The following is a 71,813-nucleotide window of genomic DNA, read 5'->3' on the forward strand; positions in this document are numbered from 1 at the left end:
AGTGAAGTCATACAAACTCATTTAACTCTGAAAAAGTCTTCAGAAAAGCAAAAGTTTCTGTTGTTTTTGCAAATGCCTGTAACAGCTGAGCCTGAGAGATGTACCAACAACAGAATGAAGTGCAGAGTTAAAAAAAATCCAAACAGAAGTGTTTGGGTAGGGAGCACTTCAAGAGATGAACTGATCTGACTGACCTGACCCACGAGCTGATCCCTACCTGAGTGATTCAACAACATTGCTAGGTTGCTCCTGAACATGTTCCCTGTAGCACTAAACAGCAGGGAGAACAGGGCTGAAAGAAGCTCCAGGAGATCTACGCTGGCTGCCTTTTTGGAGGCAGGACCTGGTACAAGAACCCGTTGGGAATAGCTGTCCAACTCGCCGTTGCAAACTTGCACTCTGCCTGGAGATTTCATTACATTGGCTCATGGAAGGGGAAAGTTTTCCAAACTCTGTCATCTTTTGCTGTATATTAGGCTCATTTTATACCTGTTCTTTCCTTCATAGACATGGAAGATAACTGGTTACCATCCTCTTCAACACCATGTCTCCAAAGTTTTTTCCCATGTCTACTCTTCTCTTTTTTTAGGATAAACAAAACAAATTCTTCAGCAGGACCTCCCAACCATGTTCTCCAGTCCTCTAGTCATTCTTGTTATGGTTGTCCAGACTACTTCCAGCTTCTGGCATGGTACAAAGCGGTGGGGATGTACAGAAAAAGATGTTTCTGAAGACCAAATGAATGCTCTGGCTGCTCACATGAATGTGTAGATAATCAGGAAAACCACTGCCACTCATTTGATGAAATGAGCATTTGCAGAATTTCTTGTACTTTTCCTACATGCAGACCAAGGGCTTTGGTTCTGCAGAAGCATGGGGGCAGAGATGTATAAGTTACTCTTCCAACCTGACAAAACTCAGGTCTCTTGTCCCCCTGATCATCAGCCAGACAAGCTGTTGCATTTTCAGCTGCCCCTGCAATTATAAAGGATGCTGAAGCCACGAGACTGGTGAGAATAGACTCTCTGCACCCCGTCAGTCTGGCCCTGGCTCAGCTCCACATAACAGTCCATGTCAGACCAGTGCAAACTTTTCTCCTGCAGCTAGGAGATGTTGTACAGGTGCGCTCCTCTGTGCCATTGCTCTGATTGTAATCCCCATTGAAGTGGCCATGCTGGAGATAAAGTGGTCTCCACCTTTTGCTCTCCTGGTAATAGCATTGGTGCTGTACAGGAACGAGGCAATGGTAAGCCAGTGCACAGCTACAGCATGACCACTCTGGCAAGAAGCAATAATGAAAAGTGCAGAGAAAATTTAGTGCAGGGAAAACTTTTCTGTATGGTGTTGCAATTCTCAAGGTTGGAATTTGGTCAAAATACTTCCATATGTGCTGGAAACCTTATGGAAACTTTAACAGTTTGAAGAAGTTAAGGTCTTGGATTTTCACCTCTTCTGGAAGACTGCAGCACAGGAAGACACTGGACATGTACTGATCACAGCCTTCAAAGATTAGTTTTGGACTTCAAAGAACTAAAATATGTTTATTGACTTTAAATTAATGAATAATCAACAGGACAGTTAACGTGGCTTCACTAACGGCAAATTGCTCCTAACAAATTTGGTGGCCTTCTACAACGACGTTACAGCACCGGTGGATAAGGCACGAGCAACTGATGTCATTTACCTGGACTTGTGCAAAGCATTTGATACTGTTCCACACAACATCCTTGTCTGTAAAATGGAGAGACATGGATTTGACAGGTGGATCACTCAATGGATAAGGAACTGGCTGAACGGGCATATTTGAAGAGTTGTGATCAACAGCTCAAAGTCCAGGGGGAGACTAGTGATGAGTGGTGTCCCTCAGGGGTCCATATTTGGATCAGTATTATTTAACATCCTTACTTGGGACATGGACAGTGGGATTGAGCAGACCCTCAGCATGTTTGTGGATGACACCAAGCTGTGCAGTATAGTTGACATGTTGGAGGGAGGGGATGTCATCCAGAGGGACCTTGGCAGACCAGAGACATGGGCCCATTTGAACCTCATGAAGTTCAACAAGGCCAAGGGTAAGGTCCTGCACCTGGGTTGGAGCAATCACAAACATGGCTACAGGCTGGGCAATGAGTGGACTGAGAGCAGCTCTGTGGAGAAGGACTTGAGGGTATGGGTGGATCAAAAACTGAATATAACCTGGCAACATGTCCTCGCAGCCCAGAAAACCAATTGTATCCTAAGCTGCATCAAAAGAAGTGTGGCCAGCAAGCCAAGGCAGGTGATCCTCCTCCTCTACCCTGCTCTGGTGAGACCCCAGTTGGAGTACTGTGTTCAGCTCTGGGGCCCCCAGCATTAGAAGGACAAAGACCTGTTGGAGCAGATCTAGAGGAGGGCCATGAAGACAATCAGGGGCCTGGGGAACCTATCCTATGAGCACAGACTGAGAGAGTTGGGGCTGTTCAGCCTGGAGAAGAGAAGGCTCTGAGGAGACCTTATAGCAGCCTTCCAGCACTTAAAAAGGGCCTAGAGAAAAGATGGGGAGGGACTCTTTAGAGGGGAGTGTAGTGATAGGAGAAGGGATAATGATTTTAAACCGAAAGAGGTTAGATTTAGACTAGATATTAGGAAGAAATTCTTTACTGTGAGTGTGTTGAGACACTGGAACAGGCTGTGCAGAGAAGTCGTGGATGCCCAGTCCCTGAAAGTGTTCAAGGGCAGGTTGGATGAGGCTTTGAGCAAGCTGGTCTAGCGAAAAGTGTCCCTGCCCAGGGCAGGGGAGTTGGATCTTTACGGTTCCTTCACAGTCCCTTCCAACTCAAACCATCCTATGATACTATGACTTGAGAAGACTAGGTGACTGATGTGCTTATATTTGAAATCATTAAAGAGTCATTTATTCAACTGTTGGCACCACTTGCTGGAGCTTCTTCAGCCTCATGTTCATGCACTAGTTATAGCTGCACCGCTGTAGCACGGATGGTGCAGAGCAGACAGCATGGGAATTCTAATAATGAAAAGAAGGGATGGTCCAAGGAAGAGCATGGGATTTTTGGTGTAGGCTAGAAGATGTGAAGAGGAGCCGTGAGGGAAAGTGAAAGGGAAGAGAAAGAATCTGATCCAGTTGCTTGCTAGCTAAGCACATTCCCTCCTGTGCAATAAAAGCTGTAGTGGGACTTCAGAAGTAAAGAGGGCATGAGAATACAATTATACATAAAATCATGAAGCAAGAAAACTGCTTTGAAACAACTCTGTTAGCATCATGCAGTTAAGCATTCAACAGCTGGAAATTCTGATAAATGTTCAGGCAACTGTAGTTCTTGCAGTTCTGCAGCACTTGAGGGCCTGACTACAATGTTAACAACATAACTCTTCATGTCGATTTTGTGTGTGATATAAGCACCAGAGTGCTCAGCCATGTTTTGGTTACTACCTCCCATTCTGAGGACCTAGGGCTGGGGATCTGTTTCTCTTCTTATTAATACTAGCATAAATTCTAAGCTACTACACTCAAAAAGGTGCCATCATAAATAGAACAGATGCAAGTACCAATTAAATAATATCCTATTCTTACATAATCAACAGAAATACAAAGTGGTGAGTATCTAGCAAATGACACCACCATGAAAGCCTAAAGTGAAGACTGCTATCTTCATTTGAAGAAAAGGATTTTTTTTTACTCTGTATCAGCCTTGTAGATTTCAAAATACCATTTGTAAAATCATTGCTAATTGTCAGACGACCGAGTAACTCTAGTTGAAGCCAGTGAAAAATCGTGCCGCTGCAGCTGCCAAGAGTTATGGGTTTTAAGGCTCTAGACTGTTTTTAATGGCAAGTAAAAGAAAATAAAACATGTAATTATTCAAATGAGAAATGCGCAATCCGAAATACACAGTGTTTTGAAAATAAGCAAGTATCCTGACACCTGTAACATTGCTGCAATTTGGCTGGCACTATGATTATGCTAACAATTAGTGCAGCTGTCACCCGAAATGCTGCATACAAGCACGGGGTGAATGCTTAATTTAGGTGAGCAAACATACCAGGGCTTCTAAATGAATGACAATAGAAAGATCTTCCTTGGCTAACTGCTGTGGTGCCACACACACAATTTGGCAGAAGGATGTTGCTATGAAAGAGGAACACATTTCTCAGTTTGGGGTCGTGTTGTTCCTCTGATGTCTGACATAAACATTTTAATTTCTCCTCCAGCTTGCAGAGTTAGGGCATGCATGTGTGTGTGTACACTTCTGTACCAACACCTGTGCCATTATCTACTTCCTAACACTGGCCTATGAGCATCTGGGGCCAGATCATTAGCTGATGGAGGCTAGCACGCAGTCACTGAAGACACCATGACATCCCAGTTGAAACTCCTGCTCTTATATTCCAGAATTTGTAGGCTACTCATTTGAGCTTTCAAACCCAGGCACACTGTATCCATGTCTGCGTAATAAAAACTTCTTCCTTTCAAAGCAAAACAAACAAAAACTAAGGTGAACAAAATGGCATGACTCATTAGCTAAAATCCCCCAAGAAAACAAATTCTTTACCTAAATCAGTTGTGTCAGCTATTAATAATCCTGCCAGCTGTTATAGGAGGCCTCTTCAAGTGTACTGAGATCTCAACTTAAAGGTCTCCTGACAATGCATCCACTGCAGCATTTTAAAAATGAGCCTTACTCTCAGTTAAGCCTTCTTAATCTTTATTTGTAATGACTAAAGTGATTTATCTAGGCTTCAACAGTTCATTAGAGTTAATGGTGAATACTGGGAATTGGAATATTACCACAGCCAGGTGTCAGCAGTGTCTAGAGGAAAGGAAATACTTTCCTGAATGCAGGTCACAGGACAGCAAGGAAACAGGTGAAGCTCATGCCACATTTTGTAGGCAGTTTTTTTATATAGTTTTGCCACGTTCCACCATCCCTCAAATAATTCCAAATATATAGCCTCAGAAGAACCAGCTAACCTTGTTTTTTTTTTTTTCAGAAAGTTTGAGGAAGAATACGCAGCAGCTACCCAAAGTGAGAATGATTACAAGCTTAAAACTACATTCAGTTTTCACTCAACTCTGGCTGTGCTGAAATTCAATGTAAATGGGCATTTGAACAAGGAAGGCGGAGATTTCAACCGTCAGCCCAGTGGCAGGGTGTCACATGTACAAACATGTGGGAAAGCAGATAGAGCTGAAACTCATAGTCATCTTTCACATGTATTTCTCCATCAAGTCAAAACATACACAGAGTATCTCAATCCGTAATAAACCAGAAATATTGCAAATTCACTAGAAGAGCTATCCTTCTTTAAATACCTCCAACATTTGACACTAAAGACATGTAGTGGATAAAGCTATTTTAAAGAACTTATGATTTTCCCCTTGATGTGTACTGTGAGCCATTTCCAAGTCAAGTCTTTGCTGTATAAAGACAGATTTTTTTACAATGAGGGTGGTGAAACACTGGAACATGTTGCCCAGAGAGGTGGTGGATGCCCCATCCCTGGAAACATTCAAGGCCAGGTTGGACGGGTCTCTGAGCAAGCTGATCTAGTCGAAGATGTCCCTGCTCCTTGCAAGGGGGCTGGACTAGATGACCTTTAAGGGTCCCTTCTGACCCAAACCATTCGGTTATTCCATGATTCTATGTCTAAAATGAAGCATCTATATGGTAAAATGAAAAATGGAACTACTTTCTCAAAAAACAATACTTTTCAAGAACATCCCAACTATACTCTTCTTCTCGTGAAGTGCTTTAAACAAGCTGGATGGGGGCCTTGTCCAGACAACTATCTTGTGCTCAACCAGAACAAAGTCAAGAAGCCCACCTCTAGTGCTTTCTGGTTATCACTTCCACATCACGCTGACCTCCTTGGTAGAAAGCTTAACAACTGCTCATGGTTAAATAACACACACAGTTAGAAGCTCTGCTCTCCCACAGCAACCACAACCGAAAAAAAAACCCAGGCTCTTGGTTGACGTGGATCACAAAAGCTCTCAAAAAAATTCTTCAAACAGAAAATATACTTCAGAAACACCTTAGTGGTGTTTTCCCTGTCACTGTCTTTGTGGAGGATCAGTGTGCCTGCATCACAATGAGCAATCACCTACGTCAATCTAAATCAGTCCTATCCAGACCTGCCTCTGAGCAAAAGTAAAGGAGCACCAGGACTTTGCACAATGTCATGCAACGCAGAATTGCTCTTTATAAAGCATGTGACAATGTCTCAAAAAGCCAAAATGGCTCAGTGCTGTACCATTTACTTATACATTGTGCACTGTGTAACTTTTTTTCTTAATCTATTGTTTCTTTGCTATGCTGCACAGAAGAATGCTGGACTTGCCAGGCTGGAGGAGGGTGTTGGCCTACAGTGCCTGCTGGCGTGGCAGCACCAACTGCTTCAGGCAAGGTTTGATGGAGTTTCATTCTAGCCTTTCCACTCTGTAGTCTAGCATTTACACTAAAGAATAGCCACTTCTGTACTTTCCAAACCTTCTGTTTAATATTTACCATTCAGGTTCATCACGTGCTTGCTGTTCTTCTTGCAGATTAACCTCTTCTGGGTCATGAATCCTGACCTGAAGAAGAGCTGGTGAAGGGTAGGCTAGACAGCAGAGTGTTTCTTTCTGTTAAGTCATAAACTGACCACTCTCCTTGGGCTTTTTGTTGGTTTTCTTGCTATTGTTAGTTCAAGACTTCTTTCTGCCTGCCTAGATATGTCTATGGCCTCCACTTCTCTAGTATACAACTGTCAATCAGTTCCTCACTGCACCTTCTGTGGTCATCACAGAATTGTAGAGCAGCTGAGGCTGAGGTTGGAAGGCACCTCTGGAGGTCATATATCCAACCTCCTGCTAAAGTAGGGCCCCCTAGAGCTGGTTGCCCAGGACCATGTCTAGACAGATTTTGAGTACCTCTAAAGAGGGAGGGAAAACAAGTATTATTATTTTCATTGTGCAGACAAAGAATAAAACAGAAAGACTATGAGTTTGCCAAGGAAGTTAAGGAACTGCAACTATAATTTCGATTCACACTAAGCCTTACTCAGCATTGCTGGGCACTTCAGAGACTATTCCTGCCTGGTGGTGATCCTGGCTGAATAAAGAAAAAAGGCTGAAAAATCAAAACCTGTGAGCAAAGTGATGGTGGTTAATTCAAGTAAGTATCACAGTTTTACTTAATCAGCACTTTGTCTGATTTTTTTTTTTTGGTGGGTAGAAAATAGCTAAATGAAGAAACCTGATGATCTGAAAGGAAAAAAAATGCCAGGGGAAACAAAAAGGAAGAAGAAAGTGAAGGACTGCAGGGGGAAAAGGTTGAAGATGAATAGATGTTAGTGCAAAACTCAAGGTCCTGTAAAATCTAGCCTGACCACTTGTGCAGCCCTTTGGCAGGGAACGGCAGATTACGAATCAGCTCTTCATGGGACAAAGCGCTGTGCTGGCCCACGAAGAGGCTGAAGCTACTGCCACGGCAGCTCCCTTGGTGGGTTGTGCTAGCTCCTGCTGGCGTTTCTTTCTCGGGATCAGTCCTGAGATTTCATTCATTCTTTTTAGGATAATTTCTGATCCTAAATGTTCAAAAAAGTAATGTAGGTGTCTTTTTAGACTAATATGTATGGATCTCGTTTTCTTTTGTGGCTGTTCAGCCTCTGGCCATGCTGTCTTCCTGTGATGGATTCCCTACTCCTTCACCTCTTTCCGAGCTGCAGGGTACATCAGCTGCCAGCTCGGGGGAACAGCTCAGTTCCCTCCCTTTCCCGCAGCTGCCGAGCCCGCGGCAGAGCTGCCCGGCCCCGGCGGGAGGCAGGCAGGGAAGGGGGAGGAGGAGCTGTTTGAAGACCGCAGGCCAGCCGCGGCTACCGGTGCGCGGCGCCGCCGGGCTGGGCGGGCCGCGCTCCTCCCTTCGAGACAAAATGGCGGCGGGCGGTCCTGGGAGGTAAAGGCCGCCTGTGGCGGGTCGGAGCGCAGCGGGCAGGCGCCGCCGTCGTGCGGCTCCCCGAGCTCCGAGGAGGGGGGCTGAGGGTCGGCGAGCGGTAAGGGGCCGGTGGTGCTGCCCGGCCCGGCCTCCCTGGCACAGAGCCGCGTGTGCGCGCAGGAAGGGCCCCGCTGGCGGGACGGCCAGGCCATCACCCTAATTTTCCCCCCTGCCTTACAACAGGGAGCGTGAGGAACGGCAGCAGAGGCAGTGCGTGCTCTGTTTGCAGCGCTGAAGTAACACCGAGACACTTCAGCACAAACGGGTGAGAGGCGATGCTGCTACACTGTAGGGCTGTACCAGGATCCGTGCTAGCGGGGCCACAGAAACCAGCACACAGGTATGTTCATCAATGGAGAGGTAGTGCCGGATTAAATAAGATGCAGATGAAAAACATTTGTAAGGCAGCAACTAGATGAGAAAAAAACCCCACATTCTGTGGTCACACATATATGCAGCACTTATAAAAAGTCTAAGTAGAACAAAATCTGTTGGTATGCACATTTAAATACATCTTGTTTATAACAGGATGCTATTTTTGACATCTCTTCCATGGATTGTTACCTACTGGCTGAAAGCTCCTGTCAGGTACACTTCGTACAGCCAGTTGCAGCAACAAAGGGTCTGTTCTTGCTAGAACAGAAACTCCAGTTTCACCTATAGCATGTTTTGTAAAAATGTTTCCTATGTATACAATAGTTCGGGGCCCCTGTTGCCATAGATGTTTACTCCAGTGGCTTTCACACAATGATGAATGTGTTCCTGTTCTTACTCGCCAGCTGGATTGTTCAGTACTGAAGATATAAACATACCTACTCTTTTTAGTTTATTTTAAGTTTAGAAATACGTTTGGTAAGTTGGTGCTTTGCAAAATTCACTATTAGGACTACAGAGAATTGTTTATATAAACTGATGAATGTAATGTTATTCTTAACAGCTTTAAGATTATATATATTCACTAGCAGTATTTATATGTAAAGACAATAAACTGCTAAAACTTTTGACTCTGGATGTATGGAAAAACAACTTTGTCTAAGTGACAAATATTAAGCATCTTAAGTTGGAAGAGACAATAGGATGGTTGGAGGACTGAGAAGGTAAGACAGTTAAACTTTATGCTGTATCTTACTGGTTATAGCCTCCAAAACTATAATAGTGCAATAGCAATTCATGTTTCCCCTCCTGACATGAGGGAAAGCAGTACTGCATTTGCACATAAGGCTTGCACACCAATGGCTTCTACTTAACTCATTTGTACGTAAAGCTTTCTAAGTGGTCACTAAGGTAGGGGATCAAAAGCCCTGTTTAGCTCAGTACAAGCCTTCCTACTCAATAAAGGCACACAGTTGCTTGATGAGGATTAGTCAGACCTTATTTTCAGTTGCTTTGTTAACAGTGCTGTGTGTTAATGGTACTGCTTTTTCCATTTTCTAGGCAGCATCAGGACGTAATGGGATTTGTCACACCAACACTAAACTGAGACTAAGCTTCAACCCTTTATATGGAACTGTTTGTTCAAAGAGGAAGTTGCAGGTACTGAAAGCAGTCAATGCTTGACTGCATGAGACCATGTCACTCACAGAAGATGAGTAATGTCTTACTTCAAAAACTTTTATGAAATGCAAACTCAGTTAAATCCTTTAAAGTTTCTCCTTTGTAAGGCAACAATAAACCAGTGACTGACTCTTCTTAGAGCTATTACTTGAATAACTGGGGAGAGGGAAATCTAATGTTCCTTCTAAGGTATATGCAAGATGTATTGCTCTCCCTTCAGATCAAGATTTGTAGATTGATTTACTATCAAGACCACAGAGGTGAAGTTTGGTTGGTTTTTTGTTTTTTTTTTTTTTAAAGAAAAGCAAAAACTTTCTTTTAGCAGAGAGGGGTTTTTTTTGCCTCCTAGTAGCAGAAGTGCATTTTTATATACATGGTGAACTAAAACAATGTAGCTGTTTCATACAGAACTTGGTTTTTTTTCACAGCTAGAAATAGGTAGCCTCTGAAAGCATCAAGTTGTCAATATAAAGGAATGCAACAACAAAGTCAGTCAGCAATTCATAACTGTCACTAAACCATTAAAAAAAAAACTGCTTACAAAGGCAAACAGTGAACTGATTTAAATTGAATTCAGCAATACTGCTGCAGGCATTCAGAGTGCTCATAACTAAGTTCACCTCTATACTGCTCAAGTAAGGCATGCTTCAGGTTGTTAAGAAAACTTGTGTGCTTTAATTATTTAAATAACATAGATTGAATATTTTGCTTTATATTGTATGTGTCTAAAAGATTAAATAGCTAGTAACCTGTCCAACAGTGCTTGGCAGTTGCCTGCATGATTCAATAGGATGGTGAGAGTACCAAGTTTCCCTTATTGGACAAGTATCAGAACTTTAAGTTGACTAAAATAAGATGAAGTTTTTCTCATTTTAGAAGAGCATTCCTGTTCTGGAATATGCACAAAGTAGTATCAAGAAGCACACTGCTTAAATTGACAATGATTTATTGTGTTTAGGAATGTTCAATAAATATCAAGCTTCTAGCTTCAGCTTGACAATCCTTCCCCATCAAAAAATCAGTTGGTTGGTTGGGTTTTTTTCCTGGCATAATCTCCGTTGCCAGCAATGGATGTATCAGAAGAAGCAGGTAATAAATAATAGACACAGACAGCTGTTTTCCAAACATACCTCCTCTTTTAAAGGCATAATACAGATTTACTAAACAAATTTCAAGCAAGTTCTTCACAGAAGAAAATTCTGCTACAAGCTGTCTCTGCACATTGTTTTCTTCATCAATGCTGGTAGTTTATTTCATGGATTACAGTATTTATTTCTTAACAGTATGGACAAATCATTTAAAAACAAGGTTTCCCCCTGCCTTAAGGTAAGATGACACGTGACTAATACTGAACTGTATGAATTTAAGAGTGGTGTACCTCTTGCTGAGTATTAGCAATAATGAATCAACATACAAGAGAGGAAAAGGCAATATGATACTCTGTTAGTAGGAGTCCAAGGGACTTTCTTTTTCTTTTTTTTTTTGTTTGTTTCAGCTTGCTTTTAAACCACTGCTCAAATGTTAAAAGTATCGTATTTAAATTTAACACATTTTTTTTAAATTCCATGAAGAACTGTGTTAAAAACACAACTGAAGAAACTTCCTGCTCAGGATGAGAATCACTTTCAAGTACTTAAATTTGAATATCCTTCTAAAGTCCATTCATTTCTTATTAAAAATGTATTTTTATAAAAGGATGAAGACTACAGAAAACCAATTAACATAATAGTTAATCTGGTATCATTTTTTCCACAACTGTATTTTACATATCACCAAACTCCTGCTTTAGCAAAAGAAAAAAGAATAAAAATAAATTCTCTCCCAACTATTTACACACAGGAACTACCTTGCTGTAGGACTAGAAACTTTACTCTACAGTCCCTCTAACCCAAGGCATAGTCTTAGGTGTATCCCTTTGTGATTTAGGTTCTTGGAAGTTTTCGGCAAACCTTTCTCTTGCTTTATCCCAGTTCTTTTTATTCTTGCTCTGGATGATCTGAACATCTTCAATTGAGGCTGGTCTACTGGTACCCAAACCTGCATGCGTCTTATGTAACTGAAGGTGGATCTGTCAAATACATTAAATACTGTTGTAACTGCAAGTTAGGTATTCTGAATACTTTAAATCACATTTTATAAGACTAATTCCATGCTCATATGCCTTGATCAGTCATAGACATCTAAAGTACTGTTAAAATGATGTGTCAAATCACCACCTCTAGAACTATGATTTAGAGTGCTGAATGATGTCACCTGTCACTGTGAAATACTCCTCACTGAGTGAATAGAGGTAGTTTGACAGCAAAAGATATGGGGTGGCTCTGAGCAGCACTACTGCCAAAAGCCAAAACATCTCTGTTGACAAAAATGTGGCTAACGTGGCTGCCACAGTGGCCCAGAACTTGCTGGCTGCAGTGATTTCAGCCAGCTTTTCCTGCATCGTGGCCTGTCATTTAGCCTGACTTTTGTGCTGTATCAGCCCTGGAGAAAGTGAACTATTCCACCATAAGCCCATCTTGAATTCACATCACTTAAAATGATTTCAGTCTTCCTCCAGACTTTATATTCAAATAGGAGATTATTAATTCAATAGCTAGAAGCTGTCTATCCTCCCTTGCTTAGTTTCCTAACACACACAGACATTAGTAGCATTTTCCACTAAACAGACAAAATAATTGAAAAAATTAAAAATACTTCATTAATCAAGTAAAACATGATTTAAGATTAGTCCAACTAAGATTATTTCTCCCTAACCAGGACTTTGAAATGTTTCAAGTGAATAGCGGCTTGAAATTAGGCATTTTCACTACAAATACATTTCTATTTCTTTTTGCTCCAAGTTAAAACCAGAAACCTACCGGATCCTTCATACCACCACCATCCTTGCCCAGGCCTTCCCCTTTCTTCCATCCCATCTTCTCCAGCATTTTATGTCCTTTGTTGCTGTTGCTGATTTCACTTTGAAGAAAGTTTAAGATAAGCAAGAGTTAATACAAAGAATATGCTCTCCACTCAAATAGTGAAGGACAGAAGTGTGCATGCATATGCTGCTGTAGAAACCAGAAACACTATGCTGTTCCTACTTCCATCAAGAGCTATCCAGAAGACCCTAGTGCTACCTTTTGCAAGTTCTTCCATGAGTATCTTCAGTTACTAAAGCTACTTCCAGACTCTGGTCAATACCAGCTTTCTTAAAACTCCTGAACTACTTGCTTACTTTAGGAGTTAAAGGATACAGCATGGGTTGGTGGTAATTGACTGCATCAGGGAAAAGGCAGTGTCCTTCCCTCACCACCAAATCATCCTAACACACATATTTTGTCTCACACTTTGCTTTACTAACTTACAAGCACCTAGAAGTTCATGTTTCTTAAAAAAAAAAATAAAAACCACCCCAAAAAGCAACTACAGAAGCACAGGAATAATTAAAAAGGAAGACTAAAGTAAGTGTTGTTTAAGAGGTATGTAAATGCATGTCCTATGATACACTAGATGTTGACAATCAAAGAAACCGTATATGAAAAAGTTGCAGGGATACTGTTACTGGGACTGGATAGGAAAAACAGAAATTGAGACACTTGAAAAACAGGTGCTATTGAAGGTGTCAGTGGGGCAGCTGGGGAGTTCCTTGATATTTTGAGTATGTAAGAAAGTGATCTAAGCATCCTTACTGCCAAGTTGAATTCTGTATGGAACTTGAGGAGTTAATAAAAAGAGCATATGAGCTGGGAAGTGAGAATAGCTTACTGTTTTCTAGCTCTCAAAACACTTTATATACAGGTAATTAATGCTCTATCAAACTGTATCCTAGTAACTAATTGATACTTTATAAGAATTTGTTAAGATTCACTAGAGAAGGACACAGAGGATTTCCCTCCTCCCCTTAACAAACTTACATATGAACAGAAGCTGGACTATCATCTCTTTGGAAGGTTCCTTCACTTCCAACGGTCTCTCTGCGTTTTCCTGCTCTGTCTTTATACTTTGGATTCTTCACTGCTTTGTTGTCTTCATATTCTGTATTCTTTATAAGCAGATTAAATTCCATCAAGGCAAAAAAACCCCAGCCTTTCATTAATTCTAAATCTTGTAACAACAAACTGTAGTTCTCATTTATTAGTTTCTTACCATACAGCCATACCCTGTAATGTATGTTATTACTATCATCAGATAATAATTTAATATTGCCAAATTCATTAATTTCAGAGGCTGTAAATAAATTAACAGATTATATTGAATCTTCTCTTGGTATGAAGAATCAATCTCTCCGTATTAGCAGAAAACCATATGAACATGCCGCTGGTTTTTTGTTTAAACATTTAGCCTGTTCCTCAGCAACTATTTCTTCAGAATAGATGACAGAACTAAGTACTTGTATAGATTCCGTGTCAATATTATTTTGGTAGCTGAAGAGTTTAAGAGAAATGATGCCATTCTGTTTTGTACACTAGTACTTATTACAAGTGCTAGATGCAACCCCATAGTGAAAATAATCTCTAAATCAGAAGTAACTTGAATACTTATATACTGTTGTCTGTGCATTCATGTTGTCATTCTTCTATGGCAAAAAAAGATAAAAACCTGAAAAAAAAAAATCCCTCTTCCTTCCATCATTTTTTCAGTTACCCATTATTTTTTCTTTCCAAATAAAATATAGCACTGCAATTTAGAGCAAACTTAATTTGCATGAATAAAAATAGAAATTTCTTAACTTGAAAAGGATGAGTAATCTTGCACACATTGGAATGGACTTTTTTTTCCTAAACTTTTAACAAGAAACTTCATGCCCTGTTACCATCGTCCCTCTCTTTAGACGTTTGTGAATTATTCTTTAGTGTACAAAAGACAAGCTTGAGTTAAACTACCAGGCTCAAGTTTGGCTGCATTTCAAAACTGTCCTTATTCACTGAAGTTGAAGGCTTAAAATAGGAATCACAAAGTAGATGTACACTTGAAACACTTAATCAACCTGAAACTCACCTGTAAACCATATTTTACCCGTATTTTTTTTAATGCTTTTCTTCTGACCAGCTCTCTCTCTTCTTTGCTAAGTGCTGGGCAAACTACAAGGAAGAACATAGGATTGAGCTTCTAATTAATAACATAACAATGTTTTGAAACATAAGACAACTGTGAGAAATTTTGTTTAACATTATTACACATAGAACACTAACCAAGAAGAAAATACATCATCAAGTATTGTAGAACTATTACCAGTTGACAAGAAAATTGTAAGAAAACTGCAGTAATTATTGTGTTTATAAAGTAAAGCGCTATAATAAAAAAACATACTGACCAGAAGATTCCTTTTTCCTGTCCAGGCGAAGATGTGCTCTGACTTGTCCTGGTTCACATCCATCACAAGTATCACTGCCAGGATGTATATGAAAAGAAAGCACTGTTTCACCTATCTTCACTTCATCTCCGTGCTCCAAGATGTAGGGATCACATTTTATTTTAGGCTACAGCAAAATAAAGTTTTGGCAGACATGTTAACTAGTTACTAATGAAGGGCACAAATGCTATTTCATAAATATTGCTCATAATTTAGTAATTCTGTTTGGTCTCACAAATATAGGCAAGTATTTAACTACAGAGAGTATTTCACTCTACCAACTGCAACTGTAGTGGATTTTTCCTAATACAAACCAAACACAAAGTATTGTAAATGGTCCTAAATACAGAAGAGAAACAAGGAAAAGACTAGTGTATGAAAGAAGCCCCATAATGACATTGTTAGTGATTTGTCATAAAATATTTAAAATGACCACAACTACCGTTTTCTACAATGTACGCAGCGTTATAATAACAACAGGTACTCACCTGGAGAATCTGATTTCCATTAACAACTGTTCCATTCTGACTGCCTTGATCCACAAGAACATAATTTTGCAAGTCATGGTCAAAATATACTTCTGCATGGAACTGATAAATAGAAGCCTAAGTGAAATGTTCTTATTAAGCAAATACTTCACAATTTATGCTATTTTAAAGTAAGGTTTCAGAACATATTTTGAGGGCTTTTAACTGAGTTGCTCTGTTACTCTTAAATTAATAGAGTATTCCACACCCTAAGATTTCATCCATGTGAATTGTAAATGAATGGGCCACAAGAGCATGAGCTAAAGTATGCTATTAATATAAAACTATTCTGACTATAAACTGATTCAGTACTGGAAAAGTATATACTTCCAATATTGCAAGTATGCTTTACTTAAAGGACTGCAACACAGCATTTTTAGCTGTTGTTATAAATAAAGGGCTTTTTCTCTTGTAAGGTATGTTACAGCAGTCTCTAATTTTTCAATGGAAAAAGTCTGATAACATAAGATTTTGCATAATTTAACGCCATAAAATCTAAAGCTTAATTCATACACTGATCTACCTTTCAGCAGACAGAAATCACGTGTTACCTTACTGACTCCAACTTCAGGAATCTGAAGTGTGTGTCCAACATCTTTTTCTCTGGAAAGGCAAGTTGATATATAAATCACCATGAAGTAGAAATATGTCTAGTAAATGGCTTATGAAAGGGGTAATTCAGTTGAACCTCTCTTCTGAGCTACTAGGGAGCTTTACAGATGTAAAACACTGTTGCAGTACACATAAGGTAAAGACTTGCTTCATGTCCCTTCTTCCATCTATACACTATACACAGTAGGCAATAAATATATGCTAAAGCTGTACCTTTAAAATTTTTATCTATAAACCTGATATTTCTATCCAAACTTTTATACTCATACAAGGCCTGTAAATAACAGTCTAAACTCTGCATCCTTCAAGCTCTTCAGTGCATCTTGGCATCAGTCTTCAATGCTGAAGTTGAATTCTTGGCAGCATTAGGCAGGTAATACAAACAATGAAAGTAATCTTTATAGATTTGGGGGTTTTTTTTGGTCAAAAACACTGCAGTAGGAGGAGGAAATTTGTGTATTATTTTCTTATACTAGGAGATGAAGCAATGCAGCTAGCAAAGGATTTATAACAATTTGCAAGCAGAACTGTTATCTGTTAATCTTCACATAAATGTACTCAGAAAACTCCAGCTATAAGAGCAAATCAGTACATCTGTCAGCATTAGATAAAAGCAGCTGAAAAGGGGTGAGGTTTTCTGTAAGCACAGAAGAAAGCATTAATCCATCATTAAATTCGTCATCCACAATGAAGAAACCTGATTTTTTTTTCCTTTTTTTTTTTAATATTAGAACTGGAAGAATGCATACAGGCTAGCATGAAACTCAACCCATTTAAAAAATGATGAACCAACACTAGTGGAATTTGAATGTGTGAGGAAGTTCAGGATATGCTTCCTTGTGATTCTGAATTTGTGAAGTGCTTTCTTCCATTTCTGCAAAAGGTACCTTAGTGGCCCAGGAAAAAAAGTTTACTTACTTTCTAGAAAACAACGGTTTTCAAAGAATCACTTGCAGCTATGCTGTCATTAGGACTTAGACAGAAGATCAAGTTATCACTAACAAATTTTTATGACTGCTGAGCTACATTAATTGTGTATGCTGTTATCACAGCAATTGTGACGTTACGTGACATGACTTAGATTTCTTACTGTGGGCTAACCTAACTCAGAGTACCTCAAAACTGCTGCATGCTAGGAGGACAAGCATGAAGAGTAGGGTCAAGCAATCCTGAGTGGCTTCCATAGTTTTCAAAGTGAGGTACACTTTCAGATACATGTAACAAATTCCATTCAGTTTTACCTTCCAATTGTAGCAGGCTTCACAGCGGTGATAATATAAAGTGATCCAGTCTGCAGAACTGGTGATCTTATTACAATTACTCTGATACAAGGAGGCCAGATTTTTTCTTCATCTACAATTAAAAAAAAAAAAAAATACTACCAACAAATTACAGTATTACCCCTATAGTCCATAGCTTTCAAACAATTGATATACATTCAGCCGTTATCTCCTATGCAACGTTCAGAAAAAGAAATGTATAAGCACATCTGAGAGAAAACTTTGATGAGACTACTGCTTCAATGGCTTTTTGACTAGACACTAAAGTACTAAAAATGTTTTCCTAATTCTGATTATTTACATGTGCACAGCTGTTTAGTTAGAACAATAAAGTATAAATACATTCACAGAATTTACTAGCATATTATAAATGTATGGGCCAGTAGTCATACCAGATTGGAACACAATTTTACTTTAAGAAAAGACAGCACTTTTTTGTTCACCACATCGCAAACCTAATGCATACAGAACTTTATATTTGATAATTTCTATGTAAAATGTATTTTCACTAGTTTTTACTCTTACCAGCACTATGCACCAACACAGAGAAGAAAACATAGATAAGCCTACAAATGCATATGCTTTTTTTGCCTCAGTATCTGTTAAGTAATTATGTTCTAGCAGCTGTATAAATTCTCTTCTTGGAGGTACATTTGCAGAAACAGTCTCCAGTGATCTTAGCTAGGAATATACACAGTAAGGTGGGAAGGCACTAGCTTAAAAGGTACTAAGGGCATAGAAACTGTCTCCAGTTTTTATTACTCCAGCCTTACTGCAGAATTGATTGTTTGAAAATAGTAAGAGAAGGAAATTCAATCTGAAAGCCTGATGCTAGCAAGCACATTTTGAATGGCATTAACCACTTAGAATCTGAGTTGTAAAATAATGAAAACAGATGAAACAAACTGACTATTTAACTGTGAGTGAGGCACAGGCTGCAGTACAGGCTTCTATAGATTGTATTTCATTCTGTGACTTGGAATATCCTTTGCATATACATAGTTCCAATTGGTTGCATTAAGCTTTTCACAGGTTACTTTTTTTTTCTTCCTACAACAGACCATTCAATTTTTGAGGAGGTCTTAAGGATCTAAGAGAACACTTTCTTTGGTACAAAACAGCATACAGGTTTCCTCTCTATACCCATTTCTTACAGGTTGCTATAGGAATATGCATAAAATAGGATTTCAGTAGTACTCAGTACTACACATTTATCCTTTTCACCATAGTGGATTCATCTTACATTGAATTACACATGATTGTTTATGAACAGTATCAGAAGTATTATACCTTAATCAAAGAGAGTTAATACATAGAATTACTGTGAGGTCTGTACTAGAATTTCTGTTTTAGCACTAGACTTTCTTTTCTTCTGTCACTATCCTAATCTAAACAAATCTTGTTCTACCACTGAGGTTTCTACACAAGCTCAGGAAGTTATACCCCTAAACAGCTTATACAAAACCACCACTTACTTCTGTCTACTGTGCAAATAAAGAAGAGGAAACAAATACTGGTAACATATAGCACTTCTTAATTCTCAGGTCACATTAATTATTTTGTTATTATTAGTTTTTTAATTATCCAAACTGTTTTCTTGTATTTTGTTCTTAATGGGCTTCTGGAAAAATACAGTAATATTATACATAAAAACCACAAGAATTCACCTTCGTCTTCTGAGTCTTCTGAATCAGTACTTTCTTCACTCGTTACTTCGTCTTCACTGCTGTAGGCTTCACACTCAGAATCTGTAATTTCACCTTCTTCTGGCTCACTCTCTGTGTCTGCTGTTCTACTATCATCTGTATATGCCACAGTATCTGGTGTACTTTTGCGTGAATGTGAATTTATACTATCCGTAGAAATTGATTCTTTGGCTGTTAAACTGTTTCGTGGTTTTGTGTCAATTTTAGTCTTCTTTCTTACATTTGGAGACTCTTCTTCTTCAGTAGAACTTACTTGCTCGGTAGTGGAAAGGCAATTCAGATTGTTAGATGATTTCTGCTCTTCTGTGTCCAAATCCTGGAGAGGAGTTACAGAATGTTACATTCTTTACAGACTGAGTTATTCTAAAGTCTGCTATCAGCCTGGAAGTAAATTCTTCACTAGAAGAATTATTTTTACAACTATTAAGAAATGGTTAAATTTCCAGAAAGTTTAGCACATACAGTCAACAGGACATTTCATTAGACCATCTTCTATTTGTGAAAGTGTGGCTGCACTCCTCTTCTAAACTTCACTTATTCCTTCCTCTTTTCTCACACAAAACTTAAGATCCTTGTCCTTACTTTCAAACTTGTACAAGAGCATCTTGAATATTTTCCAGTTTTTCTTTTATGACACTTACTTCTGTCCCTCTCTTACTCAATACTTGCAACTTATTTAAAAGTTCTTTAATTGATGTTCATAATATCTTCCTTTTGTTTTTGTCTTCTCATTTTTTCCACAATGGTTCAGGATATCTGGAATGCCCACCCACGTTCATCCAATGACCTGCTCTTCCTCCTTTCAAAATTGCAACTTTAAAAGAGCCTTACATCAAGATACCGTAGAGAACCTAAGTTTAATTTATGATACGTGGAACAGTTCTACTGAGAATCCATTTTTTACTGCAACAAGTTTCTCCACTGAATACCAGACAGATTACATCATTGCAAGTTCTTCCATTGCCACTTGATTTCGTCATTTTTTTAACTGAGAAGTCTCAAGTTTCAGATTACCTTGAAAGAATACCAGAATTTTGCCAGAATACCTTGAAAGCATAATTCTGAATCTAGTAGCCCTGCTGACCATCTTAAAATAAAAGAAGAATTTTTTTTTAAAAAAAGAGAACATAAATGGCTATAAAAGATAAACAGAAAAAAATCTCAGATAAGTTATTTGCCATCTTGGATTCAGAATGAATGCATTCAGTTGCCCTGAATTGTACCAAATATTCCAACACTGCGGTTAAAATAAAAAAAAAAAAAAATACCAGAAACCAAAAACCCCACATCCTTTACTTTTTCATTAAGTTTTCATATAAAGCATTTTACATTTCAAGATACATGAATTAATGTGAATGTTAACTTAATGGAAATTAAAGCACTCTGACTATTCAGAATTGTGAACAATCATCAATGGCACAGCTGTAAGACAAACACAAGTATTACTCTCTGACCAGTAGTGAAGCTGTTGGATAGGAATTAACACTGTACTTCTGAAACACTTTCAATAACACAGCAGATTCTCAGGAATAATCAGAAAATTTTAAAAGACCTCATGCTTTAAATGAAGGACTATCAGTTTGTTTAGGGTTTCTCTGTAACGCACTAGCCTTCCTTCCTGAATCCTCTAAGTAACTGAAACTAGGAAGGAATGGGATTGCAAGGTCTCCACCTAATGTTTATTTTACATAAGAGATGAAGTAATTCTGCCAAAAGTAAGACTACACTAGTTCACACATGTCAAACATATTAATCCCATTAAAATCCTTTTGACAAATCTGGTTATTGTTTTTATGAATGATCATTTGCGGTGTATTTATTTTAATCTATATTTATGTTTGGTATGGATATTAAATCAATATCCGACATACCAAGGTGCTCTACAATCCCAAGTGCATTTCTTCCCATAATACTGTGAGCTACCTAAGTCCTACAAATCTAATCTGAAAACAGAGAAACTAAATAGTCTGCTCAAATCACAACTGAGGCAAAGCAAGAGATGACTGTGATGCATGATGCCCAAGTATAATGCTCCATCCACTCAGCTCTTTCTCCACAGTGAATCCAGTGATATTTGATTTTGACATCACTTCAGATATTCTAAATTAGAAAATAAAAACGTGCCGTTTCAAAGCCTAGCAACTAAAGAGTAGACTCTTTGTTCTGGTTTGAAAACAAGAATTTTAAAAAATGTTCTTATAGACAGACCAAGGATTCTGTACATACATTCTGCTAATATGACCATTAAGCCTGTTCTCAGCAGTTTCTGTATTTTTTCCACTATTACCACAATCAACTGTTATGAAAGCAAATAAACTAAATAGTTCTGTTAAGTACTGATGAAATATAATCTTCACATTTAGAAATCCTTGTACAAAACTGAAGATTTTAAAATTACATTCCTAAAGAATATGTATCTCGAGTCCTTTATGATTTCAGATATGTATTAAAATGCACATTCGACAGTGTCTGAACATTAAGCCTGGGAATGCTGAATGTATTCTTAATCCATTTGTGGGGCTCTTCGTGCTGAAGAAATCCTTTTCCATTATATAGGACTACTAACACAAAACACATGTAGCATGCATGAAAGTGTAACTACACAAACAGCACCTAATACCTTGCCTCCATACAGACACTGCTTAAAAAATGGGAACTAGCAGTAAACAGAATGTTCAGTATATCATCCTGAATGACGTAACAAATACTAGCATGCACTTCATTTCTCAATGGCAGGATATTTAACTCTTCATCGCAAACTCATGGTACAACATACGAAGTATGCAAGTACATGCTCCTTATAACTTTGTTTGTTCCACCATGATACTAGGCACATACATTCCTTTCTATGTTGCTTTGCCTAATATACCTAAATAGTCAGTAGACCTACTCCAACAGTCATATGTTGGATAAGGATTGCCTCTGTGTGATTCAGCTTTGAAAAACTTTGTATCTACTGGGTATTGCCATATGATCTCATTTCTCTCACTAAATGTGAGTAAAGTTGAGAGGTGGGATGAATCTGATCTATTACAAAATCTCTCTTAACTACAGGATTGAGTTGGTTCATATTTCTGCATCCCTGACAAAGACAGCCAAAGGTGCAAGTAAAATCAGGACTTTCATGTATCCCATGAGGAGTGATCTTACAAGAATTACAAATCATGTCTGTGCAACTGGAATGGTTTTGCTGTATAAAGAATAGGCCATAAACTACTGATTACAATGACATTCTGAAGTGCAGATTGGCCTACTTATAATACATACACAAATGTTGATAGTAACTGGTGTTTTTTGTGAAAAATTCTAAATAAGCATTTAACTGTACTTTTTGCTTTACTGTGACAGAACAAGACATTTTATCTTCCAAGACTTCACATTTTTCTGCATTATGCCTGGTGAGCATGGATGTTCATGCAATTCTTCAGCATGCCTAAAAATCAGAACTTAAGAATAAGTGTGAACATAATTAGCTTGATTCTAAGAAATGCACTGTTTAAACTGTAGTGTTTTCTAAATCAATTTATTTTATACAAAGCACACAAATACGTACAAATACAACTTTTCAGAAATGCACAGTTTGTTGCTTCTTGGTTTGCTAGTTCAGTAAGTGACTTAATCGAATCACAGCTACTCAATGCCCTTATCTGAAGGGCTGAACGTTACATCTTTAGCAATGACTCTCTCAATTTGAAATATTAATGACATGCAGTATTTTACTAAAGAAACATTTTCAAACAGTTTAAAATTGCTTTTTCACTCAGATGACTAGTCTTCCATTTGCTAGCAGCATTTCACAAGTACTTCAGTTACTGTCTCCCACCCTGCACAATACTAAAATTTCCAATGCAAAAAAAAATCTAATTAAAAGCCAGAAAAAGAGCAAAGCTCTTCCTATGTGATAAAAAAGCCGTTTTATACACTAGTGGACAGCTCTGAAATACAGGAAACAAAAATTTGCCTTACCTAAAGAATGCATAGTTTGTTTAGTCAGGACACCCTACATTGAAACAGTGATGCTATATATATATTATATATATATATATTCCCAAATATTCTAGAATCCATCAAAGTTTTCTTCAGATGTTTTACTTATACAGTGTTCCAACTACGTTTCAAAGTTACTTTGTAGATGAACTGATTTTGATCAAATAGCGTAAAAAATTTCATTAATTCCTTCAGGAAAATAGGTAGCTAAATGTGAACTACTAGATATTATTTGTCCTTTAATTAAAATATCAAGGTTAAAGGTAAACATCCATGGACTAATGTGTTTGGGGTCTCAACTCTACCTTCACCAGAAGCTGCCAATCCAAAAGAAGAAATCTTCAGATTAGCCATGGTTTCTGTCAACTGACGTACCTAAAGATGGGACGAATATCAGCAAAAGGTAAACTACACGTGATTAAAAAAATAAAAATCACTGCTTCAAGAGTTCTATGGAAATACTACTACAAAAGCCTTGTCTCTTCTACAGAAGTACCTGGGATGCTATATATGTCTATAATGGAAAGGAATATGGCAGAAGTTAATTTTGAGGACCATGCTGAAATAAAATTTATCAGACAGTCGTTTAGGAATAAATTGTAAAATAATTTCTGGGGGGAAAAAAAAGGCATGTTAGACCTTGCATCTAAATTTTGCTATGTGTTCTAATGGCCCCACTCTAGTAACTAGAACTACATGATCCCTACTGCACACGGTCTACTCTCCAACCTGTATGGAAGCACTGGATTTCGATATTGGGCCAGGGATCACATTATCATTGATACTACCTTGTGACTGGTTTTTGGTTTTGTTTTGTTTTGTTTTAAATCAATTTACTTATTTATTGTACAGGAGATAATAATGGTATTTCTTGCTCCACTTTTTTTTTTGGCCCACACTACAAAAAGATATCAGAAGTGAACTATATGCCTGAGAAGTTACAAAGTATTCCACCCATCCTCCTCATGCAAGCTGCACAGAGGCTATCTAATAATTCATCATGGCAAATAAAATTTCTGATCGTCTATTAAAAGCAACCACTTGGGCAGCATGCTTAGTTTCACAAATCAAAATAAAACTATTTGTAATATAGAAGTCTGGTGACTGAAAAGAAAGAATCTCTTTAAAGAAAGTTTTTGTATAAATCAGGAATATTCCTCAGGAGATACTAAACACATAAATTCTCCTCCACTGCTTTTTTTTGCAATTAGAAGTACATACATTTCAGCAGATGCTCACTATTATTTTCTTGTTTGGTAATTCAGCTTGTTAAAAATACAATAATATTTTAACAGATAAATTTTATTCTTTAGATTCTCAGATTTATGTTGGTTTTTCAGGAACACTGTAATATTTGTGGAGAATACACTTGCCAGTTTTATAGTAGTAAGCACCCCAACTTACTTCTTATAAATAGATGCTATATGTAAGATAGCTGAACACATCAAATTCTTCGTGATAGCTACAAACTAATCTGCAACTAAAAAAAGCCTCCTGTGACCAGAAACAAAGCTAACAGATTGGACCAGTTATGATCTTTTTTTAGATTAAAAAGATATTAACTTTGATTTAAATAGAATAATTCAAAAGATCACATGCAATTTTTGTAAAAACTATATAGCTACCAGTGCCATCTATGTAGAAATACTCGCTGTGATAATCTATACACACAGCTGCTAAATTCCCTTATTTTCTGTATTTGACAATTCCTAAGTGATAGTAAATATCAATACTTGTTTACATTGAATCCTTGAACTGACAAAGCGAGAAAACAAGTTTAACAAATGTTTCCAGTACTTGAGGTTCTATAACTATGGCTCACTGTCTTCACGTGCGTCTTCTCATAAACCACCTCATCTTCATCCATGAATAATAATGTTGTGGAGGTGGATGCCATATTCCCAGAAACAGACCCTGGTATTGCTTTAAATACCTTTATATAGCTTTTACTATTAGTAGGTCTGCAGATCAGGCAATAAACCAAACCATTCTCCTATGTGTACTGTCTGTTGAAACGGAGAAGTAGAGTAAAAGGTACTTTGGTCCAGAAATCAGGTAATGTTTGGAGGCATTTTTCAGGCCAGCAGCACAATTTAATAACCAATTAGGAAAAGTAATAATGAAGTACTAATCTTCAAAACAACTGTTGCAACTTTAATAATTTAATCGGTATTCAGGGATAAGTTTTATTTTAGCTTTGTATTTTTTTTTGTCAAGAGTGGAAGAGGGAACGGAAGGAAAAGAGAGAAGGCTGGGCAGAAGTGTGTAGGAAAGCATTTCAACAGACCACACTTCAACTACAAAGTTCCACTTAAAACAGACATTTTTGGTTTTGTTTTAGGATGTAAATAATACAAGAACTAGCGTGAACTAACTAGTGCCTTTACCAACACCAAACCAAACTGGACAATAATAATATTGTCAAGAAATACTAGGCATCTATGAACCAGACTGTGCAGCTTACAAACTATTTTTTCAGTTTTATAACAGAAAAATCGATAATATTTTATTCTAATAAATCTTAATCTTTTATTCTAACGTAACTTTTTAAAAAAACTAATAAACAAATTTCTTACGTGATTAAGAACCACACAACAAGAATAAAGTATTTTAACTCAGCCACATAAAATGTGACAGTAAGGTGCTTTGTTTTTTCTAAATCTATGTGATGGTTTAGCCCGAGTCACCACACAGTTTCTCACTCACCCTCCCCAGCAGGATAGGGGAGAGAATTTGGAATAAAAGAAAACTCATGGGTTGAGATAAAGACAGTTTACTAAAATAGCAAAGGAAAACTACAATAATAACAGAATATAAGAAAATTAAAATATACAAAATGAACAAGGTACGTTTTCTCACCACCCGATGTCCCAGTGACCAATATAGCCTGTCCCGAGCAGTGATCATAGAAATGAAGCTAAGCAGCAAGTGAAGGAGCGAGAGGGAGCCAGCAAGGTAAAGGGAAGGATGCCAATGAGAGAGAGAGGGATGGATGCCAGGGATGCAGATACCCACCCTGGCCAATCCCCACTTGTATACTGAGCATGACGTTTATGGCATGGAATAATCTCTTTGGACAGTTTGGGTCAACTGTTCTGGCTTTATCCCTCCCAGGTTCCTGCATCTGCACATTACTGAGACTTGGAAAGCTGGACAGTGTCCTTGGTCTCATTAACAACAACTCATATCACTAGTGTGTTTACTAACATTATTCACACACTATACACCAGCTACTAAGAGGAAAATTAAGTCCATCCCTGCCGAAACTAGGACAATTTAACAGTGCATTTTTATATAAATGCACTGACAAAAAGGCATTCTTTTTGAAGTTTAAAGTGGAGAGTAATTGTTTTAAGTTTCACTTTGTATTGTTCCTTTTTTTGGGGGTTTTTTTTTTTTTGGTTGCTTTTTTTTTTTTTTAAATAGAAAAGGCCTTGATTCTTACCATGACACTAACTTTCACTTACTGTTCACAGATGCAAGATCTGTGCACTACAGAATCTATTCTAAATGTTTTTCCTGTTATCTCATTGGCAAAGTTAATTCACAAATAAAGCGAAGTACTCAGTTCACTATGAATAAAACATGTAATAAAAAGTGAATGTTTACCTCCTACCTTGTGATTGTCACAGCTTTATACAAAAGATTTGTTAATAAGATCATCTATGTAATCTTTTAAATTAATATAAAATAAGCTAGAGACAAGTAGCTATTTGTAGTATGATCAGATGACAGAAGTAGACTGTGATGAGATCCTAAAAAGTAGTCAAAATTATGTTAGAAGTTCTCTGACCTACAAATATACTTGTTGATTTAGGTCAATATGTTCACCCCACTAAATTTAAGAGATTTATTAACTGCACTAAATGATAAAGGCTCATTCCTACAAGCTTTCCATAATGCTTTCCTGACAAATGATGAATAAAGTTCTATATTAACAATGCCTTTTGAGAGCGGCAGATTGCACACAGTATGCCCAGAACTTGCATGCTGGTAAAACTCCTAGCTTCAACTGCATTAGCTCCCCTAAGTCTAAAGGATTGTTATACTTAATGTTGCTAAGTATCCACTTCAGGCTTTTAAAACAAAATGGTTCACATGGAGTTCTCAAAAAGTAGAAATTCCCACTTCAGTCACAATCTATTTATAAAATCTGCAATCAATCCGCTACCACTGTCCATTCAATCCACCTTCCCTGGTTCTTAAGGTAAACAGTTTCCACCTTCAAGTCCTTCAGAAGACCTTACTCCTGATACAAAAATTTTTAAACTCTGTATTGACGCTACATAACTATTATGTAAGAGTATCTGTACACCAACATAATTATTTAGGATTTCAACCAATCAGCTTGACTGAGGCCTACATAATGAAATTATGCAACAGTTAAAGCAACAGCTTTAAAAACTGCAAACTAAGGAATACTGCAAACTAAAGAAATCAATACATTCAACTAAATCTTAAGTAATAAAACAAATTTGCAGACTAGGACTATAAAAATTTGATTCAACATAAATAATAGTGTTAATTAAGAAAATGTTTCGTGAGGTTTAAGAGCTGGGTTACAGTAAAACTTCTGGTCTTTAGGAGTGAGTAATGTTTTCCAAGGCAGTCACTATGTACTATATGGTATGCTTTCTTAGCAATCAGAAAAACAACAGAAAGGAAGTTATGTTTTCTGTGACTTAAAGCACAAGTTAAATACAATGGGCATTTATTAAGATGTACAGCTTATCCACACACTATGGACAATAAGCAAATAAAGTATCAATAGGAGATCATGATATGCAAAGAATTGGAACTTCACAGACATTTCATCAATCCCAAATGCTGGTAGAGATACAGTAAAATGCCAGTGGAATAAACGTTGGCATATAGTCACACAAAAGGGGTGCTGTGTGTGCATTTTCAAAACCTTCACTCGTTTTTTTGATTGATGAATTAAAAAAAGAAAATTCAAAAAAACCCCAAAACAGCCAGCAATAAAAAAACATAAGCCAAAACCCTAAACCCAAGACCCTGAGGTAACACTGAATTTCTGACATAAATCCAGTCCACACAGTACCCTGAATTCATTCTAGTGAGCTTGTTAACCAGAAAGCTTCACTGACACTCAATTTTAGACATCTATACAATTGTGTTGTAATAAAATAACATTGAAAAAGTGAGGGAATCCAAGTGTAAAGTTTCATTCTTAATCACTCACTGCAAAAAGTATTTGAACACTAATTACCTTTTGTATTTAGTTTAAAGATGCCCGAATCCTTCAGAAAATAAGCATACATCTTCATAAAACTAAACACCCAAATCCATAAATTGCATGATAAACAAACCCCAAGATTTTGCATTTTCTATCTGTTAGTTCTAAGGTTACCTTTAAATCACTTCCAGTAATCCGCTCTGGTTCTTTTCTCTTCTTTTTCCCTTTTTTATCCTTGGTGTGCTGAGTACCAGAGGCCTGATAGGACTGCAGATCCACTCGTGAATGAAACTGGTATCGGCCACTTTCCACATCGCAGTAGTAATAAATACCAGTTGCTGGATCATAATACAGTTGATTTTCCTTTATAAGAAACAAAGAACAATGGTATCATTACTTCAATAAATACACTGTTCAAAGAAACACCTAGTTAATAAAGAACCACATACCAGGTTAAAAAAAAAAAAAAAAAGACAAAACACAAAAACAAACCACAACCTCAAATGCACTAAAGAACTGTGGTGGCTTGACCTTGGCTGCCTACCAGGTGTCTACCCAGCTGCTGTCTCAATGCCCCTCCTCAACAAGGCAAGAGGAGAAAAGCAGATGAAAAGATCTTGCATCAAGTCACAGAGATTGCCATCACAGGCAAGCCAGATTCGACTTGGTGAAAATAAATTTAATTTACTGCCAGTTAAAAGTGTTGAAAGACGAGAAACAAAGAAAAAACACCTCTCCCTGCCCCTTTTTTCCCCAAGCTCTGCTTCACTTTCATTCCCAACTCCTCTACCTCTCCTCCCCCTGAGCAAGCAGTGCAGAGAGATGAGGAGCGGAGGTTGCGGTGAGTTCACAATACTTCCTCTCTGCTGCTTCTCTCTTTTCACACTTTTTCCTCTGCCCAGTCTCGGTCCTTCCCATGAGCTGCAGTCCTTCAAGAACTGCTCCAGCATGGGTCCTCCACAGACCAGTGCTCCACCAGCAGAACCTGCTCTGGCATGAGGTCTCCACATGCCACAGCTCCTTAAAGAGCTGCTCTGCTCTGGAGTCCTCCATAGACTGCAGGGTGGGTATCTGCTCCAGTATGATCCTCTTCTATGGACTGTAGGGAATTGCCTGTTCCAGTGCTTGGAGAACCTCCTCCCGTTCCTTATTCTTTGACCTTAGCTTTCACAGTGTTGTTTTCTCACAGCCCTCCCCATTTCTGCCCTGCTCCACCACATATACACTCCACTGTGCAGCATTTTGCCGCTTCTTAAACATGCTTTCACAGAGACATCACCAGCTCCTCTTACGGGCTCAGCTGTGTCCTGCAGTGGAACCAGTCATATCCAGGCAGCCCTGGATCTCTTCTTATGGAGTCTGCCTCTGCAGCCCCTGGCCCCACTACCAAAACCTTGCCAGTAAACCCAATACAAGAACGTTTCCTGTATTTCAGAACAGTTACTGAAAAAGAAAATATATTATTTTGTGTAATTGCACCATAAACTGTAATCTACAGCCCTAAACATAGATGTATCTAATTTTATCCACAAACTGTGTGAAAAGCAATGGTATTATTTAAGACTTTAAAAATTTAAGTACAGAAGTGTCCTTGAAAACGAAATAAGTAGGTTTGCACACCACATGCACTCTAAAAAAAAAAAAATTGAGTTGAATGTAATGCTGCAAACAAAACCTCTGTTTTCATCATAGTAGTTCCACTGGGATTTTTGACAGTGTATCTAACTAGCTATACATATATACATGTACTTATACACCTCATAGGATAAAAAGAAAACATCACCAAAAGCTCTCTTATAAAAATGTATTGTAGAAATTAACCATTACGAAATTTTGATCCACCATCTGACATCTTTTTTTAAGGAAGTATTTTCTTTCCTGTAACATCAAACAAGTTGGTAACCATACTTTCACTTGAGTATTGAGTCTATTTTCTCTCAACAGGCTTTTTACTGTGGAGAAGCAACTTAGTTCAGTAATCTGTCTTTTTCCAAACAAGTTTAGCTCAAGCTTTTAATTTTGAAAGAGTTACAGAGCAGTTTTATAGTATAAAATTCCCACAATGGCAAGAATGTTAAAGATCTAGAAGACATCAAAAAGAACTTAATTAAAATCTAAATTTATATCTTAGCCCGCTATCTTTAATTTGACTGAAATAATTCAACAACTAATTAACAAACTTCCATTACTCTTTGTCTTCAGGAACATGTTTTCAAATCATAAAGTCGACTGGACCTTAGTTCTTTGCTCATTTCAACTTTTACTACTAAAACTTTGCAATAGAGAAAAAATGTCAAGGGTTTTGAAAGTGACCCTTACCGAATTATAGTAGAATCCAGTGCTATGGTCATAATACAATCCTGTATTTTCATCGTAAATAAATCCAGTTTGTGAAACAGCGGCTTCTGCAGCAGCTCTCAAGCTCTCCGCCAAAGAACCCTCTGGTACTGAAGTATCTTCTGCTTCCTGATACCAGAAAGAAAGAAATTAAATTTTCTTCTAAGAACAACCTTGTTGGTTCTTTAGCATTTTACAGTGCCCTACTTTAAATAAAACAAATGTGTGCTCTATGGACTTGGATTCACTCATGAACTATTAAATATTAAGGCAAAAATCTGGCTGTAGTATACTGATAAACTCCTACTGATTTAAATGAGACCAAGACTTCGTCCTGTGCCTTTCATTTTCCCCAACCTTTATTCAAAAGTGGTTCTTGTCAAAAATACCCGGAGTGAATATCTTTCAGTACATTGCTAAAATAGACTTCTGCTCTCCATTCCCTTGTAGTTGCTAGATGCTAAAGCACTAAATCAGTTAAGTGAGTGAGATGAAGTCAGTGATCTAAGAGAAGGCTTGATAGCAGGGAAAAAAAAAACCATAACAAAATAAACAAACAAACTCCCTCAACAGCCTTCTTCTCCTTATATGTTGCCTCCTTATATCAATGGGGGAAAAAAAAAAAGTGCACTTTAGGGCAGTCAGCATGACCATATTGAACATATTCTGCTGAAATAAAAAAAAGCCATGCTTCCAGGCTATGCAGGCCATATGTTTTAGAATGCATGAGAAAACAAAAAAAACCCCAAACCTAGGAGTACATTACACTTGGAAAAACTGGTTTCAAAGCACAAAGATGTTTGTCTGCTATCATTAGCTCCATGCCATCACAAAAAATCAATGATATCAAGACCAAAAGCACATCTTTTAAATGAAATGAAATATTAATAGAGTCCTGACTTCAAAATTGGTAAAACCTCAAACAATTCTAGAACCTGTGAATTCTGGATGTAATTTTCCTCTTCTCCACCTTCAGCAACTTCAGTGCTATCCATCCTTAAAGGCATACTAGCACCTGTCTGCAAATCCTCTGTGGAATCATGCTCAGGGCCTTCAGTCCCATGTTTGTGCTGCACTGGCAGTTCAGATGCACAATCCTGAGTATCAGTGTGATTGTAATAATTTTCATAGTAGTAATAATCTGCAGGGAGGGGAAAAGAAAAGTTGAAGTTACATAAATTAGCAAAGCAATATTTACACAATGCAGTTTTTGGATCCTAAATCTTAAACCAGAAATTTATGCATATAAGTAGTCTAATGAAAATCAATTATTAGGTCTTGCCTCCACTTTGAATTCATTCTGCTCTTACTGAACAAATTACGTCTTGTTTTAATGTACTTTAAAACTGGTAAAACGTGTATGTGTGCAATGTATGAGATCACTACGGCATGAATTCTGCTACAGTTCATACTACATTTCATCCTTTTCTAAAAGAAAAAACTTGAATAAATAGAAAATGGTCCAAAAGACAACGTTAGGTTACTGAGTTTAATGCAGCTAAGGATACAGACTGGAAATGTATTTTATATTTAAAAAAAATTAAAAATAAGATACTGTTCTAGATGCCTGTTTAAGCAACCACCACCCTCTCTACCTGCTTGTGACCATGCAGCATAGTCCTCTGTCTGTACTTCTACGCTACACGTATCTTTCTCCTTCCTGTTGTGAATTTCCTTAGTGAGCTCTTCAACCTGAAAGAAAAACAGCATATTATAGAATACAATGCTGTGTTTTAGGTGTTTATATCAGAAAAGAGTACCAATCTATCTCATACGCTATAATTCAAACAAACATAACTCCATCACAGCTATTTCAAATGATCTCTATTTTGCAGGAGAGAGTTTTCTACTTAAATGGTTGGTGTAATGAAAAACATAATCTCTGCTCACAAAGGGTATAACAATAAAGGCAAGGACTTTGGAGGAAAAAGAAAGACTTATCCAAGGTTATCTTTAAGATGGGCACTTGCGGAACTTCCCTACTTTGCCATTAAGCATCCGTGGGACAGTTCTTCCACTCCCCCTTCACCTCACCCTGTTTATCAAGCTTCTTTCCTTCTGCTACATGTAGTTTTTCCTCCTGACTGCAAAACCAACTTTGCGGCTGAGCAGACGTTACCGTTCTCCCCACCACCGCCACCGCCTGCAGGGCCAAGCTCGGGACAGCAAACCCGAGCCAGCAGCAGCACTTTCTCTGGCGGCTGAAGGGCTCCGGGAGGCACAGGACCCTCCTGCCCCGTCAGCTCGGCCGGGAGGAGGGGGCACGCCGGGAGGGACCCAGGGGTACCCGGCTGGGGGGGTGAGGACAGCGGGGATGCCCGACAGGGCTGCGGCCCGGTGCCGTTAGACCCGGAGGGGCGGAGACGGTCGGGGCAGCCGGTTCCCGCGGCGGGGGCCTACCTGTCCCCTCAGCGCCTCGCTGCTCTCCCGCGCCTCGCGGTAAAGGCGCTCGGTTCGGCGCAGCCGGCGCTGCGCCCGCTCCAGCTGCTCACGGCAGGCGCCCAGGTCCGCCTCCAGCGCCGCCACCCGCTCCCGCAGAGCCCGCTGCTCGCCGTCGGGCGGAGAGGCCATGCCCGCCCGCCTGCCCGCGCCTCAGCGCCCGCCCGCCGGCCGCCACCCGGCGCCTGGGACAAAGCGGCGGCCGCGGGCCCGCCCGCCGGCCCCGGCCATGGCACCCGGCCGGGCGCGAGGGCAGCAACGGCGGGGTCGCGCCCCCCGCCCCAGCGGCGCCGCCGCAGGAAAAAGTTTCTCCGCGGCGCGCGAGGACCGGCTCGTGGGGCGGGAACGCGACACAAGCCGGAAGGCGTCCGGAAAAGCCGGAAGTGGCATGCGGGGTGGCGCGCAGGCGCCTGGCGCCAGCGTATGGTTGCCAAGCGACGCGCTGGGGTGGGCGGGGCCCGGGTCCGATAAAAGCCGCTGCGGGGGCGGGGGCGGCTCCCGAAGGGAGGTTGGCAGTCGTCGCTTGTGGTGGCTGTGGGTGGTGGTAGGGAGGCAGCGTCGGAGAGAAGCTGAGGGGTGACCAGAAACCCCCCCAGAGAACGGAGTGTTAAGCTCGGGGCGATCTCGGACCTGGAAGTCAGTTAACGGCCCGAGATCTGTTAAAGGCCTCAACCAGCATCTGTACTTGGTTGCACCAGGGAGAGCTTGCTCGTGTTGGCATACTGTGACGTTTAATCTCCACCACGTGACAGAGTGAAAAGTAATTCTCGGATGTACAGTGGGGTGTTGTATTCTACAACAGCACAGCACGGTTTTGCTTGCCTTTTTTTTTTTTTTTTTTTTTTAACTTGAGATTTCTCAGCCTACTGTGGTAAACTGCTGCAGATTCTGACTGGAAATTGCAGTGCCTGGAGAGTATTGCCGTTGTAGCTGTCTGAGCAGCATTTGAGGCTACTATGTAAAATCTGTGCTGAGTATTGCAGTCCTGTATGAAATTCTGTGGCTGAAATTTCTAGAAGCAGCTGCAGAGAGTTCTTGGGTTTCTGCCCCCAGTGCCACCTCAATACAATAATTTTTCAAACTTTGACCTTGCAGACTTCTGTTTCTTAAGTGTGTTTTATCTCTGACAAGCACAACTTCTCAGTTGTTAACTTAAGCATGGTATCCTTTGTCGCTTTTGCTCCTTGCTCCAGAGACTAGAAGTACATCATAGTAGGTTACAGCCTAATGGTTTTTAGACCTTTCAAAAGTGAGTGTATTACATGCACAGACATCTACTCCTGCTAGCAGATATCTTCTGAGTAATGCACCGCCTTTAGAGGAAGTGAAGTAATGTATACATTTCATGTATATACATTTCATATGTTTTCATATAACTTTTTTGTTATTGTTTTGACCTTACCTTGACTGCTGGTTCTCATTATGCTGAAAGTGTCTCCAAAGAGATGAGGGCTTTAAAGTTTGCAGTGTGTCATGATGCAGGCCACAAAGTTGTAGCCCTGCTTCTGTGGCATGCTTTTTGGCTGCTGAATACAAGGGCGTGGCTTATTGCCTGTGAAACTTTTGTCTCAGCATCAAATTAGCAATTATTTTTGTCACTGCAATCTATCTAGGCACTTCTGCAATATTTGTAGTTTGGCCTTATGCCACTACTTCCTAAAGCCTAGTAGAAACATGGGACTACAATAGGTTTCGGGTTAGACCTCACTGAACACAAGCAAGCTTGAACTTTATGCAACTGTTGTGGAGAGCAGATAATGCAACAGTTTCAGTCCAGTAGTTAGAAGCTGAAGTAGTGCTGCCTTTGTTCACTTACTTCTTGTAGCCACTGAAATAATGACCCATTTCAAACAAATAGTAAGCCCAAAAATATGTGAACTCAAAAATCACATTATGTTGCAGTGTTATTTTAGCATGAACTCTACTTTTTACTGCAAAGGCAATCAGGTCATGCACTTATGTGCAGATCATTAAGTATTCTGACCAGAAACTGCCAGAACCAAGTGCTTTAACTCTGGAGGGTGGTCTGCATGAGCAGGCAAGAGGCAAATCTACATCTAGGCATATCCTGACTGAAAAGAAATGGGCAAAAAAATATGTAGCTGTCTTCTTTAAAGCATTTTAGAAAAGAGAGTAAGCCTCTAGTGTGAACTATGGGTCCTAAGAGATGTTAAAAAAACCCCCAAAGTTTCAGTCCTCAGTTTTGCTCCCCCATAGTTTCTGATCAGAAAGTTATGTCTTATTGGCTAAGAATTAGTATGTTGTCTGTACCAAGAAGTGTTTCATTTTAGGTAATGCCTTTATATCAAGATAGTTTCACTTAATGTGTATAAGTGAACAAGGACCTGAGCTGAAGGAAGATACTTTCTGGAAGAGCAGAGATTTCATCCACTGTCTTGTATGAAATTGTATTAAGTTCAGAGGATCACATTGTCTTCTTATTAAAAGATTGGCCAAATCTCAGGTCTTTGGTCTGCAAGTCATGTATTTCACTGTGAAAATAATGGATTATAAAGTTTAAGCAGTGAAAAGAGGATGAAAAATGATGCCAGAAGTTCAAACACTGTGTTTCTGAAGATTTGCAGCAGATGAAAACTGAGAGGGTGGAGGAGATGTAAATCCAAACGGGTCTAACCATGACTTCACACAGTGCTTGTTTTTCAGTTGCGTTTCTCTGTAATGAAATGTAAAAAGAAAGTCACTTTTACCACTAGATGGCATTTAAGGATTGGTTTTTTTTTTTTTAAATGCCCTGAAACACACAGTCCTGAAAACTTCCCAACTAGGCAAAATGATGGATTTCTAACAAAATTTTCTTCCTTTCTCCATGCAATTTGGGCTTAGGCACACAAGCGAGTTATCGATATGGAAGCACACAAACAGGGCTATAAAGTTGACTTGAATGGGCTGTGGGAGCCTGCCTTATAATACTCATTCTCACCAAAGTTTTCTTAAAGATCTGGGCAAAAGCAGTGCATACAAAAAAACAAGCAAATCTTAACTTTGTCAGATAAACTAGTGCTGGAGACAACCAACAAAATCAGCTTGCTCCTGTCCCTTAAGATGGTCTGATCTATGGGCCACCAGCACAATAACCGAGTCAGACTTACCTGTTGCTACTGTGGTAATTGGTACCCAAGAGAGAGTGATCCACCTATGTCTAAGAGACAGTTAGCTTCTTTGTACCATTCTCCTTAGGAATCACTGCTGCTGGGAGATACCCACATCTCTAGTGCTATGTAGTGAACAGAAACCTTAACACAGGCGCCCAAGTTGCTCCAAAGTGAGAATGCCCTTCCCTGAACTTGTTATTGATGTTAACTGCAAAGGAATAAATATGGATGCCGCTTTCTTGCTGTACAAGAGATAGCATTGCCTGCTGTAACTGGTTTGTAGGATTCCTGTGCACAAAGATCACCCAGCATATGATATTTAAAAGCACAACAGTATTTATTGCTCTATTATAGCCTAGCATAAGCAGTTACTAGCATAAGCAGTTACAGTTCCTGGCATAAACAGTTACTAGTGTATTGTTTTCCCCTTTATGAGAGTCTTACCAACCCGACTAAGCCGGAGACACCGCCGAGCAGGAGGATGATGATCAGCAGGGTCAGAGCAGAGAATTGAGGTAGGCGGAGCACCTTCAGGGTGTCCCCTGTTGTTTGTAGAGTGTGCTCTAGGTCCTTTCTCTCTCCCTCTGCTCCCAGCCGCCTCTGTTTATACCCTCAGCAGATTCAGCAGAAGAGTACTGAGCAGGTGTTGGTGCACGTGTGGCCAGTGCATGCAGCAAGGCCTGCCAAGTACGTGCCCGGCTGGCTAACAGCGTTTCCAGGATAGCAGCAACATCCTGGTCAATAATGAACCCCCTGGTTCCCCTCTCCAAGGTTGTGTTCTCACAGCTGTGTGCAGCTTGCAATTTCCCACAGTGGCCCTACACGGACCATCACTGAAATCCCTCACACACCTGCATTTTCTCATTACCCTCTGAGCAGCTTTTCTCAAACAGCAGACGCATATACAGAGCTGTTGCTGCGAGTCACCTTCCACCTGTCAGCAGGGGCAGGTCACACAGGCAGCACCAATTTAAACTCCTTGGCTTAGATTCTAACTCTGGTTCTGTGTTTTATAAAGGCTATTCAACTTTTTTTTTTTTTCCAGTGACATAAAGCTGCCAAACATCTGGCATCTTCCCTTAGTGATTACAAATAAACTCTGACAACTTTGCTCAGTTGCAAAGGCAAAAATAGATCAATGCAGGCGAAAGTCAGAGTAGTAAATGCAGGCTGCTCTCTAAAGATAGCAGAGCTCAGTACCAGGCGTTCAGGCTGGAGATCCCAGGAAGAAGAACATTGGCCCTAATAATGCCAAAGTTATAGCAGCTAACCCTCTCTGGGATGCTACAGCCTCCTCTAATGGCGATGCCACTGGCACAACCATTGTGGTGGATTTGTTAACTTGTCGCCTGCCCCTTTGTCAGTGTAGCAGTGGGAGACATTGTTCTTTCCTTTCTTGGGGTGTGCTGTTATGGTGTCCAGCCCTGTGGTACGCTTGCCCCAAGGAATATGCCTTCCTACTCTGCTCTTTCCATGTACCCATGTGCAGTCCCACTTCCATCCACTCCATCTGCACTTCTGCACCAGCCCTGCTGCCGCTTCTCACCCTGGCATCTAGCAAACCTTAGAATAACATGTCCAGGCAATGACATAGACATGTGTGGTTTGCCTGCATGCTGTCAACAGGGCGTTTCTCTGCCAGTAGCATGCCCCAGAAGTCAAGATGACTGTGGTTGTTATAGGAAGAGAAACAATCACATAGGCCAATATACAAGCAGATGGCTCAAAAGCAAGTAAACTGCGTATGAGTTACTTATCATGAGGCGGAAAAGTGTGCCTGCCTCTCCATGGCCGATCCTACCGTGAGAACATGTGGGTGCTATATCTATTTGATCTGCAATACTTAAAAATCAGCTATGCAAGTTGCAGTCTTCCCACTTCCACCCCATCATGGTCATGCTACAGGTTACATAATTTTTAAATTCTAGTTTTAATGAAAAATCAAAAGGAACACAGAAATATTGGATAGTGTGCAGGTGCGAATTTGTAGCACATTGTAAACAAATTGCTGACAATTAAAAGGCTCTCGTTAAAGGAATTTTTCTTGCAGATGCAGTCCTTTTTTATCTGGGTCATTGTGGCAAAATAAAATAGTGATGGTTTTATGAGGCAAGGTAGGAAGAAACTTCATCACTGGGTTAATTAAACTGGCAGCTTTGTTCAGCTGACTCATATTTCATGAGAAATTCTATGGATGTATTATCAGTTAGTTAAAAAATAACTGGAGTAGTGATCACAAAACTGCTGTAGTCATTTATAGCCCTGGAGAAATACATGTAACTATTCATATGGCAATGCATTATGTTGAGACTGTAATTAAGAGCAAATCAGGTGTAACCTGTTTTAATAAGTATGCCGTATGAATTACCTGATCTTCAGCTGGAAGCCTGATGAATTAAAATGGTCTCAGTAGCTTTATTATCCGAATAAAGGCCAAATTGGATTTAATATAGTTAAAACAAAAAACAATAATTTTTCAATTTTTACTATTAATTGTTAGTAAATTAAATGAGATCCATATGAAACTCAATGTCCTGGCTATCAGCAGTTTTGATATGAAGCCAAATATTTAACTTTTACAATTCTTTGGGCAAAGAAAGAGGCAATACATCTGATTATTAACTAGTATGTACTCTCTTTTTTTTTCTGCAAAAATTACTGTATTTTCTATTTTGGGGTAACGTAACACTTAGAATTGTGGATTTTTAGCTCTTTTAAATTCTCAGCAACCTCTTGAGTCTGATTCACTCCTTACATCCAGAACAGCCTCCAAACCTTTGAAACAGAACAAAAGTTGTGTCAAATAAGCAATGTTCGACATGATATCCTGTTCCAAATTATGCTCCTATGATTCTCCTGTGATTTCTCCTATAGAGGCTGGTGTGTCCTGGAATAAAACACTCAGGCTGTAGTTTTTTCAGAGTTTTCCCTCTGAAACAGAATCTTTCAGTATAAACTTTAAAAAGGTATTTGTGGATGTACTATAGGAACTTGTCTCTGCATCTAACTGTGAAGTTGCATTTGCATGTCACACACACACACATTTGAATCTAAAGCTGTATTTGTATGTCATACACACATATTTGAATCTAAGAGGGTTTAGTGCTTTTATGAAGCAGAAAAGCATTTTTTTTTGAGTCATTCTACTTAGAGAGACATACTTTATTTCCCCCCCGTAATCCTCATTGTAAGTATTTGTATTATCTTCCCAAAATAGTCCATCAAGTTCTAAAAGAGATCAGGAAGAATATTTATAGCGGGAGGACACAAACCATCACTAGGAAGGCCATGCTCTCGAAGGAACACACCATACTTTGGGTCAATAGGTGAAGTTCAGCTGACCTCTGAAAATACAGCTGAAGAGCTAGAAAAGGGAAGTGTAGCAGGTGTTTAGAAGCAATCACTCTACATTGTGGTGAAACTTTAGGTGTCTTTATTTTCTCACCACACTGCTTAGTTGCCTTCCCAAACATCAATACACTGTAAAAATTAGCATTTCTTTAAAATGAGCAGGGCCCTGCAAAAGTTCTCTGCTTGCTGTCTGTTAGAAAAGCACAGCAAGTAAGAAGGAATGCATCTGTGTTTTGAAAGCAGGAAGGTTAGCAGTTAAAATTCCCCCAAGACCATGACTTCAAAGGGTTCTCAACTCAAAACATTTTTTTCTTTTCTTCAGAGGGTATTACAGTGATTTATTTCCACATGGAGATTCTTCTTGCAAGCCAGTTGCTTCCAAAACTTCGGTTTAACCTGGCTCTTCTCTTTAAAAGGTATGCCTTGGCTGCCTTTTTATAGAATTGTGGAACAGCCCGGGTTGGAATGGATATCAAAAGATCATCTGGTCCAACCTTTCTTGGGGAAGGGAGCCTAGTTGAGATTATAGCATCATAGAATCATAAAATAGTTTGGGTTGGAAGGAACCTTTAAAGGTCATCTGGTCCAACCCCCCTACAAGGAACAGGGACATCTCCAACCAGATCAGGTTGCTCAGGACCCCGACCAACCTGGCCCTGCATGTTTCCAGGGATGGGGCATCTACCACCTCTCTGGGCAACCTGTTCCAGTGTTCCACCACCCTCATTGTAAAAAAATTCTTCCTTATATCCAGTATAAATCTACCTCCTTCTAGTTTAAAACCATTACACCTTGTCCCACCACAACAAGCCCTGCTAAAGAGTTTCTCCCAGTCTTTCTTATAAGCTCTCTTTAGGTACTGGAAGGCCACCATAATGTCTCCCTGGAGCCTTCTCTTCTCCAGGCTGAACAGCCCCAACTCTCTCAGCCTGTCCTCACAGGAGAAGTGCTCCATCCCTCTGATCATCTTCATGGCCCTCCTCTGGACCTGCTCCAACAGGTCCACGTCCTTCTTAGGCTGGGAGCTCCAGAGCTGGACGCAGTACTCCAGGTGAGGTCTCATGAGAGCAGAGTAGAGGGGCAGAATCACCTCCCTTGACCTGCTGACCACACTTCTTTTGATGCATCCCAGGATGTGGTTGGCTTTCTGGGCTGCAAGCGCACATTGCCGGTTCATGTTGAGCTTCTTGTCCACCAGCACTCCCAAGTTCTTCCCCTTAGGGCTGCTCTCAACCCATTCTCTGCCCAGCCTATATTTGTGGTTGGGATTGCCCCAATCCATGTGTAGGACCTTGCACTTGACCTTGTTGAACTTCATGAGGTTTGCATGATCCCACCTCTCCAGCCTGTCAAGATTCCTCTGGATGGAGGGACCATCTCCCTTTGTCATTCTATTCTTCTGGTGACATACAGTGGAGGCATAGCACTATGAAGGTGCTATGCTATGCACTACTTCCAATGTAAAAAAGGAGGTGAATGCAAATCTTGTCCAAATATATTACAACAGTTTAGCATAAATACATTTGAGTTTACCATAAATACCTTTTTTTTTTTTTGTTAAGACTTAACAAGTTAAGACTTAAATAAATCACAGTTCTCATGCAGATGTGTACTGTGCAGTAGATTGCAGTGGAGATTTCACTGGCCTCCAAGCTCCCAGAGAAGGAGACATGGCAACTTTGGGTGAGTGTGAAAAGGAACATGTAGGAGAAAGTTGTTCCCCAGGTGGTAATGACCACTTTTCTCTCTTTTCCAACACAGATACACTAAATTTCTTTGTTAGAATCATCTTGATAATGAATAGCCTGTACCACTTGTTTTCTGCTATATTGTTCTCTTAAATCTTCATTGTGATTTATGTATGCATATATGCACACAAGTCACAACAAAATTTCCATTAAGATCACTGTCAGCTGGAAATCATTATAGATGCCCCTTGTAGTCAGCCACACCAAAACGTACATTTTGGACTTCTTGTTCAAATTCCAGAGTGCCAAATTGCACGCCCAGTTTTTGAAGGATTATGAGATTTGCCAGAAGTGAGACCAACAGAAAACCAAACTTCTCACCGTTACTGATACGTTTGATACCTTATCCAGCTACTGAATTAGTGATGATGAAACAACTTTGAATTAGTACCAGAACTGAATGAAGGCCTAAATTATGTATGATGCCACTAGCTTTTTTCTCCCTCTTTCTTTACTCTCCTCTTCCCTGCCGTCAATGTTGACTGTGCCGTCTTCCAACAGCCCTCTTTTCCACTGCAGGTGGAGCACAAACACTTCGAAAAGTTGTTCTTTGTGCTCGTAATGATGCTTGTAACCCAGCTACTCTTGTCAGGAATGCTGTACCATGAAAGTGTAATGTTACTTGCTGTCATGTCTCTGTTCAAATGACTAACTAGTCCCAGCACCATAAATCTGGGGCAAATGCCTATATTTTATTCTGCCTAATGAGAGGGCTTATGGGACAATTCTCTTACTACATTGCCAGTACAAACTAACCACCTCTTGCCTGAGGAACATGCTAACAGCTCTTCAGGTGAAAGGAAAAAAATCTGCCCTGTGCTAGCTGGATTTTTCAAGATATTTTAATAAAAAATAATTTGTCTTTTGCCAGAGTAGCCATCAATGACAGAGATATAAAAATATTTATTTACTCTCTGTGTAATTTTTCGTATGAAACTGGGTAAGAACTAGGAATTTATTTCAACAGCTATAGTGTACTGAGAAATAAGGCCAGGTGTCTGCCAGTGGCAAAGGTCTGTGACTTTGATACATGCACCCTTGTTTAATGACTCTTCAGAGAAATCTGGAAAATCTCACAACAGAAAAATTATTCCTTAAAATCAAGCCTCTCAGACCACTTGATCACTTTGATCCTTTAAGTCTCTTCAGTCTTTGTGATAACCTACACTGTTGTGTGGAGGAGCTGGAGATGGACTGCCAGGTCTGATTATGGGCAGTGATAACTAATGGAAAAGACCTTCTCCGAACTGCTCAGGACTGATACCTCGGGCCAGGGGCTAGCTTTTTTGAAAGTCATTGCCAGCAACTGGGAATCCAGGCCCTCAAGCCTAGATTTGGTGAATGAAAACTGGATCTGAGATTACTTGATGGGAAAAAGAGGAGGCCAAATGGGACGTGGCATTTTCCGAGGACAAGTCCTTGGTGAAACTGGGGCTACCTGGAGGCAAGAAATGTTCTTTAGGGGAGGTGAAAGGGGACCTATTATGCTTTCAAGTGACCATGTCCCAAGGCTACTGTGGCAAGTAAAGCAGAAGTAGCAGGAGTGCACATTAACGCAGCAACTGACTGGAGCATGGGTCAAGTTGCCACCAGCCCCCATCACTTCGTGGTTGATCACAGCAAATGCAGCAAAGTGCGCAAGTCTGTTCACGAAGACTGAGATCCTCCTTGACTCCTTCGGCATCCGGGAAGGTGCAGGCAAGGAAAGGCAGTCTCTCTCACAGCAGCTGACAGAGCAGGTGGAAGCCACAGCTGCAGCAGTGGCCACATCCTGTATGGTCCCAGCCCTCAGCCTCACAAGCCCAATCTTGTGACTGTCCCTTGCACATGCAGGAATCCAAAGGCGAAGGGAAGAGCAGTTCCTGGGTGGTTCTGTGCCCCTCATGCTCCCACCTCTGCCATGGCCAGAGCTGAGACACACCACTTCCAGGTGCCAACCACCCCAGGACAAGGGTGGCCAGCAAGGTCCTGCTGTCCTGCACAGGAGCAGTGGAGCCACAGGCACGGCTGGTGCGATGTGCAAGGATGCTGCCCGGGGAATTGTGCTTCAGACTGCTTGAATTTTTTTGTGTTGGTAGAGCTGTGCTGTACCGCTCTTTAGCGTCCCACATCTTCTGGAGTTAGACAAGCAAGACTCCTTCTTCCTTCCCCCGGCATAGCCTATGCAAATACTGGAAGTATGTGAGGGGACTCTTCAAGGTTCTTGTGACTATCCCTCCTTGAGACCTGCTGTCTTGAGACATTGTAGTAAAATTGATATTAATTAGATTTTTTCAGGGATTTCTAACAAATACAATTTGTCAGGGGCCAGTATTTGAGGGCTCACATGGGCTGCTGAGATGCTCTGTCTCTCAGAGGAAAGCAATGTGCTCCTTAAAGCTGCAAGATCTTACCAGTAGGGTGATGTGCAGCATCTAGTAGCTGTGAAGGACAGCAGTTAAGACCTGAGCACAGCAGGGTTGTGTGTCTGGACTCAGGGAGTATCTGGTCTCCCTACTTCATCTGTGACTCACCCCAGCTTCTAAGTGAAGAACTGTAGTTCTCCCTAACTTTTTAACCTCAAAACATTACAGCCATAACCAGTGACTAACTGGCTTTAAATAATTTGCATAGTCTTGTACAGATGTACTCCAGATCTTCATCTGGGCTAAAAAAATAAATTACCTTTAGCTGAAATGCACATCATTTAGTGACAGATTTAAGGTAGAGCTAGCTCTTGCTGCCATCTATACTGTGCCTGGACCTGGACCATGCACAGAAATGTAATTTAAGCTGGTCAGGTATCACACTAGCACAGCTGAGCCACTCCTAAGACTGGTAACAGACACCACCTGGGCTTTGTAAATAAACCTGCTTGCTAGCAACTGCTGTATAAATTGCTAAGACACACTGCACAGCACAGATAAAGCTGCAGAGGCAGATCTTATAGAGCATCCAACACACACAAGCAACAGCTGCAATTCCCTTTCAGTTGCTCCACTAATCAGATTAGAAAGCCTATGGCAAAGTATTGAAAACTTGTGACAGACTGTGTGTCTGTCTCCTGCCTTTGCCTGAAAGTTTAGGCACATAATGAAAAGTTTTGCATACTTCTCTTCAAAACAGCAGATTAAGTATAAAGTTACATGTATGAATCTTAATGACTTAAGTTATCTGTACACAGCATTGATATGCAAGAATGGTAATATTAATAAACGACTGACATTCAGAGTTGTCTAGCAAATAAAATAGAAATTTCTTTAGTGTGTCAGTACATGGTATTTCTTAAGATACCTCTGAGATACCTGACTACGGTGGTTGAAAACTTGATTGTTCCAGGCTGTTCAGAAAGACCTTTTCATCCTGTTAGGTGATAGCAGACTGCAGTCCAAGCACGTGCTGCTGACAACATGATTTTCCAAGGTGATGTGAACTTGCTTCTTCCCTCCGGGTGAATCTCAGCCCCTGGCCTGTGAGACCAGGTGGGACTGCAGCAGTTCTAATGGGGACAGAACAGGGAGAGTCATTTGGTAGTTAGGCTCCTATTTTCTATCATAGACAGAATATCTGGCAGTCACTGGTTTAAAGAAAAGAAGAAGAGTGCTGGGGAAGGGGCTGAAAGGAAAAGGAGGTTGCTATTCATATGATCAGTGGCCTTTGATGTGCAAAGATCTCCCAAGTCACAAGAAAACAGAAGGATCAGTTCCCCTGAAATGCCCCACAGATACAGGAGATTGGCAAAAACCCAACATGACAATATGTGGAAGAACAAATCAATGCCGAGCGAAAGTGTCAGTAGTTGAAAGAAGGCATGCTCCATGTGCGTAGGGCGTGGCCAGTCATAGCACACCTTGTATAAGCCCATGCAGCCCAATTCTGTATGTTCTAAGTTCCACTGAAAACATTTATCTCCATTATGTAAGATTCCAACTCAAGATTTTTTTATTCTTTGTTTTTTGTTTTTCGTTTTTCCAGAATAAAAATGCAGGGCGACTTGAAATACATCTTTGGTCTAAGAAGCTGCAAATCATTGATGTTCAGTGCTCCACACCGATGTTAACAGTGCCTATAACTAATCTGTTTAGCCATCATGGTAATAGGACATGGTAATATCCCACAAGTTACATATTCTTTCCTATGGCTGAGAAGATGACTTCAGTAACTTCGCTAATGAAATGCTCCATAGACATCCTGGAAAATCCTGATCAAGCAGATGTCTGCAAAGTGCTTTTCTCCAGTGATTCTCTGTGAAATCCTTTAAAATAAAAATTTCCAAGATTGAGAGCCTCAGAGGGTTCTTTAGGTGAAGTTTCCCCTCAAAATCCAGCAAGGCAGCATCTGCATTTTTCTGAGAAGGTTTTCAGATGAAGTGAACCATAAGATTGCCCCCAAGTAAACATTCATCTTTACCTAGAAATGGCCTCATTACCCAGCAGGTCATACATTCATTACTGGTTCTCGTCTCGAGAGCTTGCAGAGTCACCTGGCGTCTCGTCTAAGTGTTTTAGCACTGGCAAAAATGGGTATTAATGATTGGTGCTAATAGGGCCACATTGTACGATTTTATTTGAATGCCACAGAGTAACTGGGCCATCTAGAGCTGACCTGCCTGAAAATGTCAGCACAGTGTGCGACTATTGAGGGAGTTAGGCGCTGCTGTTTCGATTAGTCATTTTATGACTCTATCCCTAAATCCATCCATTCAGCCATTTTTTGGCTTGCAGCCAGCACCAGCTGCTCAGGCTGGGAACTGCCTTTTCTTAGGAAGACCAAAGGAAATGCTGATTTGTGCTGTGTCTATTTGAACCAAAGATCAGCAGGGGAGACTTTCTTCCAATCACGAGTGAATTCGAGGCTGTGGGTGACAGGTAGGCCACCGCTGTAGCTTATAATTGACTCCAGTTAAATCTCCAGCTGCGTACTTTAATTGCAAGTTAAATTAAGATATTGTACAAAAAAGGTTCCAAATGTAGGTGTCTTCCTTTCTTAAAATAATCCTTACAAAGCAGTCACATGCCTAAAACCTTGTGATGTGGTAAAACTTTTCTGTCAAGCCATGACAGATACTGATGGGCAATGCAGTACTTGAATGCAAATCTGATGCCAGCTCCGACATCAGCAAGGTGCCGTCTCTCGAGGTAGCCATCACTGCAGTCATCACTGTTACTCAGAAGTGTAGTTGCACACTAGACCAGATAAAGAGGTCACAATTATAAATAAAGTGTTTACCGATTGTGGTGACTGATTTCAGAAAAATGTGGTGGTCTGCACTTTTCAGCAATGATATCCATATAGTCTGCATCAGATTATAGGATCGTAGGATAATTCAGAGGTCCCTAGTGCAACCTCCTGCTCAGAGTAGGGTCAGCTATGAGGTCAAAGCAGGTTACACAGGATTCGTCAAGTTACTTTCATGTGCATCAGTCTCTGCAAGAGTTTTTTGCAGCTCATCCTTAGTTTTGATCCTTGCCCTGACCTCCTTTCCTGCCCAGTCTGGGGATCACATACAGATGTTACATGCAGCAAGACAGTCTTCTAAGTTTGCACTAGATTGTTTAACGCACACATAAGCAAAATACTGGAAAAGACAACTCAAAATGCCTGTGTACTGATTCATACTTAATTAAATAAGTTCAGTTCATCCTTACTTTTCTTTAGGATCGGGTAGGATCTCTCAGAGTAGCTTTCAATTTCTGCATTAAAAAGTGTTTAGAAAAATGTACTATATTTCTTGGCATGTAGCTGTCACTTTAATATGAATGTCTCAAAAGATATTATTTTTTTAATAGCATAATTATATTTCTGAGCTGCACACTAGCAGCAGGTGTGGAGCAATTGGCTTGACAGCTCTTTCAGATATGTCTTTTTAATATCCTCAAATGCAGACTTGCAGTTTATTTTCTATGTGATCCGAGGTGTGTGTTGCTGATACCACAGTCCAGCTTGGCTGTCGATTACAGGGTTATACAAATTTGCTACCTTATTCCACCAGAGCCTCCCACTTCATTAATTTTCCTTGCAAAGATCTTAAACAGATGATTTTGTACTTTTAGGCACTTCAGAAAGATACTTCCATTTATTAAGGACCTCCACATTGAAGCAGCCTGGACACCCTCCCCTCCTGCCTCAAAGAACTCGGCTCCCCACTGCCTGCAAATGGCAGTGCTAATGCTGGAAGTTGCTAATGCTGGAAGTTGCGAATGCTGGAAGTTAGGAGAAACCAGTTTAGACAACTTCTTTTGCCTGTTCTTCAGCTCCTGTATACCAAGCACACCCTCCCCTTGGGCTGAAAGTATGACTTAGACATATGTGAGGAAATATTTCAAGATCCTCATAAGTCTTAATCATTATCCTCCACCAGATGTCAGGGAGCTTTCAAAGTTTTTCAGAGGCAAAACTCCAGTTCTTATCCATCTGCTCAGGGATAATTAAAAGATGGTCTGGACAAGACCAACATATACCTAAAAATACCTATACCTAAAATAACTTTTAGCACAGGAAGAAAAACGGATAGCAAGACGACTTCTGTGACACTTTTATCGCTCTGCAGACCACAAATGTTCAGAGCTGACATTGCCACTTTTTTGCACAGTACCTTTAATAAGCCATTGTTTTGTTGCACTGCTTATGAGGAATGTCTTTAAATGATGAAATTACCAAGAATATGTATCTACAGGGCCTGCAAAGCCGTGTCGGACAACCAAGGGTGAGCTGCACTCATGCAGGCTGGTATGGAGAGGTGTGGTTGATTTGCCATTGAGCAAACGAAGATTGCCTTTGCCACCATCAGTCAGGAAACGTAGAAAGAGCATCCAGTAAAAAAGAACAGTTGCTGAAAAAATTAATCTACTGGAATTGTAGAAGGATAAGGTTTTTCTCTAATCAGAGTTAGGAACAGGTTTTTTGTCTTTCTACAATTACATATTTTATACAATTATTTTGTCTTTGTAAAATCACATATTTTTACAGATACCTGAGAGACTTACTAGTCATGATAGAAATCCTTACATAAAATCCATCTTCTGCTAAAATTTAAATAACTATTAAAAGTAAAAACAATCTGCATTATTCTGTACAGTGAGTAAAAAAGAAATATAAATCACATGGGATTTAAGCTGAAATCTCATTCTGGTGATTGAGATAATTGTTTCCAGAAGGAGTTCGTGTGTAAGACGTATGATAACAGAAACGCAACTAATCATTTTTAAAACCTGTAAATATTAAAGATTCCTTTTTTCCCCCCTTATCTGCTTTACCAGTGCCATCACAAAGTTATCACATAGCCAGCAGAGGAGGTAGCACTGCAGCAAATATGTGCAAGGAATTGGGAAGCAGATACTACAACAAAATGTGATTATGCTATATAAAAAATACATTTCTTTGGAGACAGTAGTATTAAAGTGACAGCTATATCCAAAGAAATATAGTACACTTTTCTAAATGCTTTTCTAATGTGGAAATTGAAAGTTACTGTGCAAGATCCTACCTAAACCTGAAAAAACCAGGTTCAACTTCCAGACTAGCTGATGAGCGTATGTAGCAGTTTTCCAATTTGTTCTGTAGAATTGTAAGATTCTGGCATAAAAGAACAAAAATGAAAGATGTATTTGGCACCTCTTGGGAGAAGCTGCTGTGAGGGACCAAAAAGGGAAATAAGGGAAAAGCTCTGCATTCCTGATGTGAGCTCTGGGCCTTTTTCTTTGGATTCTGACTGACCAAATTTCATAATTTCTACCTGATCCTTCATCTTAAGGTACAAGTTGCTAAACCCAAATTCTTGACAATATTCATATTGCTAAACCCAAAGGCTTGACATATTCAATTATGTAAAGTTGTAGCTTTAGCTATTTAGTTGACAAAAAATACAGTTTTTAAATGTTTTTCCTTTGGATTTTTTCATGGAACCGAGGATGTTTGTTTATTTTTTTTCTTTAGCCACCTAATAATAAAAGGCTTCAGAAAATGTTCACCAAGACAATAATGACAATTTGTAATTTGCATTTTCCTTTTGAATGATCTTTTCAAGGGAGACTTACAGATATCTTACTAAAACTTTTCCCAGGGTATCTCTTGGGGGAAGTTCACTGCTGTGTGTGCTGCCTCTACACATTTGCTCGTGCTTTGCTCTTCAGGGAACTAAAATGGAATAGACCAATTTCAAGGATACCTTGATGACCGATAATGCCTGAATATCAATAAATACTACTCTGATTTAATTTTTTATTTTGTTTTAGCACCAAAGGAAAGAAACAGATATAAAAAAGCTCAAACACTATGAACTCATGAACAGTCAGTCTGTGAACATTGAGATGCATTGGAGAAACCACAGTGGAGAAGTGGGCTCATACTATATTTGCAGGATGTTATTTCATTTCAGTCCTCATCAGCTCTTGATGCTTCAGGGAATGCAACAACATCAGCTGGGATCTGAGGGCTTTGTCATACCAACAGCTAAGTGTTTAATTTGAATTTTGGAAGTACTTCTTGGTTCATTCATAGCTTCCAATGACACTTCTGCTGCAATGTCCAGTCTAAAGCATTTCCACCTTCCATAGGCAGCCACACAATACCATCACATAGTGCACCCCTTGTTAAAGTCTGTCCAATCTTTTCTGACAAAAAACTGTTGAAAAAAAAAAAAAAAACTGTTGCTTTTATCCTGCCTCATTTTCCTGTTCTGCTGTACAGTGCTGTGCCATGAAAACCTGCATCAGCGCAGCTGGATCGTGGGAAGTAGCCAGATGAGATCGCCAGTACTGCCATAGGTTTATGTCAAGGGTGATAAACTCAGTTAAGCCCTCCCTCCACAGAAAAAAAAGGGATTTCAAAATGGTTTGCCCTAACAGCTGCTGCTGTTGTGATGCAGCTGGGCAAGAGCTCATATACGTGGCTGAACCAATTATCAGAGCCAATGGTTGCAGGAAGCCTCAGAATATGCTTGTATTCCCCAAGAGAGGATTTGTATTTACATCCATAGCCATGTAGGGGAAAGCAGGGGCAGGTGCAGTGGCTCTCAGCTCGAGGGACTGTGCTGATTGTGGGGGGACTGGAGCCAGGAGCTGGGAGCTGGGAGCCTGCTTTGCTTGCTGAGGGCATGGAGGAGCCTTCCACGGACCTGGCAAGGCTGGGAAGAAGCTGGGAAGTGAAGTGATTCTCAGCTCTCAGGAGCTGCCTCCAAATATCATCCCTAATTTCTTAAGCCTTGCCTCTCTGTTCAATAAATGCATTTTATTCAGCCTTAAAGTGTGTCTAATATTAAGATCTGTTTCAGATGCAGAAGGTAGCAGGTCCCTGAAGTTGCCTTACTTGGGAAGACATGATTTTGAAACAGAAAAGCTGGCTCCTCTCCATCACCAAGTGCTTCATGCTGAGTGCAAAGGTTGGTTTGCAACCCAGGAAGATGAGGTGTTGCTCAGAAAGAGGATAAAATAGGCAATTTCCAATCACTAATGGCAAAACCACAACTAGCATTTCCCATTCTAGGGGTATAGCTTATCCATGTACTGTTTCTTTTCTATATCTGCTCTAGAACTATTATAATGGCGTTTTCTGGTACTCTGTTAGTGACTCAGTGGCTGTAAAAGGGGACTTTTAACTACAGTGATGCTATACTATAATCTAATTGAAAATGTTTTAATTCAGATCTGAATTGTGTTGTCTTTTTAACTCCACTCTGACTAAAATAATTAATACAATAAATGATCAAAGGCATATCACGCACAGTCAATTTAGAAGTATTTTAAACTGGAAAAAAATTAGAGTTAATTGAACATATCTTTCAGCCATTTGAAGTAACAGTTCACATGCACTGAATATCAAGCCCCTTCCTTCTCTCAAGCACAAAAAGTATTTTTTTTCTTTTAAAGATCAAAATGTCATGAATATGCCCTTCAACCACATTTGTTAAGAAACTCACTGAGGTGTGGTTAGAAAGAAACACGAGTTTTAAATGTTCTTCATTGTTTACACTGCTCATTGTACGGGCTGAAGCTCATTCACCCCAATTCAGTAAAAGAAAAAATAGTTATTTCCATGACTCACAAGCAGTCAAACAAATACGGTTTTTCAACCTGAGGCTGGAACCATTTTCCAACTATTTTCGAACCTGAAGTTTTCTTCCTTCTTAAGATAAAAACATATTCACCGCTGGTTAAAAACACTTCGGTCGTAGCTCTGGTCCTAACGGAGCAGCAGTAATTGCATTCAGGAACTCAAAATGTTGGTGCAGGAGTCAGCTGTCTCTGCTTTTGTATCCGAGGCTTTGTCTTTGCCAGGTACTGGACAAGACACAATCAAGTCTTTCAGTAAGACAAATTAGTCTGACGTGAGCACTTCCTTTGAAAGTTAAGTAAGATTTATGAGTTTGAGTAGAGACATCTATCAGCTTCGTAATTTGAAAACAATTGCTATTAATGAACAGTTTTCTTATGAAAGACACAAACCAATATTCATTCCCTTTGCCTGTTCTGCCAATGCAGTAAAAGGCACCTGAAATGTCAAGGACTGGTTTCATTTAATCAGCATTTGTACTTATGCATCAGTTGGGAGATTTAGTAACGAGAAGTCTCTTGTTGGTCACTCCCCAGAGGGACAGTATGGATGATACTGGGCATTTTTGGATGAGAGAATAGGGAGGCAGCTGATGCATCATTTTGACTGTGAAGCCTGAGACAAGACAAACATGCAGAGACTGTGAGAGGAAAGAACAGCAAAGACAGAAACCCCAGCTCTGCTTCTGGGGTCTTACTCTCAGAGTCTCTTACTCTAAGAGTCTCTTACTCTCAGCTTCATTGCAAGAAAAAAAAGCAGGTGTAAAACACTTACCCTTATTAGACTTTCTGTGGTCTCAGAAGCTCATACAGAGCTTTTAAGTTCGCCATTCTTAGGGGCTTCTGGTTCATAGGCTCCCAGCTGACTGGCAAAAGATATAGACTAGAGCACGTTCAGAACAAAAAAAAAAAGTAACATGACAAAGAAAAAAGATCTGTGAGGAGGAGGGCAACTCAGATCTCCAACCCCATTGAGGTCACAGCTGTCTCCAAAAGAGCTGGCAGCATCTTGCTGACTGTGGTGGCCAGTTCTGGGTGGCTTTGTTTGGTCACTGAGGCTACCCCGGTCTGAGAGACCCCAGACTGGAGCAGGCCACTTAGGTCTCCAGATCTTGGGGCCCAGTGACTTCTCCAAAGTCTATCAGGTACTCCACCACCACATTTTACATACATGACTCAGCATGTGACATCAGCTGCTGCAGCATTCTCAGCAAGGCTGGTGTAAAGGGAACAGCAGAGGTGGGACAGCATGCAGGCAGCACCTCTCACTGACCTCAGCTGAATGAGATCTTTCAGCCACATGTTTGCTTTCTGTTTTACTACTGAGCATGTTAGTTTGGCCTGCAAACACCACGTGGTTTTACAGGTCCCAAAGGTGGTGTCTGAGGGACATCTGAAGGTACAAATCCTGCTGGAGGCTGATTTTTGGCAGAGTAAGCTAGTCCCATGCAGGCTGGTCCGTGCCACCTGAGGAGATAGGTCCCTGGAAGAAACTGTCCTCTGAAACATGTTGTGCTGAAGAGATCTGGTCCAGAGCAGAGGCTGGCAGCAGGTCAACAATTACCCAGTGTGGATGGCAGGTGGTTCATTGGCCCCATTTGGTCTCTGATACCCTCTTATTAAATGATGTTTCCAGTGAATCCCGAGAGTCAACATCCAGGATAACAAATCAATGCCATTCCATTCATATATCTTCTTGCTTTATGCACTTAACTGAATTTCCTAAAAAGGGAAAAATGGCTTCCCATTGTGTTTTGCCCAGCAAGAAATAGCTGTATTTCAGTATATTGTTTTGGCCCATCCATTTTCCCATCTTGTGATTACCTTATTTAATGGATGTGAACTCAAGCTTTGGCTAAGATTGATTCTATGTTACCTATCTGAAAATCTTTGTTATTAAAAATAAAGTCCTCTACCAAAGTACTAGCTCCTTTCACTTTATCCAAGTATCAGCAAAAATAAAGGGACTGGAAAACCTAATACCGTTACAACTAGAGGATGATCTCACTTTGTATCCCTGAGCTCATTCTCTTTAAGTTAGCATGGAGGGAAGAAGGGTGGGAGATTTTGGACATTTGCCAGGGTCCCTATTAAAGACCAATTTATTTTTCATTACTTAATAGACAATGTTGAAAATACAAATACCAGTGGGATAAAAAATGGTTTATGTAAGTAGCAGTGGGAAAACTCTGTGGTAAACCAGAGGTGGGACTAATCCCTTAACAGAGGGGAGTGAGTAATAGCAGCTGAGTCAGACAGAGCAAGGTCTCACTGGGTGCTGAGTATGTCTGTGAGGAGCTGAGTGTTTCTGCTCCCGTGACTGTGGTCACTACAGACTGGCAGGCCTATGGGAGCCATGAATCCTTTGTGTGCTGGAACCTATGAGGATGATAAGGACTAATAAAGGCAATATGGAGAAGACAAGACAAGTGAAGGGACTTCTTGAATTTCTAATGAAAACTGACCAAGTGGATTTTTAGCTATCTATGTAATTAGAATTATCACTGAGCAATGTATTACTGGAGTTAAAAATACTCCATGGCAGTCCTGCAAAAAAGAAAAAGAATCACTACTATGCATTTATTTTAAAAGGCCAGATAACCTGTTCAAGAGTGCTATTAATCCAGAAACAACATTAGCTAGAAGAAACTTACTTCCAATGCTCGATTAAGATTGTGCCACTTGATAGCTCTTGTTAAAGGTGTGTGACATCAGGACAGATGTAGCATGTTGTTTCTCAGTGGAGCCACTTGCTTTTTGGTATCTGCAACTTGCAGCTTGAAGTTGCTTCTCATTTCTCCAGCTTTCATGAGAAGGCCACATAAATAGAGGATGAGAGGGAAGCTGATTCTGAGTCTTTTTCCTAGGTATTGGTACAGAAGAAAACAAAACAGATGGATGTCCGATGCCCAGCCTATGCTCTGAGACTTGCAAAGGGGAGTAAGCTCCTTTAACATATGCCATTGACAATCTTCTGTCTCATGGGTTGTCCCTGGAAAGCAAAGGTTACCAACTGTGTGATCCCAAAGCGCTACCAGATCATTAATTAGCTGTTGTTCCCCGTTCTTCCCAACAAACAGGGGAGGGCTCAAGCTGTTCCAGTGACTTGCCATTGCCAGAAGGGGGAGATTGTCTTTCCACCTTCTCCCAGCCTTAGCTGCCTGCATCTGCCCCGAATTGCAGCAGCTCACTGGGTCCTTTGCTGAGCTGAATCATCTCCTTGGCTTGGCAGAGGACTGATGTGACAGGTTAGCCAGGCAGGGGGCACAGAAAAGGGTCGAACACATCCTGGAGAAGGCAGAAGGAGGAAGAGGAGGCAGAGGAGGAGAGGAGTGGTGTGACTCCAGCATCAGCGACTAGCACCCTCTGACAGCTCAGCAAAGCACTCAAAACCTACTCATTTCCTGGATTCTTTTATTTTTTTGAGGAGAAGGAAACAGCTTTAGATCCTCCCTCCCCCCTGTCTCCACCGCCATGAGAGGATGATGATGAGATGAACAAAACTCACCCGCTGGCCTCAGCTCCTGATGTGTTTGTGTAGGCTCCTAGCACCTCACCTTTGGTAGTTCGAGGTCTCTGTGCTCCCCGGCAGAGTCCCGGCACTCATCTGCCTTCATACTGCTCCTGAGGCTTACCCGATCTCAGGACAGCGGAAGGGGAAAGCAAAAGGGTGAAAATAAACCATGTTACAGATTCCAGTCAGATGTTCCCTTTTAAACACAGACTTGACAAATAATACTTTATCAGTATCAATGCATATCTGTGACCACATTGTTCAGTCTTACATTTGGGAATGCTTTCCAATTAAAAGCAAATCACTGAAAGAGACTTTAAAATTGGTTTCATTGAAGAAGAAGAAATTAAGGGAAACTACTTGAGATCTGACAATAGCTGAAGTGATTTGTAAGCATGAAACATGCAAGATAACATTTAATTAACAGCAGCAAAAATAGAACATCGCTTTGAATTTACGCAAGTTCTCTTGTTCTATGTATGTGCAATGCCCTTTCTTTAAGTTTCTCTTCTCAGAAAACTGTATTAACCCTCCATTCCTATAGATTATATACCTGTCACAAGCTGGGCATCATTTCCAATCCCTTTTTCAGAGATTTCAATACTCACTTGTAGAGTTTGACCCAGGCAGTATTTTCCAAAACTCTCAATCTGGAATAATTTTCCTTAAAGCAGCAGTGAAAGTGACTGTTTCTGTAGGAGAAATGACAAATAAATCCTTATATTTATTATCACTATGCAGAAGCTTACTGATCGACTGCTGCCATCTCTGTGGCTTAATCAAGTAATATCTCCAGAGCACATGGAGAAACTAGGACACTTGCAACTCAGGTGATGATCCTGGGTCCCCTGGTCAGCAGAGCCGAACAGGCAGGTTTTTGGCGCCACCAACCTGATCCATTTTGGATGCCTGCTTTAGGGAAACCTGAATCACAGTTCCTGGGTACCATTTCTCCCCGCTGACCAGTGAGAAGGCCCTGACACCGCAGATAGCTCCAGGTGTGCAGATCACTCAGTGAGACTGATCTTGAGAAGGTCTTGGTTCAGAGCACATCTCCTGGCCCTGGTCACTACAGATGAGAAACCCCTTCCCACAGCCTCTGCTCAGCACACGGTGCGATGATATCCCAGTCTGGCATCCAGTTCCCATCTTGCATTAGGATGCCAATGTTGAGATGTGACTGAAATGGTCATTATGTTTGCACCAGAACCCTCTCCAGCCCCTCTGGCAGACTGCCTCTCCCTTAGTGTTGAAGCTGGGCAAGTTGCTGCTCCCCAGGGACACCATTGCTACCCATCTGCTTTGGGACTCTGTCACGCTAGGCTGATAACAGAATGGCAGCTGTCTGGAGGGATCTGCGGTGCTGCCCAGGGTGGCAATCTCATTCACTGGCCCCTAGTCCCATTGTGTTGGAGAGGATATTTTAGATCTAGGGAAAAACTGAAGGGATTGGATAATGCTGAGCAGCCCAGTTATGTCCTCTCTGTCCACGGGGTACTCCAGCCTCCGAAGACCAAGGCCCTGAGCAACTTGGTGCAACTACGAAGCAGGTGCCTAGATAATCTGCTGAGGTCCTCTCCAACCAGAACAATTGTGTGAGGCTGGGGACCACAGTGAGCACACAGCTGTTGTCCATGGGGCCAGGCCCCCCTGTAAATCTCCCAGCAAAGGGAGCCTTTGCACATTTGCACCTGACTCCCCTTGCTGTTAAATTAAGAACCAAGATTTCTCCATGCTTGTGATTCCTTCTTTCCCTGCTCCACCATGAACTAGTGTCCTCTGCTGATGTTCTGCGAGAGTTTGAAAACCAGTATGCAATCTGCACATGGCATGCGCTGTGCCCGCACGATCAGGCTGCTCCTCTCTTGCGTTTATGGCGAACTCAGGCTAGTTTAGCTGTGCTGTCCGCTTTCGTTTTTTTTTTTTTTGTGAAGTTACCCTGCTTTTAGTTTTACTCCAGTTTTGAGTTTTGCAAGCTTACTGTACCACACCTCTTTGAAAACACCAAAGAAACTATATCCCAATATGAAAAATAGCAGTAATTAATAGTAATAGTAAGTTGTATAGGAATTAGTAGTTAATCCACTAGTAATCAATTACTAATTACACATAGCAATTAATCAATTGTACAAGAAACATAAGCATATGTATAATCCATTTGTGTGATTTTATTATCCAGAGTTAAGCAGTGCTCCAGTTTTTGTGGCAGTTGTTTTTAAGTCAGTGGGGGAACTGCTGGCTTTTCAATGACAGAGTCTCCTGCATCTGTGTAGTAATATAATTGTACCCCTGGGTTATGATGAACCACCTTGGCCTTTTGCAATTGATTTTCCTTTTGCATTTGATGCAATGCAGGCTCTGAAGTCTACTTGACTTTGAAGTGTCCTCTGTAAAGTGTGCAAATACAAGCTTGCCAGAACTTTCCCCTCCTGCTCCACTTTTCCCTGTGAAAACAGTAAGAAAAACTGTCCAAAAAACCCCAAGAGATGGGAACAAACTCTGATGGGTCATGTTCCTGAATTAAGCTGGTTTGGAATAAGAACAAGCCAAGAACCACTGGGGCAAATCCCCCAGGATCCAGTCTAGCCCATTCTTCATTTTAGATTGGATCATCTAAATGGCATTTCCACTGCATCCTCAGCTCCCCAGAAAATTGTACCATCCACTGACTGCAGAGATTGACAGCTCAGATGGGCTGAGAATGAGCAGGTTTCTTATTTTTGTAATCCCCATTATCTGTGTTCAAACCAACCAAATTATGATAGTAAACACACAGCAATTTCCATATTGTGTGAAGAATCTCTTTCTAACATAAAAAGTACTATATTCGAACAGGTAGGGTTGATACTGCTGTAGTGACAAACAGATCAGGCAAAAACAATCTCCTTCCAAAGACAGCCACATGCAGATTTGGCCTGCAGTTGGTGGCAGCTGCAGGTTGTGGAGCTGCCTGTCTCCTGCTCCTGTTGGGCCAGGCCAGGCACATCGTGCAACTGACAGCGGCAGAAGTGGTTTGGGACCGAGGGCAGCAAGGTACCATCAACTGAGACTCTCAGCAGGCTCCATATCATCCTAATTGAAGCTCTGACATCTGAACAAGATGTCAGAAGAAGTTATGATCACTCAGCTTTTGTGTCTGAGTTCAGCCAGCTCTACTGTGCTGGAGGTATTTGTCGATATCTGTCAGTTAACTAAAGCAGAGTTTTACAAAGACAGAAAAATTGTTTTTCAGACAAATTATTATGACCTTTTATCACCTGCCATTGTGATGATTTTGTAATTTTAATTTTTGTTTTGTGATAAATATTCAGTCATACCCTTTGCTGTTGCCTCAGATTGTTTTAATAACTGAGCTTTACATGATGTTTTATTTAAATGTATGCCAGTGCCTGTCTGTAGCTGCATGTGTCCAAGGTATGTGTAGTGGCCAGTGGGCCCTGACAGCCATACTGGGTGACAAAGCAGCTTCTGCTGCTCTCATGCACAAAGCACTGTGGACCAGGAGGCTGTAATGCTGTGGTCTCTGGCCATCAGACTTCAGGAGCCTGAGCGAGGCAGAGATAGGCATATGATGGCAGGGAAGGAGGAGAGCTGGAGGGCTGTGCCTGCAAACTTGAAGGCCTGAAGATGTTTCTCCTCCAGCTCTGGGGGTCTCAGCTCCCAGCACGAGGCGGTGCTGCTGAGGACCATGCTGCTCTGGGAAACCTCCAACCGCCAGCCCCAGGGTGGGACTGTGAGTGGTGGGATGTCCGTGAGCAACATGTCCTGCATGAAACAGGCATTATGTGCTTGACCCAAAGGACATGTTTGGCTCCTTCAAAATGCTATGTGAGTCCCCATGAGGGGCACTGAGTACCAGTGTATAGACAAAAGGCAAATTTTAGTTATAAAACTGCTTGCTTTCCTCTTAAGGGATAAAGTTATAAAAAAACTATTAGTCAACACTGTAATTGATGGTTTGATGGTAATTTGTAGCAGCATGGTACCATGAATATAAATTTTATTCAAAAGAACAGATAATGAAAACTTTTCATTTTGTAGTGACTCACGTGTAATATACTGCATTTCCTTTAATAGGAAATGATGTGCGTACAAAATCCATAGTTGCTATAATTAGTTGTTGCTGATCTTTAAAGATAAGAAGCAAAGTGGGGAAAAAAAGTGAAAACTGTGTCAATTTATCAACAAGAAAGTTACTCAGATACCAGGCTCTGGATAAAAATGACTATAATGAATCACTTCCTTGAAGTATAATTTAGCTTGTGTTTAGAACTGAGTAAGTACAGCTTTGAGGTCCTAAGAAGTGTGCATTTCATGAAGGCAAGTGAAATTCCTTTAAGGTCTTAAAAATTAGTTTGGTGCCTGTTACATAATTGTTGCTGCTTTTGTACCCTATGTGCACAAAATAACGTGGTTCCTGTAGGTAGCATAAAATCCACTTGGTGTGTGAAGCAGTGCGATGGTCCTGGAGGTGTGTTTTAAATTTGCAGGAGTGGAAGCAGGTTATGTGATCAAGCACATAATATATTCTGCAAATCTACTTTCCTTACTATTCAGCCTCCAGGCAATTCCTTCCTAGCTATTGATTAAAACTCCACCACAGAGAAAGCAGGGCACGATATTGTAAAATCAATGTTAGAAGAGCAAATATTTAGAAGATGTTTCAAAAGTAATTTAGACCGCCATTCAGAAAGACCTCACTTGTCTTGGTCTGGCAGCTTATTTTCATTGTCAGTCACGAAAGATAAAAATCAACATTCAACAGAACAACTCGAAATTAAAAAAATATTGTGTATTGTTGTGAGGAACTGCACATCACTGCCAAGAAGTCCGTGATTTTTTTGTCACTGCTTTAAGAACAAAGAAGCAAATTTTGGGAACAGATGGTCACTTCACAAAGCAAGAAATCATTGTAACATCTCACTATCATCAGTCTTTCTAAGTTACAATTGTTCTGCTGAGTTGTTACCTCCAAAGACAGCAATTCTAACTTTAATAAAACATTTCTACTACACCTTTACTTATGGAAAATAATCCTTAATTCCTGAACAGGTTTTTTTTCCTCTTAAAAATCCCCAAGAGCTTGAACATGTCTGTATCTATTCTTGTATCAAGACCTATTTTACATGGCTTTTGGCACATGCTCTATGTTGGTAGGTCCCATGACAATGTTCCCCTTTCCATTGCCAGAAAACTCTGGACAAATGTTATTTCAGCTGACTGATACTTTCAAATGCCCAGGGGCACTTCTATAGGGACAAGTGCTCTAGCTTTTTTCCCACTACCTCCAGAGTATTTCCATCTTCTCTTCTGGGTGATTTCAGCAATAAAGAATCATAGAATCATAGAATGGTTAGAGTTGGAAGGGACCTTCAAAGGTCATCCAGTCCAACCCCCCTGCAAGAAGCAGGGACATCCCCAACTAGATCAGGTTGCTTGGAGCCTCATCCAACCTGGCATTGAATGTTTCCAGGGATGGGGCTTCCACCGCCTCTCTGGGCAACCTGTTCCAGTGTTCTACAACTCGCATTGTAAAAAATTTTTTCGTAATATCCAATCTAAATCTACCCCCCTCTATTTTAAAACCATTGCCCTTCATCCTATCACAACAGGCCCTACTGAACAGCCTCTCCCCATCTTTCTTGTAGGCCCCCTTGAGGTACTGGAAGGCCGCTATAAGGTCTCCCCTGAGCCTCCTCTTCTCCAGGTTGAACAGCCCCAACTCTCTTAGCCTGTCCTCATAGGAAAGGTGCTCCAGCCTTCTTATCATCTTTCCGGCCCTCCTCTGGACCTTCTCCAACTGGTCCATGTCCTTCTTACATTGGGGACTCCAGAACTGGACACAGTACTCCAGGTGGGGTCTCACCAGGGCAGAGTAGAGGGGGAGAATCACCTCCCTCGACCTGCTGGCCATGCTCCTCTTGATGTAGCCCAGGATGCAGTTGGCCTTCTGGGCTGCAAGGGCGCATTGCCTGCTTATGTTAAGCTTCTCACCCACCATCACTCCCAAGTCCTTCTCCTCAGGGCTGCTCTCAATCCATTCCCCGCCCAGCCTGTATTTGTGCCTGGGATTGCCATGACCCAGGTGCAGGACCTTGCACTTGGCCTGGTTGAACTTCATGAGGATGGCACGGGCCCACCTCTCCAGCCTGTCAAGGTCCCTCTGGATAGCATCCCTCCCTTCCAGCGTGTCGACGGCACCACACAACTTGGTGTCATCGGCGAACCTGCTGAGGGTGCACTCTATCCCACTGTCCATGTCGCCGACAAAGATGTTGAACAGGGCCAGGCCCAACACGGACCCCTGGCAGACGCCACTTGTGACTGGTCTCCACTTGGACATCGAGGCGTGGACCACCACTCTCTGAGTGCGGCCATCCAGCCAACTCCTTATCCACCGAGTGGTCCGTCCATCAAACCCATGTCTCTCTAGTTTAGAGAGAAGGATGTTGTACGGGACAGTGCCAAAAGCTTTGCACAAGTCCAGGTAGATGATATCCGTGGCTCGTCCCTTGTCCACCGATGCTGTCACCCCATCATAGAAGGCCACCAAATTGGTCAAGCATGATGTGCCCTTGGTGAAGCCACATTGGCTGTAACCAACCACCTCTTTGCTCTTCATGTGCCTTAGCATGGTTTCCAGGAGAATCTGCTCCATGACCTTGCCAGGCACAGAGGTGAGGCTGACCGGCTTGTAGTTGCCCAGGTCCTCCTTGTTCCCCTTTTTAAAAATTGGGGTTATGTTCCCTCTCTCCCAGTCACCGGGGACCTCACCAGACCACCACCATTTCTCAAATACAATGGCCAGTGGCTTGGCAACTTCATCCGCCAGTTCCCTCAGGACCCGCGGATGGATCTCATCAGGACCCATGGACTTGTGCACCTTCAAGTTCCTCAGATGTTCCCGAACCTGCTCTTCAAGTACAGTGGGCGGTTCTTCATCCTCCCAGTCCCTGCTTGTGCCTTTCACAGCTTGGGTGGTGGGACAAGAGCCCTTATTGGTGAAGACCGAGGCAATAAAGTCATTGAGTACCCCAGCCTTCTCCATGTCCCGGGTAACCAGGACACTGGTTTCCTTTCGGAGGGGGCCTACATTCTCCTTGGACTTTCTTTGGTCCCCTACATACCTATAGAAGCTTTTCTTGTAGCTTTTTATATCCCTGGCCAGATTCAATTCCATCAGGGCTTTGGCCTTCCTCCCCCGATCCCTGGCCACTCACACAGCCTCTTTGTAGTCCTCCCAGGCTACCTGTCTCCGCTTCCACCATCTATAGGCTTTCCTCTTCACTTTCAGTTGGTCCAGGAGCTCCTTGCTCATCCATGCAGGCCTCCTGGCCTTTTTGCCCAACTTGTTGTTCACTGGGATGCGCCTCTGCTGAGCTTGGAGGAGGTGCTCCTTGACTGTGGACCAACTTTCCTGGGCCCCTCTTCCCTCCAGGGCTGCCTCCCATGGCACTTTGTCCATCAGGTCCCTGAAGAGGCCAAAGTCTGCCTTCCTGAAGTCTAGGGCTGAGAGCTTGCTGTGTAGTTTCCTCGCTGCCCCGTGGATCTTGTACTCCACCATGTCGTAGTCGTTACAGCCAAGGCTGTCCTTTAGTTTCACATCCGCCACCCGTCCCTCGCTGTTGGTGAGCACAAGGTCGAGCATGGCACCCCTCCTTGTCAGCTCCTCTATCGCCTGCAGGAGGAAGTTATCATCCACGCATTCCAGGAACCTCCTGGACTGCCTGTGCCCTGCCGTTTTGTCTCTCCAACAGATGTCAGGGTGGTTGAAGTCCCCCATGAGGACCAGGGCTTGTGACCGTGAGGCTGCTCCTATCTGGCTATAGAGCGCCTCATCCGCTCTGTCCTCCTTGCCAGGTGGCCTGTAACAGACCCCCACCATAATGTCCCCTGTCTGTCACTGTCCTCTAATCTTGACCCATAAGCTCTCTGTCAGCTCCTCCTCCATCCCCAGGCAGAGCTCCACGCACTCCAGCCAGTTGCTGACGTAGAGAGTGACACCCCCCCTCCTCATCTTCCCTTCCTGTCCTTTCTAAAAAGCCTATACCCTTCCATGTTTACGCTCCAGTCGTACGAGTTGTCCCACCACGTCTCCGTGATGCCAACAAGGTCATAGCCCTGCTCATGTGCACGCATCTCCAGCTCTTCCTGTTTATTTCCCATACTGCTCGCATTGGTATAGAGACACTTCAGCTGGCCCCCCGACAAAGCCAACTTGCTGGCTGGAGCGACAGGAGTTCCGTTGGACCGTAGTTTAAGTTCATTTGCACATATCTGAGATCCTTCCTCAGCTTCTGGACCCTCGGTGCTGGTGCTGGCACCATGCTGACAGCAGTGGGCTGAACTGTGCTCCCCCTACCCCAGCAACACTAGTTTAAAGCCCTCCGGAGGAGTCTGGCAAGCCTTTGTCCAAGCACACTCTTCCCCTTCTCAGTTAGGTGCACGCCATCCGCCCCTAGCAGCCTGGGCTTCTCAAAGCATGCCCCATGGTCTAGATACCCAAAGCCCTGGCTGTGGCACCACTCCCTGAGCCACAAGTTAACCTGTCAAATACGTCTGGCCCTTTCAGGTCCCTGCCCTTCGACCGGGAGGATCACCTTCGACCTTTAACCACCTGCACCCCAGAGCCTTTGACTGTTGTACCCAGGGCCCTGAAATCCCTTTTGATGTTTCTCAGGCTGCTGCCGGCTGTGTCACTGGCACCCACATGAAACACCAGTAGTGGATAATAGTCTGGGCCGTATGAGGCTAGGTATTCTCTCGGCGATGTCCCTGATATGAGCCCCTGGGAGACAGCACACCTCCCGAGAGACCGCATCGCAAGTGAAGGCTTACCACTCTCCACTAAATCTCTGCAATTGTTATTAATTTATTTCATTTATACCTGTCAAAGATGGAAATAACATTTAAGCTGAAGATTTATTGCATGCTCTTTAAGTAGAAGACTTTTAATCATTGAATCTTAATTAAGGTGGGAAATTCAGCCTCCTTCTGAGCAGTTCACTCCGTTATTTTTTGTGAACAGCCACCCTGGATTTCATGTTAGTAGAGAAATGCAGGAGTTGATTCATATCCTGTATCATTCTGTCTTCCAAGGTTGAGATTACAGTAAGAATTGCTAATTTTTCCCTTTCTCTACAAACAACAATTTTTAACTCTAGGTTCCTTTGTATGTTTTGTGGTGCTGAAGTGTTTTTAAGTCATTGCTTGAGTGTTGGCTGTCCCATCAGTTCAAGTTCAGTTTCTTTTTAAATCTAGCACGGTGCTCCTACGCTGTGTAGTGCTGTTGTGGTATCATGCCACCTTTTGCATCACTTCTCTAGGGGAAAGTCAGTGCTGATGCATAATCAAAAAAAAAAAGAAAGAAATGGTTCATTCTTGGACATCAGAGCCTACACTAAGCCTGTCACTCACATCTCCCGACAATTTTGCGGGTTTTAATGTTAATTTTGAGTTTTGGTGATTTTGCCTACAGTGACAGATGTAAAGGTGTCTAAATCCTGGATATACAATTTCTTCTCAAAGACAACATTTCCATACAGTGCCTCTTCAAAAACTTTTTTTCCTCTTTTGTTAGGAGCTTGATTTTTTAAAATTCATAGGAGGCTTTACAGCTCTTGTAAGCCTTCAGGCTACAACCATGTTAACTGATAAGTTCTTTTCTTGCTTCTTTCAAAAGATAGTCATGTTATTCACATATTTCTTATCCTGCTTTCTTTTTTTTTTTCTTTTTACAAACTTTGTTTTTTTTTTCTTTTTAAACTCCTTGCAGTGCTTTTATTCCCTTAATTTCATTTCTTTTCATTCACAAGGATACTTATTTCCCTGTTTCTCCAGTATGAAACCCTGGAGGAGTTGTGACAATTGACATCTATGAGCTGACTTCTTGTGACTGGAGTTCTGCAACCCCTGAAATGATGAAGAACTCCATAAATACAGCTACCCAGATTGAGATGACTGTTTATTTTTTGCATGAGGCAGAGCCTAAACCACAGACCAAAGAACGGCTGGCTGGCTGGAGTCCGGGCTTTCCCAAGACAACTAACAGAGTGGAGTGATGTAATTGACAATGTTGCCTAAGTTTTTGTTGACTAAAAGGAGTAGATGAAGTGACAACCGGTTCTGGGAAAACCACCATGTACTCGAGTATTATGCATGCAGCAATAGCAATAGGTGGCACTGTCCTACTCAAAGTGTTGTTTCTCGTTCTCCTTCATCTATAACAGTATGTTTTCTCAGCAATGGATTCCACTTCTCTATACTATGGAAGGAGAAATCACAAATCTCTGAACGTTAAATATCTTTTCTATAAGGACTTGGTGTTTTGGAGGTATTTAGGTTGTGTTAGGATTGACAAAAAAGTACCATATAAAGCTGAAATGTGGGAAATCCCAGTATGAAACTGCACTAAGCAAGAGACTGTGAGTTTATCTTTGTTGGTGATCTAGTCCTGAGCTGTTGGGTCTGAAATCCATTGCTGATGTTTCAACTCCACACTTGTTTTTTAGTGACCAAGAAGTAGCATTTTGAAGGTAGGCATGTGGATATGTATGGTCTGACAAGGGAGCCCTGGAGCTTACTCCTGAACTGCCCAGCCCAGAAACCTGCCCCAGTTCACCAAAGGGTGACCAGGAAAGCCTGGTGGGGCTGGATGCAGTTAGGGCCACCCTGACAGTGACAGGCATCCAGAAAGGACGAGTTGAGTGGGATGCTGGGGGACAGAGCTGCTCTGTCACTGCAAGTTTCCTCAGGAAAAAAAAGAGCTATTTAATTGAGCCCTGTTTTCCCCCCACCCTGGTTCAATGTCTCTGGTGCTGGGTGGCCATGTCAGTACTGCCAGCACCGCACTGGGGGCCCAGGAAGTCCATGGTGGGTCGCATGGGGCCAGAGCAGGAATGTGGTGGCCAAGGAACTCAGAGCCCTGCCTGAGCCATGGCTGCTCCATGCTTCAGGGTAGCCAGCAGCAGTTTTGTCTGATTATTTTTTTGGAACAAAGCAGAACATTCCCTCAATGTTTCCCCAAACACAGTCCTGCAGGGTGAACACACTCACCCAAATCTGACCAGGCTGCCAAACACATCCATATGCTCATGAGTCAGTCACCAAAAATGAACTCCCAAAACCCTACAAAGGGAGAGTTTGAGGCATCCTGTAGTTTTCATCCACTTCAGTCAGGGGAGGATTAACTTCAGAGCTGCTGAGTATTCAAGACACTTGATTTTTGGTGACTGACTGTGAGATTAAGAGCCAGGAATCAACACTGAAGATCTCAGGCATGCAGCTGGATTAATCAGTGTTGACTGTTAATTGAACATTATAGGAGGAAAAGTTTGCTCTCATTATTGCCAGGTAGCACTCCCAGAAAACATACAAGTTGGTCCATGTGCCTTCCTCCGAGCTAGGACACAACTCTGGTCCTCTCTTGCACTATGCTTCCTAGAGCTCTCCAAGCTTACATGCCTCTTCTGGGTCACCAGAGATCTGGAAAAAAATTAATCTATGTTTGTATATCCCTGCCTCCACAGGTTAGCAGGACACCTGAGCAAAAACCTTGAACAGGGAAGGTGCTAGTAAGTGTACCACTGGAATGTGCTCCATGTGGAGGTGTATGCAACATTGGCAAACCAGATTTCTTCCCATAATGTTACTTCAATAGTCCGTAGTTTTACAGCAACATATGGTCAAAATTACTGTTTCCAGAAAACTGCTCAAAACTTAGGAAGTTTAACCAGAATGTTAAAAGAGCTCTTCAGAAAAATACAACATAATAATATTTTGCCAACTCTTTGAATGTATTTATTTATGTTTGGATTTGTGTAAGGAAGTTTCCATGCTATAAATTTTTATTAAAAACATGTCATTAGAAATAAATATTATGTTTATAGTCATAAACAAATCAGTAGTTTTTACACACACTAATGTTAGGTTTCCTCTTAAAAACTGGAAGTGTATTCCACCATCTAGGGTTTTTTTTGTTTATATCTGATACAAAAGGATAAAATTACTGCATGAAGTTTATACTTATTGTGGGTTTTGTATGTCCTCAGACTAGATATACAGAGGGCTTGTGTCTGTTTTCCTAATAATATGTGTATAGGAAACATAGCCTTCTGTTCTTGCTATTGATTTTGCAGGAAAAAATATAATGATAGTAACAAAGATTAATATATTAGTTGCTTTTTCCTTCTTGCTCATGGGAATGACTGATTTGTATGAAAAAAAAAAAGAAATACTCTCATACGGTAGAAAGGCTCCATAATACCAACTGGTTAAAGGTAAAATACATTGTTTAAATGCACCAGAACCTCATTTTCATTAGCTATGTGAAAATGTGTGGCCTGGTTTCTCAGATACTAGGAAAGCAGAATTCCTCAATGCTGTTCTCCTTTCTGTTTTCTGCTTCCTGCAGATCGAGCTGATGATACTCAAATGTCACACGGTTGATGTGCTTGCCGCTGGAGACCATTCTCAGCACAGTATTGTCACAGCCAATCTTCATTTGGGCTAGTTAGGGAAAAAAGATATAGAGGAGAATGCTTATATGAGAGAGAGAGAGGGAGAAGAGAGAGACAGTGTTGGGAATTACAAAGCACTGATACATACGGCTTTGGAAATAAAGCAAATATGTGTGTGTAGTAATGACCAGCCAGTGGCGGTATTGCTGACTAAATACCTTCTTTTATATTTTCTAGTTTTATTTACAATGGCTTGGGTATTTAATCAAGTGTTGTAACCTTTATTCTTGCAAATGCCACTCACTTCCCATCCACCTGCAGTTTTATGTGCGCATGGATGCACATGATGCAGAGGTCTGTACATGTTTGCAGTTGGGAAGGTTTGCCACTCTTAGATACCATGAGCAATAGATGAGAGTAATGACATCTTATCCTGGAGATATAAGAAATTAATAATATTAAAATGTTTCCAGTTAGAGGGATAAGTGGTTTTGTGCATAAGGAGGTTCTTCACAGTAACAAAGGCAGGTGAGAATCGCACCAAGACCAACTGAAATGACAATGCCCAGCATATGGACTCATTCTGGGGGAAATCACGCATATTAGTAACCACTGCTTTAGATGAGCCATTTGGGCAGGGGTTTGGTGAAGCCCATTTCATCTGGGGAACCTGGAGTGCTTTCCTCACTGGAGGAGAAATCTGGTGGGTTATTTGGAGAGTGGGGGCTGCTGAGATGGGATTTCCCTTGCTTCACACCACCAAGAAAGCACATTTTAATGTCATCGCAGTGCTCAGTATTCACTCAGCGCTTGCCAGTTAAAGCTTTGAAGAGTGCCTGAAACATTAAGTTGCAGTGTGATGAAAGGCAAGGGAGACCACAGGCATGAAGTGCCAAGGCACGTTCCTGCTCCCTAGCCACACGGAAATGCTGCTTCTCCGGTGCACCCGTTCACACTCCTGGGGTACAGCACATGTGCCACAGGGGCTAGTCTGTCACACCACTGCAACACTTTGCACTCTGCTCTACTGAATATCAGGGAAACTGGGCATTCTTATTGTTACAGGGGAGAAAGAGGTTACTGAGGTGGCATGGTGGTGAAACAGGTTCAGAGCTCCTCCAGGGTTCAAAGCAGAGACTGGGAGCTCTGAGGCTTTTGGGGTATGTGTGACTCCTGCGGCAGAAATGGAGGCCTTGGAAACACTAAGTGAGAAAAAACTCCTAAACTAAAAATGTAACTTCTCTGCCTTCATTTGTTACGAATATCAGGCTCAATTATCTGTTGACAGTCTAATAATCATATGTATCTTTTTGCATAACTTAACCTTGTTATAATGATTACTGAAGGGGCACATGAAGGTGGTCGTGAGCGTGCTGTATCACACAGCCCAGCCGCAGGCTTGGATGGCTTTGTTTCTCATGTTCTGCTACATGTGAAGTTCACCAGTCTAGCAGAAAATGCAGATTTGGGGGGGGTCTCTGCCCAGCTGCCTCTGATTAATTATTGTATAACAAAGAGGTAAGTGGAAGAAGGAGTTCTTACCAGACCCATGGAAGGAGTGACAGAGATCAGCTAATGGAAACATCTTGGACGGGTCTAAGCCAGTTCCTCCAAGCAGCTCTACAAAATCTCCCACTCCTGCACAGCCTGCTGATGGTTTCTAAAACCGCAGAGGTTAAAAGTTATTTATCACTTATCTTCAAAAGGTAGCAGTTCTCTAGACATGATCGCAGCCAGCAGTCAGTATGCTTTAGGAGTCCTGTGTGCTCATACCTGTGTGAAATCAGGCTGTTCTCATCCTGAGCAACACTACTTCAATTTGACATTAGTCTCCTTAACGGATTCCAAAGAAAGACCTAAGTAGGTTCTGAAAATTACTTTAAAGTGTTGATTCGACTGCTTGTAGTGCAGATAAGCCATCTGATACCGGATGCTTAGACATGTAGTCAAATTAATACAGGCACAGGCTGCACGTGTGCCCACACTCAGCTGGCAGGCAGGAACGTAAGTTCCACTATATTCCTACTTATTCCTAAGCAGTAAGTGTTGCTAAAATGCACTACTAAAGGAGGAATTAACTGAAAGAGTTGTTTTGTATGATGACAATGACTTACTGTATATTAGACACACAAGCATTCTTCTCCTGAAATTTAATACTGTTTGACAAAAACATCTTACACAGACACCTTATGCACTTTTGGATTGTCACCCATATGCTGCTATTGAAGTGCCCTATTTCTTTATCATCCTCCCGCTGTTGTTCCTTTTCTGCCTACTGCTGAATAAGCCAACTCACTTGCCCATCTCTCAAAGCCTGGTTTGCTCAGACACAGGCAGTTCCTGTGAAGGATCTAGGCTACCAGTCTCACTGGCAGCAGAAAACAAACTTTACTGCTCCCATCCTTCTGGGTATTTTGGAACTTCCACCTTCTTAGACCTCCCAGGCACAGGGTGCCACCAGCAGCTCTTGTCCTTTCCAGTCTAGTTGTCACCAAGCACCAAATGGCTGTGGCCAAACCCTAGACCTGTGCTGTGTATCACAGCAGATGGAGCAGAGGATGCTCAGCGTGCTAAGCAGGGAATCAGTTGTGAGCACATTTGTATTTTCTTCATGCTAATACCTCACTATCCAACCCATATCTCCTTTCTCTATTCAGAGTGGTTGCTGCTTTCATTGGGTTAAATACAGACAGACAGCTCTCCGAGAGAGCACTCCTTTCTTTCTAATGAAATTCTTACTCTTTGTTATGGCAAGCAATATTTACATGCATTAATGGTACTTTGCAAAAATTGATTGCCTCTGCAACATTACAGAGACAGACCCAGTGCTCGTCTCTGTGGGGAAAACAGCCCTCAGCATGGGTGCACGTGGTCCAGAGCGCAACATGCCTTAGCAGCCAGTGCCACAGGCTATCCCTGCTTCACCCGCTTCCCTCTCCCATGCCCAGGAAAACTGCACATGGTAGCAATTTCTTAGGAAAGAAACAACTCACCTTTAAAAAGAGACCATTTAAATGTCCCAGGATAAGATCAGATATTTTTATCACCACTGGGTAGATTATGGAGAAACTGCAGTTTCTGTGCTGATGAGGAATGACCATGGTAAACCTTCCTGAGGGAGTCTGAGAGATGACATTGCAAGCTGGGGCATGGGAGAAGGTACAGAAGTTACTTGTGCAGTCATCACTGCATGTAGCAAAATTAAGCACTTTCAGTACTAACAAAGAACAGATTATTTTGTTACTGAAAGTTACAACTAAATGCTGAAAAATATGCATACGGCATTTTCTGGGGCTCTTGCATAGCAATTGTTCCTTAAATATTCCATGCCCATTGCCTACTGTATAGCATGAGGTCTGGCAGAACTTGAGGGTGAAGCGGTCAATGGGAGAGCTCACACCCCAAATCCACACATCAGGGGCTGAAGTTGTCAGGGGCTAGTACTGATTGCCAGTTTGAAGGAGAGTAAACATGGATGCAGGGCTTTTGTTTAGCTTTGTCTGGTTATCACCTGATATTGCCAGCAAACCCCTAAGTCCTGTTCTGTTTCTCTTAACCGGTGTTCCTGACCCTGCTAAATACCTCATTGAACCTAGAGCAGCTATATGCGGGTTTTATTTTAAAGCTCAAACTTAACAGTTCAGATAAGTAGTTTATCATCTGCGTGTGCAAACCAAGGGATGCTCCACGCAGACCTGGAGGCCTGCAGCTGCTTCAGCAGGCCGGTGAAGGACACAAGCCATGTCCAGCAGCTGCACAAAATAATGGCATCCATGGACACGAAGCCACACCAGCGTGGAGACCCAGCTTGCAGGCTTGTGTCTGAACAACTGGGTGTAAGGACAGGGCAGATACGGCATCACCTTCATCTTTTGTGTGGTGAAGAAGATAAATCAGACCGGTCTGAACAATAATTGTTAAATGTCCTGTCCCCGCTTGGAAAAATTATACAAGTGACCATTATTTGTACCTTACCATCTCATAGGCTTAGGGAAAAAAACTTGCAAATAGATCCTTGGGATCATATATCACTCATAACTACAACGTAACTATTCAATGCACTGGTTTTGCTATTGAACTTTTTAAAGTATTTTTACCTCGTTGTTCATCCAGATCTAGAAATTCCTGAGATTAAACTTCCTAAATTAATGCCATTTATTCTAGCCAAATGTGTTGGAATATGACAATATTAGATTGGAAGAGATCTTCTGTGAAAGAAAGAACCTTCTGGTCCTGAGTATTGAAGCCATGCCCAAGTTATCTCTTACACTTCACTCACTTTTTTTTCTTGAGACACACACTGACCTTGAGTCAAATCCTCAGGTGTGCAGGTATGTATGGCTCTGCTGATGTTACTGGAGCCGTGTCAGCGCAGATAACACCAGTGAGAGAATTCAGTGCAAACCAACACATTCATTTTGCTTCCTGCCCCAAATGCAAGCCCATTCTATGATATAAAACACAGACTTACGAAAGAGGTTGGTGTTTTTCTTGATTGTGATGGTAAATCCGTTGCCTGGCTCGTGAATCCTGAAGAAGATCATTGCCACATTCTGTGATGACCTGATGCTCCTCTGAATATTGCCACTTTCGCAAAAGTCTACATATCTTTGGGAAGTGGGGAGAGGATGGTCCAAGGAACTGGGAAATTTCT

General features: G+C 41.2%; 2 protein-coding genes, 1 long non-coding RNA gene and 1 other non-coding gene across 6 annotated transcripts in view; 2 read left to right on the top strand and 2 right to left on the bottom strand.

Moving 5' to 3' along the window:
- Positions 1-7,817: 7,817 nt before the first annotated feature.
- Positions 7,818-14,979, top strand: LOC147596292 (uncharacterized). 2 transcript variants are annotated; one of them, XR_015261422.1, is made up of 4 exons: positions 7,818-7,934; positions 8,157-8,313; positions 9,408-9,506; positions 14,849-14,979. It is a non-coding gene; the product is annotated as an uncharacterized LOC147596292 (long non-coding RNA). The 2 variants fall into 2 exon arrangements; XR_015261421.1 differs by lacking the exon at positions 14,849-14,979 and having other exon boundaries at positions 9,408-9,661.
- On the top strand, positions 9,056-9,185 carry LOC147596293 (small nucleolar RNA SNORA47). The gene has a single exon (XR_015261536.1). It is a non-coding gene; the product is annotated as a small nucleolar RNA SNORA47 (small nucleolar RNA).
- Positions 10,457-33,244, bottom strand: AGGF1 (angiogenic factor with G-patch and FHA domains 1). 2 transcript variants are annotated; one of them, XM_086770136.1, is made up of 14 exons: positions 32,909-33,244; positions 32,104-32,200; positions 31,444-31,649; positions 30,491-30,637; positions 28,346-28,534; positions 18,949-19,303; positions 17,243-17,354; positions 15,941-15,992; positions 15,351-15,452; positions 14,824-14,989; positions 14,508-14,590; positions 13,424-13,551; positions 12,386-12,485; positions 10,457-11,595 (listed from the first exon to the last, which is right to left on the bottom strand). In XM_086770136.1, exons 1-14 carry the CDS (start codon positions 33,077-33,079, stop codon positions 11,395-11,397), a joined length of 2,109 nt encoding a protein of 702 aa, XP_086626262.1. In that variant the 5' UTR covers positions 33,080-33,244; the 3' UTR covers positions 10,457-11,394. The 2 variants fall into 2 exon arrangements, with proteins under 2 accessions (XP_086626262.1, XP_086626264.1); XM_086770138.1 differs by lacking the exon at positions 18,949-19,303 and adding an exon at positions 23,280-23,349 and having other exon boundaries at positions 32,909-33,243.
- A 33,239-nt stretch (positions 33,245-66,483) lies between these two features.
- The window catches only part of CRHBP (corticotropin releasing hormone binding protein), an 8,964-nt gene continuing 3,634 nt past the window's right edge, over positions 66,484-71,813 (bottom strand). The window contains exons 4-7 of the mRNA XM_010122549.2: positions 71,631-71,813; positions 70,153-70,301; positions 68,702-68,819; positions 66,484-67,208 (exon numbers count right to left, since the gene is read on the bottom strand). The exon at positions 71,631-71,813 is cut by the window's right edge and continues 28 nt beyond it. Of these exons, the coding sequence (XP_010120851.2) occupies positions 67,051-67,208; positions 68,702-68,819; positions 70,153-70,301; positions 71,631-71,813 (608 nt within the window). The 3' untranslated portion in view covers positions 66,484-67,050. The remainder of the gene's footprint in view (positions 67,209-68,701; positions 68,820-70,152; positions 70,302-71,630) is intronic.

Source organism: Chlamydotis macqueenii, chromosome Z (genome assembly GCF_036417535.1).
Source record: "Chlamydotis macqueenii isolate bChlMac1 chromosome Z, bChlMac1.mat, whole genome shotgun sequence".
NCBI classification, from domain to species: Eukaryota; Metazoa; Chordata; class Aves; order Otidiformes; family Otididae; genus Chlamydotis; species Chlamydotis macqueenii.

Excerpts from the sequence above, each read along its gene's own strand:
- AGGF1 (XM_086770136.1), bottom strand. The coding sequence starts at position 33,079 with ATGGCCTCTCCGCCCGACGGCGAGCAGCGGGCTCTGCGGGAGCGGGTG. Across the intron at positions 17,355-18,948 it reads AGAAGACTCAGAAGACGAAG|ATGAAGAAAAAATCTGGCCT; the intron begins GTGAATTCTTGT and ends TTTTAATTGTAG. Across the intron at positions 14,990-15,350 it reads ATGGAAATCAGATTCTCCAG|CCTAAAATAAAATGTGATCC; the intron begins GTGAGTACCTGT and ends ATTTTGCTGTAG.